This window comes from Lolium perenne, chromosome 2 (genome assembly GCF_019359855.2).
Source record: "Lolium perenne isolate Kyuss_39 chromosome 2, Kyuss_2.0, whole genome shotgun sequence".
NCBI lineage: Eukaryota > Viridiplantae > Streptophyta > Magnoliopsida > Poales > Poaceae > Lolium > Lolium perenne.
The window spans coordinates 62,933,424-63,005,512 of record NC_067245.2 but is presented as its reverse complement, the minus strand read 5'-3'; the positions used below and the strand labels follow the sequence as shown (position 1 = coordinate 63,005,512).

Sequence of the window (72,089 nt, the reverse complement as noted above, 5' to 3'; positions counted from 1 at the left end):
TATGAACTCTATTTGTTTTCATTTTTGTACATATACTCATCCATGTGAGCATGCTTAGTTGGTTCATGTGAGGTATATGTTATTTGAGAAAGTCTAGTAGTTCATGATCTCTCATGTTTAGCTCCAATTTATTAATATGAGTAGCATGTCATGTATGTTTGTTTGCATTGTTTTATTCATAAGTAAGTATGGCATTGTGGTATCCTCCTCTGAATAATTCATTTATATCGACTTGGCACATGCTCACGCATGCATATGACTGAACAAAAGTCAATTAAGCCTCGATGATCTATATTGCTTCGGAGTTCTTGTATCACTTTTATGCCTCCGTTAATTTATTTTGCCGCAAGCATGATTATGACAAGCATTCTTTGCTCTCTTGATTTGTCGCTCCCTAGTCTATTGCTAGCCTTCACTTGTACTGAGCGGGAACGCTGCTCGTGCTTCCAAACACATGAAAACCAAGTTGTTCCAAAAGTGTCCACCATAAATACCTATGCATGGCATTTCAAACCATTCCAAGTAAATTCTCATGCGCTACCTTTAAAACCTTCAAAATGCTTCTCAATTTGTGTTTATGTTTCATAGCTCATGAGGAAGTATGTGGTGTTTAGCTTTCAACCTTGTCATTTACTTTTGACGGACTCTCATATGGACTAGTGGCACATCCGCTTATCCAATAATTTTGCAAAAAGAGCTGGCAATGGGATTCCCAGTCCCGAATTAATTAACTTAAATAGACACTCCTCCATGGTTTGTGATTGTTGGACGGCACCCGAAGGATTCGGTTAGCCATGGCTTGTGTAAGCAAAGGTTGGGGGGAGTGTCATCATCATAATAAAACCAAAATAAAAAGGCACTCCTTCATGGTATGAGATTGTCGGCAGGCACCCGAGGATTCGGTTAGCCATGGTTTGTGAAAGAAAGGTTGGAAGGAGTGCCAAATAAATATGCAATAATTCATGGGAGCCGCTCTTGAAAGTCCGGTTGGCGAGGTAGTTGGTGTACCCATTACCATTCGTTGACAACAACAAACACCTCTCAAAATAATTTTACTCCTGTCTTTATAAAAATGAAAAGCTCTAGCGCATGTTAATCCCTGCTTCCCTCTGCGAAGGGTCAATCTTTTACTTTTATGTTGTGTCTCCATTATTTCTTTGAGCACTATCCTGAGAGCACAACTGTCATTCTTAGTATAATATGCTTGTCTCAAAATATGATTGATTGTGGTATAACTTTGATGCATTTATCTTTGACAATCACTACTTCTAGTCTTTCTATGAACTCCAGAGGTGCCCGGGCATTTATGTTTTGCCAATCAAATACAGGCAAGCGAGATACCACTTTATCATACTCTCTTATGAATATTGCAATCCTGCTTATATACATGATTCATGATGCTTATTATTAATTGTTGGTACCTCTCCATGATTGACATAGCTGTTAGATGATCTTATTTGCATATATCTCATTATGAACTGCTCGAGTATTAGCCATAGCATGAGAATATATACATCATATGAGCAAATGTGTTCGTGAAAGTTCTTTTATCGCTCAGTTGTTAACTGAATTGCTTGAGGACAAGCAATAAGCTAAGCTTGGGGGGAGTTGATACGTCCAAAACGTATCTACTTTCCCGAACACTTTTGCTATTGTTTTGCCTCTAATTTGTGTGTTTTGGATGCAACTAACACGGACTAACGCTGTTTTCAGTAGAACTGCTCTGGTGTCTCGTTTTTGTGCAGAAATCCAACTTTCGGGAAAAACCTCGGAATTTATGCAGAAGGCCCTATTTTCCCAGGAAACTAACGGAGCCAGAAGGGCAATTGAAGTGGAGGCCCGAGGGCCCCACACCATAGGGCGGCGCGGCCCAGGGGGGGCCCGCGCGGCCCTGTGGTGTGGCCCCCTCGGCCGGCCTCCGACGCCCTCCTTCGGACTATTTATCGGCCTCGACCTAAAAACGCCAGAGAAGAAGTCGAAGTCGCAAGAAACCCTCCAGAACGCCGCCACATCGCGAAACTCCGTCGCGGGAGCCGGTCTCCGTTTCCGGCACTCCGCCGGACGGGGAATTGGAGGAGATCATCACCGCCATCACCGCCAACGCCTCTACATCAACCAGCCATGTTTCCCCCATCCATGTGTGAGTAATTCCCCCACTGTAGGCCGAAGGGGATGGTAGGGATTGGATGAGATTGGTCATGTAATAGCATAAGATTGTTAGGGCATAGTGCCTAGTGTCCGTTATTGGTGCTTTGATGATATTGTTGCAACTTGTTATGCTTAATGCTTGTCACTAGGGCCCGAGTGCCATGATCTCAGATCTGAACATGTTATTGCTTCATCAAGATATTCATTGTTTATGGTCTTACCTATAAGTTGTATACACATGTCGCTGTCCGGAACCAATGGCCCCGAAGTGACAAGAATCGGGACAACCGGAGGGGATGGTAGCGATGTGAGGATCACATGTGTTCACGGAGTGTTAATGCTTTGCTCCGGTACTCTATTAAAAGGAGTACCTTAATATCCAGTAGTTTCCCTTGAGGCCCGGCTGCCACCGGCTGGTAGGACAAAAGATGTTGTGCAAGTTTCTCATTGCGAGCACGCACGACTATATATGGAACACATGCCTATTGATTGCTTTGTACTTGGACACCGTTTTATTATTATCTGCAAATGCCCTGCTATGATTGTTACATGAGTTTCTCTCATCCATGCAACGCCCGTCATCCGTCCCCGTGCCTACAGTATTTTAATCCTGCTGTTTACTAATATCACTACTGCTGTCTCTGTTACTCTGCTGCTATTATTTCACTAATCACTCGCTATAAAGCTGTTACATCGATAAACTCTTGCGAGCAAGTCTGTTTCCAGGTGCAGCTGAATTGACAACTCCGCTGTTAAGGCTTCCAAGTGTTCTTTGTCTCCCCTTGTGTCAAATCAATAAATTGGGTTTTACTTTCCTCGAAGACTGTTGCGATCCCCTATACTTGTGGGTCATCAGTCATCAAGCTAAATTTCTGGCGCCGTTGCCGGGGAGATCAAGACACGCTGCAAGGGGAGTCTCCACTTCTCAATCTCTTTACTTTGTTTTTGTCTTGCTTAGTTTTATTTACTACTTTGTTTGCTGCACTAAATCAAAATACAAAAAAATTAGTTGCTAGTTTTACTTTATTTGCTATCTTGTTTGCTATATCAAAAACACAAAAAAAAAATAGTTACTTGCATTTACTTTATCTAGTTTGCTTTATTTACTATTGCTAAAATGGCCAACGCTGAAAATACTAAGTTGTGTGACTTCACAACCACAAATAATAATGATTTCTTATGCACACCTATTGCTCCACCTGCTACTACAGCAGGATTCTTTGAAATTAAACCTGCTTTACTGAATCTTGTTATGCGAGAGCAATTTTCTGGTGTTAGTTCTGATGATGCTGCTGCCCATCTTAATAATTTTGTTGAACTATGTGAAATGCAAAAATATAAAGATGTAGATGGTGATATTATTAAACTAAAATTGTTCCCTTTCTCATTAAGAGGAAGAGCTAAAGATTGGTTGCTATCTTTGCCTAAGAATAGTATTGATTCATGGACTAAATGCAAGGATGCTTTTATTGGTAGATATTATCCCCCTGCTAAAATTATATCTTTGAGGAGTAGCATAATGAATTTTAAACAATTAGATACTGAACATGTTGCTCAAGCTTGGGAAAGAATGAAATCTCTGATTAAAAATTGCCCAACCCATGGACTGACTACTTGGATGATCATCCAAACCTTCTATGCAGGACTAAATTTTTCTTCGCGGAATTTATTGGATTCAGCTGCTGGAGGTACCTTTATGTCCATCACTCTTGGTGAAGCAACAAAGCTTCTTGATAATATGATGATCAATTACTCTGAATGGCACACGGAAAGAGCTCCACAAGGTAAGAAGGTAAATTCTGTCGAAGAAACCTCTTCCTTGAGTGATAAGATTGATGCTATTATGTCTATGCTTGTGAATGATAGGACTAATATTGATCCTAATAATGTTCCGTTAGCTTCATTGGTTGCACAAGAAGAACATGTTGATGTAAACTTCATTAAAAATAATAATTTCAACAACAATGCTTACCGGAACAATTCTAGTAACAACTATAGGCCATATCCTTATAATAGTGGCAACGGCTATGCTAATTCTTATGGGAATTCTTACAACAATAATAGGAGTTCACCCCCTGGACTTGAAGCCATGCTTAAAGAATTTATTAGTACACAAACTGCTTTTAACAAATCTGTTGAAGAAAAGCTTGGGAAAATTGATATACTTGCTTCTAAAGTCGATAGTCTTGCTGCTGATGTTGATCTTTTGAAATCAAAAGTTTTGCCTAATGAGAATCATCATAATAAAATTGTTACTACAGCAAATGCCATTCAAGTTAGAATTAATGAGAATATAAGATTAATGGCCGAACTGCGTGCTAGGTGGGATAGAGAAGAAAATGAAAAACTAGCTAAAGAGAAGAATGTAGCTAAAGTTTGGACTATTACCACCACTAATAATGCTAATGCTACACATGTTGCTGCACCTCCTACCATTAATAATAAAAGAATTGGTGTTAGCAATGTTTCCACTTCTAATGCAAAGCGCGAAAAACTGCCTGAAACTGCTAAAATCATTGAAACCGCTCGTGATAAAGCTGCTGAAATTTTTTCCAACATTGGGGATGATGATCCCATTGCTTTAGATTATAATGGTTTGAATTTTGATGATTGCCACATCTCTGAAGTTATAAAGTTCTTGCAAAAACTTGCTAAAAGTCCTAATGCTAGTGCTATAAATTTGGCTTTTACACATCATATTACAAATGCTCTCATAAAAGCTAGAGAAGAGAAACTAGAGCGTGAAGCCTCTATTCCTAAAAAGCTAGAGGATGGTTGGGAGCCCATCATTAAGATGAAGGTTAAAGATTTTGATTGTAATGCTTTATGTGATCTTGGTGCAAGTATTTCTGTTATGCCTAAGAAAATTTATAATATGCTTGACTTGCCACCGCTGCAAAATTGTTATTTGGATGTTAATCTTGCTGATCATTCTACAAAGAAACCTTTGGGTAAAGTTGATAATGTTCGTATTACCGTTAACAATAACCTTGTCCCCGTTGATTTTGTTGTCTTGGATATTGAATGCAATGCATCTTGTCCCATTATATTGGGAAGACCTTTTCTTCGAACTGTTGGTGCTATCATTGATATGAAGGAAGGGAATATAAAATATCAATTTCCTCTCAAGAAAGGTATGGAACACTTCCCTAGAAAGAGAATGAAGTACCCTTTTGATTCTATTATGAGAACAAATTATGATGTTGACACTTCGTCTCTTGATACACACTTTCTGCGCCTAGCTGAAAGGCGTTAAAGAAAAGCGCTTATGGGAGACAACCCATGTTTTACCTACAGTACTTTGTTTTCATTTTGTGTCTTGGAAGTTGTTTACTACTGTAGCAACCTCTCCTTATCTTAGTTTTGTGTTTTGTTGTGCCAAGTTAAGCCGTTGATAGAAAAGTAAGTACTAGATTTGGATTACTGCACAGTTCCAGATTTCTTTGCTGTCACGAATCTGGGTCCACCTCCCTGTAGCTAGCTCAGAAAATTAAGCCAATTTACGTGCATGATCCTCAGATATGTACGCAACTTTCATTCAATTTGAGCATTTTCATTTGAGCAAGTCTGGTGCCATTTTAAAATTCGTCAATACGAACTGTTCTGTTTTGACAGATTCTGCCTTTTATTTCGCATTGCCTCTTTTGCTATGTTGGATGAATTTAATTGATCCACTAATGTCCAGTAGCATTATGCAATGTCCATAAGTGTTAAGAATGATTGTGTCACCTCTGAATATGTCAATTTATATTGTGCACTAACCCTCTAATGAGTTGTTTCGAGTTTGGTGTGGAGGAAGTTTTCAAGGATCAAGAGAGGAGTATGATGCAACATGATCAAGGAGAGTGAAAGCTCTAAGCTTGGGGATGCCCCGGTGGTTCACCCCTGCATATATTAAGAAGACTCAAGCGTCTAAGCTTGGGGATGCCCAAGGCATCCCCTTCTTCATCGACAACATTATCAGGTTCCTCCCCTGAAACTATATTTTTATTCCATCACATCTTATGTGCTTTTTCTTGGAGCGTCGGTTTGTTTTTGTTTTTGTTTTGTTTGAATAAAATGGATCCTAGCATTCACTTTATGGGAGAGAGACACGCTCCGCTGTAGCATATGGACAAGTATGTCCTTGGTTTCTACTCATAGTATTCATGGCGAAGTTTCTCCTTCGTTAAATTGTTATATGGTTGGAATTGGAAAATGATACATGTAGTAATTGCTATTAATGTCTTGGGTAATGTGATACTTGGCAATTGTTGTGCTCTTGCATCATATGCTTTGCACCCATTAATGAAGAAATACATAGAGCATGCTAAAATTTGGTTTGCATATTTGGTTTCTCTAAGGTCTAGATAATTTCTAGTATTGAGTTTGAACAACAAGGAAGACGGTGTAGAGTCTTATAATGTTTTCAATATGTCTTTTATGTGAGTTTTGCTGCACCGGTTCATCCTTGTGTTTGTTTCAAATAAGCCTTGCTAGCCTAAACCTTGTATCGAGAGGGAATACTTCTCATGCATCCAACATACTTGAGCCAACCACTATGCCATTTGTGTCCACCATACCTACCTACTACATGGTATTTTCCGCCATTCCAAAGTAAATTGCTTGAGTGCTACCTTTAAAATTCCATCATTCACCTTTGCAATATATAGCTCATGGGACAAATAGCTTAAAAACTATTGTGGTATTGAATATGTAATTATGCACTTTATCTCTTATTAAGTTGCTTGTTGTGCGATAACCATGTTTACTGGGGACGCCATCAACTTTTCATTGTTGAATTTCATGTGAGTTGCTATGCATGTTCGTCTTGTCTGAAGTAAGGGCGATCTACACTGAGTTGAATGGTTTGAGCATGCATATTGTTAGAGAAGAACATTGGGCCGCTAACTAAAGCCATGATCCATGGTGGAAGTTTCAGTTTTGGACAAACATCCTCAAATCTCTAATGAGAAAAGAATTAATTGTTGTTGAATGCTTAAAGCATTAAAAGAGGAGTCCATTATCTGTTGTCTATGTTGTCCCGGTATGGATGTCTAAGTTGAGAATAATCAAAAGCGAGAAATCCAAATGCGAGCTTTCTCCTTAGACCTTTGTACAAAGTGACATAGAGGTACCCCTTTGTGAAACTTGGTTAAAGCATATGTATTGCGGTGATAATCCAGGTAGTCCAAGCTAATTAGGACAAGGTGCGGGCACTATTGGTACACTATGCATGAGGCTTGCAACTTATAAGATATAATTTACATGATGCATATGCTTTATTACTACCGTTGACAAAATTGTTTCATGTTTTCAAAATCAAAGCTCTAGCACAAATATAGCAATCGATGCTTTTCCTCTATGGAGGACCATTCTTTTACTTTCAATGTTGAGTCAGTTCACCTATCTCTCTCCACCTCAAGAAGCAAACACTTGTGTGAACTGTGCATTGATTCCTACATACTTGCTTATTGCACTTATTATATTACTCTATGTTGACAATATCCATGAGATATACATGTTACAAGTTGAAAGCAACCGCTGAAACTTAATCTTCTTTTGTGTTGCTTCAATGCTTTTACTTTGAATTATTGCTTTATGAGTTAACTCTTATGCAAGACTTATTGATGCTTGTCTTGAAGTGCTATTCATGAAAGGTCTTTGCTTTATGATTCACTTGTTTACTCATGTCATATACATTGTTTTGATCGCTGCATTCACTACATATGCTTTACAAATAGTATGATCAAGATTATGATGGCATGTCACTCCAGAAATTATCTGTGTTATCGTTTTACCTGCTCGGGATGAGCAGAACTAAGCTTGGGGATGCTGATACGTCTCCGACGTATCGATAAATTCTTATGTTCCATGCCACATTATTGATGTTATCTACATGTTTTATGCACACTTTATGTCATATTCGTGCATTTTCTGGAACTAACCTATTAACAAGATGCCGAAGTGCCGATTCTTTGTTTCTGCTGTTTTTGGTTTCAGAAATCCTAGTAAGGAAATATTCTCGGAATTGGACGAAATCAAAGCCCAGGGGCCTATTTTTCCACGAAGCTTCCAGAAGTCCGAAGACGAAACGAAGTGGGGCCACAGGGTGCCCAAACCCTAGGGCGGCGCGGCCCCACCCTTGGCCGCGCCGGCCTGTGGTGTGGGGCCCCTGTGCCCCCTCCTGACTTGCCCTTCCGCCTACTTAAAGCCTCCGTGACGAAACCCCCAGTACCGAGAGCCACGATACAGAAAACCTTCCAGAGACGCCGCCAACGCCGATCCCATCTCGGGGGATCCAGGAGATCGCCTCCGGCACCCTGCCGGAGAGGGGAATCATCTCCCGGAGGACTCTACGCCGCCATGGTCGCCTCCGGTGTGATGTGTGAGTAGTCTACCCCTGGACTATGGGTCCATAGCAGTAGCTAGATGGTTGTCTTCTCCCCATTGTGCTATCATTGTCGGATCTTGTGAGCTGCCTAACATGATCAAGATCATCTATCTGTAATTCTATATGTTGCGTTTGTTGGGATCCGATGAATAGAGAATACTTGTTATGTTGATTATCAAAGTTATATCTATGTGTTGTTTATGATCTTGCATGCTCTCCGTTATTAGTAGATGCTCTGGCCAAGTTGATGCTAGTAACTCCAAGAGGGAGTATTTATGCTCGATAGTGGGTTCATGTCTCCGTGAATCTGGAGGGGTGACAAGAACCTCTAAGGTTATGGATGTGCTGTTGCCACTAGGGATAAAACATTAGTGCTATATTCAAGGATGTAGTCACTAGTTACATTACGCGCAATACTTAATGCAATTGTCTGTTGTTAGCAACTTAATACTGGAGGGGGTTCGGATGATAACCTGAAGGTGGACTTTTTAGGCATAGATGCAGTTGGATGGCGGTCTATGTACTTTGTCGTAATGCCCAATTAAATCTCACTATACTCATCATGATATGTATGTGCATGGTCATGCTCTCTTTATTTGTCAATTGCCCAACTGTAATTTGTTCACCCAACATGCTGTTTGTCTTATGGGAGAGACACCTCTAGTGAACTGTGGACCCCGGTCCAATTCTCTTTACTGAAATACAATCTACTGCAATACTGTTCTACTATTTTCTGCAAACAATCATCTTCCACACAATACGGTTAATCCTTTGTTACAGCAAGCCGGTGAGATTGACAACCTCACTGTTTCGTTGGGGCAAAGTACTTTGGTTGTGTTGTGCAGGTTCCACGTTGGCGCCGGAATCCCTGGTGTTGCGCCGCACTACATCCCGCCGCCATCAACCTTCAACGTGCTTCTTGACTCCTACTATTTCGATAAACCTTGGTTTCTTACTGAGGGAAACTTGCTGCTGTACGCATCACACCTTCCACTTGGGGTTCCCAACGAGCGTGTGCTTTACGTGTCATCATCCCCCTCTCGGTAAAAGAAAGGCTGGGAGGCCCAAACAGAGCAGATACAAAGCTTGGTTTGAGAAGGGGGTTGTAGCAAGAAGGGGAAAAAGGAAAAAACAGAAAAGCCTAAAAGGGCTCAAAAAGGTAACAAAAACAGGTGCAAGTTGTGTGAGGAACTTGGGCATAGAATTGGTTCCCCAAAATGCCGTTACACTCCTGTACAACCAAAGTATGTTAATGCTAATTCTCCAATTTATGTACCTTGTTTAATCTGCTTTTTTCAGGAGGAAGCGTGGAGAAAAAACCCCACCACTTGTTGTTGAACAGTGTTGGCCAATGAAAAAGCCAAGACTCAATGGCTATAGAAAGAAAAGAAGCAGTTTGGTCGATGCACCAGTGCCAGATGAACCTGTTTCAGAGCAACTTTTGTTGCCTCAACCATATTTGACTATTGAGTTGCCAGATGAACCTGTTCTGGAGGATTCTGAACCTGTTCTAGAGGTTGTGCTGAATTCTGAAGCTCAAGAGGTTATGCCTATGACAGATGTGCCTGTGGCTGATGTGCTTTTGCCTGTGGCTGCTGATGTGCTTGTACCTGTGCCAGATGTGCCTGTGAAAGATGTGCAAAAGGTGAGGGGGCCTAGTGGTTGCGGCAAAAATTTCAGGAGTATGAACAAACTATGCTATGGTACTGCAATGAGAAGTGGTAGGAAGAAGCAGAAGAAATAGTTTGATGTAATGGTTTTAAACTTATGTGCAATGATGCGGAAACATATCATTTGTAATTTGAATAAATTTCAAATTTGAACCAATTTCAAATTTGAACAAAATTTGAAAGATGACATCATTTTTTGATGTTGCAATGTTACTTGAATGTTCTGCACTAGTTTGTTCTAACTTGTTAATCAATTGGAACAATTTTGTGGAGTAAACTCATTTTCATCAGTTTAATGAAAGATGTGTTTAAAAACGGCCTCCAGGTGAGGGTAAACGACCACATTTCTAAGCAAAAAAATTTCAACCTTGTCTAAATCATCTTATGTTACTTGAGTTGTTGCTACATAACATAAGAAGACAATGTGAGCAAGTTTCATATTTTTTTGATTTTTTTTTGAATTTTTTATCCTCATTTCAAATCTGGTCAAAGCTATGGTTTAACTAGCATTTGAATAAGTTCAAACACAAAATTGAGAAATGAAGCCTAGATCCTTCTTACTTACACCATAATGAACCTATTTCCAAGTTTTGGTTCCATTCCATGATTCAAAGTTCAAACCCTTCTCTCAAATCCTCGACTTCGTACGGCAGAGTTCAAGATATCACATTGTACAAATGATTTTTTCGTTACAATGTATCTAGACCTTGTTTATCAACTTGAGTTGTTGCTACATGACATAAGAAGACAATGTGAGCAGGTTTCATATTTTTTTGAATTTTTTTAAATTTTTTATCCTCATTTCAAATCTGGTCAAAGCTATGGTTTGACTAGCATTTGAACAAGTTCAAACACAAAATTGAGAAATGAAGCCTGGATCCTTCTTACTTACACCAAAATGAACCTATTTCCAAGTTTTGGTTCCATTCCATGATTCAAAGTTCAAACCCTTCTCTCAAATCCTCGACTTCGTACGACAGAGTTCAAGATATCACATTGTACACATGATTTTTTCGTTACAATGTATCTCGACCTTGTTTACCAATTTTAGTTGTTGATACATGACATAAGAAGACAATGTGAGCAGGTTTCATATTGTTTTGAATATTTTTGAATTTTTTATCCTCATTTCAAATTTGCTGGCCAGCTAACCCTAACGGCCAATCTGGACCGTCAGCTAACCCTGAGGACCAACCGTGTTCGTCCGATGGATTCGGCGGGCTAGCGAGCGTGATCCGTGGGAGGACTAGTTCTCCAATCTGATTGGCCGCCATCTTTTCTCCCTTTGGGCTGAGCTCACATCCTTTTTTCCGCTAGGCCGAATTTTGTCACCTCCTGGAGAGCCTGCACGTGCAAACGAGCCATCGAGCAGAACGCCCACGTCAGCATGCATGCCCCATGCAGCATCGCAGCAGAGTTATTGTCTTGTAGAGTGCATCATCCTGGTCTCAGCCTTGCCACTCCTTTTAAAGCTACACATAAAATACGAGGCCCTAAAATACGAGGCCGGGCAGTGTTCGTGTGTCATTGGCATCTAGGGGAGCAACGGTAAAACCAACGGTAATAAAACTTACTTTATTTTATTCAACTAATTATCGTGTGTCGTAACAAAACTGATTTTGTTTTATCCAACTCTTTTTCATGTGTCTTTCTGAAATACAAGCATAACATACTTAGTTTATTTTAGTCAACTCGTGCTCGTGTTGCATTGCCAAAGCCAAACATAACAAAACTCATTTTGATTTATTCAACTTATTTTCGTGTGTCTTTGCCAAATACAAGAATAACATACTTAGTTTCTTGAAAATCAAATCATGCTTGTGTGTCATTGCCAAATCCAAACATAACAAAACTCATTTTGATTTATTCAACTCATTTTCGTATGTCTTTGCCAAATACAAGAATAACATACTTAGTTTCTTGAAAATCAAATCATGCTTGGGTGTCATTGCCAAATCCAAACATAACAAAACTCATTTTGATTTATTCAACTCATTTTCGTGTGTCTTTGCCAAGTACAAACATAACATACTTAATTTCTTGAAATCAGATCATGCTTGTGTGTCATTGCCAAATTCAAACATACCAAAACTCATTTTAATTTTTTCAACACATTTTCATGTGTCTTTCTCAAATCCAAGCATAACAAAACTCATTTTCTTTTATTCAACTCATTTTTCGTGTGTGTTTGCCAAATACAAGCATAACATAGTTTCTTTAAATCAACTCATTTTCGTGTCTATTTTACAAACTCATTTTATTTTAGTCGATTCATCTTCTTAATACTCTACTTTAAGTGCAAATGGTCATGTACAAACATACACAACCAAATCATAAGGGCATCTTTTCAGCCCTGCCCGCGTAGTACCGTAGCTATTTATTACGTCTCAGTGTCGCAGTGCGGGGAGCGGCGTGCCCTCTTTTCAGCCCTGGAGCAGCTCACATTGGCAGTGCAGACGTGCCATCGTTTCAGCAAACACGGGCATGCAAACGACCACGGGTCATGCTCATCCATTTAAGGGCCCTCCATTTTAATTTTCTCACACGCCCCCTCCCCTTCTCCTTCTCTTTCACACGATGCCCCCGTCCACTCCCATTCTTCCTCTGGCTATTTAAGGGCACCCATCCCCTGCGACCGTCCGAGAGCGCGAGTTCCTGGCGGGAGTGATTGTGGAGAACCAACTCCGTGTGTGGACCATTTCTAGGTGGAGGACTGGTAGGGAACTTGTGGAGTGCTTCCTCTCGCAAGGCTACCGCCACCTCAACCTCCCTCGTGGCGCGCCGCCCATGTTCCACCTCGAAGGGTACTTCGACGGGGGCAACGGTGAACTCGAGACCAGCCTCACCGTCCGCTTCGTCAACCCCCACGACGCTTTCTACCTTCTTGGGAAGGTGTTTTGGTGTGGATGCGAGTTCATCGCATTCACAACCTACAACATCTTCACCAATTTCCGTGCGATCTTCCCCTCTCACGGGAACATGCACTCTCTCCCCTACAACTTCTACTACCCGCCCACCGTTGAGGAGGAGTGACCACCGGAGGAGCCAAGCCAACTAGCCAAGGAGGAGCCAAGCCAACTAGCCAAGGATGACGGCGTCGCGTCTTTTTTTATTGTTTTCTGGTTTTTATTATCTATTGTCATTGTGTGTGTTTTTTATCGTGTGATTTTGTATCGTGTGCTTGCCTTGGCATATATGCCCCACTTTATGTAGTCTATTTAATTTCCATGTTTTATAAGTATTTTTATTTAATTTCCATGTAGTCAAACATTTATGCATTTGGCAAAACATTTGTGCATCAGATTGCTCAATCCTAACCCTTAAACATCTAAAACTGAGGTCTCAAACAAGATTCGTGCAATAAAGTAGAAAAGAGTGAAATGAAATGAAAAACCCAGGCCGTGCTTTACATTTAGCTTAACAAGCCGGGCTGCAGGATTAGGACTCAATCCTAACCCTTTTTTTCGTTTACAAACGCAGCCCGCTTTACATTTAGCTTAACAGGCCGGGCCAGGCCCAGGCTGCTTCTCTTTTCCTCCACTTTTTTCATCAATTTATTTTTTACTTTTTTCTTTTGCTTCTCATTTTTTGTCCTCAAATTTGAATGTTATCATTTTATTTACAAAACTTTATACTACAATTTGCTCATTGCCTTATATTGAAGGCTACATAACAATGCACTTTGTTCTTCTTTCACATAAACAGTGCACGTTGAACGGTAATTAACATTGCACAAAAACTAAATTGCAATTCATTCTTGACGGTCATCTAGATGGAAATCAAACAAGACCATGTGCCATGTCAATCATATCTAACTGCATCGTCTAACGACTAATGATCAGCACATAAGCAATCCCAAGAGCAATTACACAAAGATAAAAAAAAGGCAGCCATCATATTATCCTGCTTCTTCAGAACCACGAGTTTCTTTATCTTTTTGTGCATCTGCTTCAGCTCATTCAACTCAGCTACCTTGAATTCTTCCCCATTCCCAACAGTTGAAGCAAGCCCGCCGGTGGTGGCAGCTACAGATTTGTCCAAGATCAGCCCTAGGGATGCACCTTGACCTTGAATCCTATCGATGTACTCGTCCAACCACTCAAAATGCTTGCAACTGCGTAGATCCTGAAACCAATTCCCAAATCAGAACGATGAACCCTAATTCCCAAATCAGAAATATGAACCCTAATTCCCAAATCGGCACAAAAAGCAGAAATTGGACACACCAAAATGAAATTGGGAGAGGTATAACCAAAATCTGACATTCCCCAGCTCTGGCTTGCTGTCGCACTTGACATACTCGTGCCCAAGATTGTCGTGCGTGTCGGACATGGTGACACGCCGCTTCAGGGGTGCGGTACGGGGGCAATCCGTGCACCTCGTCATCGGCACTGGACCATATTGCGGACAGCGGGATTGGGAGGATGAAGCGCTCGACATCTTCCGCCGCGATTTGTCGCCGGAGCCCGAGAAGAAGAGGGGAGAGGGGTGGAAGATGCGAGCAACGGTCGGAATGGTGGCGTTGGATGGCTCCGGGGAGTGGCGGCTCTGTTTTCTGTTGTTAGTTGTGGGTCCCACGCCTTAACGTGGACAACTGGTGGGTCCCGCGCTTGAGGCCCCTCGGCTGATGTGTATAAGTTGTGGGATCCGCGAGGATCACATAATACTACCACTAACATGTATCTGGGCCGACTGTCGCACATAGGCTATTTGGGCCATCTTAGCTGTCGCACGAGAGCTATTTCCACCAACAACGTCGCATTCTGGACGCGTTTCTTCAACGACGTTGCATAGGAGCTATTGGCCCGCCCAAAAGTCAACATCCCGGGCACGGTTTCAATTTTGTTTTCATATCAACAATCCAAGGCAACATCCCGAAAAAGAGTGACACCACGAGCGGGTTTGGTTGCTCGGAATGTCGTTTCTCGTTTCGAGAGTAATTTTTGGAGCACCTGCGCAGAGCGCACCCCTATCTATACCGCTCACCATCGCATGAAGCGTGTCGATTAAATTTTGTCTTTTTGCTAGTAAACTTCCGCTGGCAGTCAAAAGCTCTCTTCCTGTACAAACTGCACTATTTTTCTCCTCTTCCTCCGGTCTCTCCTGTGATTATGGTCTGCATGCTCTGTCTCTCTCTCACGTGGTTGCATGCACCTTCTCGGCATAAAAAACTAGAAGAAGAAAACAAAAGGTTGTGGGCATGCATGCTCTCTCTCTCTCATGTGCTCTCTTTTCCACGACAAGAAAATATAATGGAAAGAAGAAGACAAGAAATAGTGGGACACATAAAAGGGAGAGTTCTGACATGCAAGAGAGAAAATGAAATGAACAGTGAGAAGTTTGGATTGACTGTTCAAGGGAGAGAAAGCCTGTGCATGCCTAAGAGAGATGCGTTGGAGAGACAGGGACATGGAGAGCATCGTTGACCTTTGCATGTGAGAAGAAGAGAGAGGCCTGCTAATCTTCTGCACACATAGGATTCACTTCTAGTATCCTTAAAAAATTGGACGGCAACAGTACGCTGCTCTACTGCACTTTTCCCTTCTCGTTTTTACTGGGTCAAAAATCGGATAATTGGTTGCCTAGGTCCCATGAAAATATTGCATCGCACGGAGTTTACGGTCCACAAGTTAGCCCGCGAGAAACGTTCGATTCAGCCGTTTTACTGGGGCATGCGTTGGCTGAGCGCAAATCGGCCGAAATCTTGCGCGCGGGAAACGCGGTGGAAAATGCGGGAGATCGTTATTTAGGCGCGCAAAGTAGCCTCACCGTCCACCATAGTCGGTCACCCCCCGCGAAAACGAGATTCCCTTTAGCGAAGAAGGCGACAGTGGTGGCGGCGGTGATCTAGATTGGGGTGTTGATTTGTTCTTCCCGGGGGAGGGTGATATCCATCCAGATGAAGTCGATGTTGGCCATGGTGTTGGTGCCACTGATGACACAGCCTGGAAGAACAAGAGGCACGAGTGGTCGGACGCTATGTGGACCGATAGAGGCCAGACCAGGATCTGAAGAAGAAGAGAAGCATTCCCTCAACTACCCCTATTGGGATGTGCCATGAACTACCCCCTGATGTGTGCCATGGACTACTTGTGTGCTATGCATTACCATTCATGATTAGCTAGGGCCTAACATGTTATGTTAAACTCCTATTTGGAAGTAGCTAGGATTGAACAACGTTAGTCCACCATGTTAGTTTCATTCGCTGTTATGCTGCCTCTTTGCTCTTTGTTGATGAGGGGTAATGACATCACTTGGGAGAAGTGGTAACTAGAACTAACGTCTCGTAGATAACCAAACAACCAAAATGCGTGCTTGAGACGCAAATTGCAGTTTTCTTGCCAACCAAACAAGGTGCACAAATGAGCTGAAAAAACTTTGTTGGCAACCAAATAAAGTACCATTCAGGTATATGGACTTGGCCCAGTTAAACATGGCTTCGTGGAGAAGATCTCACCCGATGCAGCAAAGGGATGTGGCCAACCAATCACGCCCCCTGCATGTCGCTGGGTTTGAGGGAGGCGACGTTCTAGTTTAGGTGAGTATTTTTTTTAGACTTTAGCACTTTATTGATTAATGATTAGACATAATCAATATATAGATCGCGGAGGAACTCTAGAATAGTATCAGAAAAAAGGCAACTACCAAACTATCATCGCTACGAGCTAGGGTATATGCTGAACTATTACACAAGCAACTAACATGACGAAAAGTCGCAGACGACGGAGAGGTGGGGATGGTCTTGATGCCCTTCCCACAACGCCCACCAAGGATCAATCTTGGACAGGAGAATTGATCCGTTGGATAACTAAGAGACAATTAGAAAGCGGGATGATCCTATCAAGGCCTTCTTCTTGAGCGAGGGAAACTGCACTCCTTATGTCGCATGCTTCAACAATTACATGCACTAACTGGCTGCGAGCATTCAGAAAATCTAATCCCGACGCGGACCCCATCCGATTTGAAGACGAAAACAACACTGCATCGACGTTAATGACCATCGAACCATCCTGCGGGGGAGACCAGCTTGGATGGTGCGATCAAACCCATCCTAGCTGAATCGGAGGCGCTGCGCAGCTGGAACGCCCGCGCCACTGCCTTCCTCGACGGCCTGGTGGAGAAGGGCATGCTCACAAGGGTCACTTCCATGCCTGTGACTCGGTCTCCCACGATGCTGCTTGAGGGTGACGCTGCTGTGACAACAAATAGCCCGGATACCCCAGGTATGATCCTCGCCGATGCGCCCTTCGCTGATACGGTCAACCTGTTCGCCCAGATGGATATCTCCTCAGAGAATGAAGCCTGGAACGCCGACGTCAATTGCTCCCCTCCACCCGGCCCAGACCACCTCCTGCCCGCCTCCCCGGAGCGGCCCTCGACCACGATCAACACCGACAGCGGAAGGGCGGTCTCGCCCTTGATCATGGCAAGCCCAGACTCGCCTCTGGCTGGCCTCGGTGATGTCCAGCTGCCGACGGCCACCACGGTGGTGGCGGACGCCACGGACACGGTCACCACTCTGGCAACAGCTGTGCCGCCCGCAAGCAACATCACCACGCCGACGGCCACCATGGTGGTGGCGGACGCCACGGACATGGTCACCACTCTGGCAACAGCCGCGCCGCCCGCAAGCAACATCACCACGCCGGCGGTTGTTGACGCCTCCACGCGTCTTCTGACCTTCATCGACTCGACTCCATCGCTGCACCGATTCAGCAGCCGCTCATGAGCACTCCATCGCCTAAGAAGAAGAAGAACAACAAAGTCGCCCTCCCGCTTGCCTCTCCGCGTCGCAGCGGACGCATCGCCATCAAGAAAAAGGCGCGATCGCTCGCCGATGGCGCGGAGGCCATCCAGGAGCTCATCGCGCGTGTCTGCGGTCTCCTAGCACCGACGGCCACTTTCGACGACGCGGCGAAAACGGCCTACCAGCAGCTGTTCATCAACGCCCCACTCGCTGCTTCAGCCATCCAAGCCCTGGAAGCTCTTGTGAAACAGGTCAAGAAAATGAAGAAGAAGGACGCCACAAAGCCTGCAGCCGAAAACGTGATCATCCCTGCCAATGTTTAGAGAACATCCAAGCCGCTACCTTCCTGGGCATGAGCCCCGTCGTATTTTAGGCTCTTCTTTTCATCTTCACCTAAGCTGCTGCGTCAGCAAGACTACTCACCATTTGTGCTACTGGGCCTGTAAGCAAAGTTTTAAGTTCCCTAAGGCTGCGATCGAGCTGAAGTCTACTCGTCCGCGCGATACCGACGTCCTCTACTCTTTCTGCAATCTGCTCAGCCTCAACGTGAAAGCCTCGCTACAATAATATTGCAGAAAAATGTTAACATCTTCAACTGGAATCCGCGCGGCCTCAACAATAGAGTACGTCGTGATGCAGTCCGAGACCTCATCCGCGACACGCATGCTTCTATAGTGTGCTTACAAGAAACTAAGCTCGACCACGTCGATGACGCGATAATCTCCGCCACCCTTGGACCGAACTTTACAGCCAACTACGCCTTCATCCCAGCTATCGGCACTTCGGGGGGAATGATCCTGTCGGCGTCAGATGCTTTCTTCACCATCTCGAACGTTCACGCCACAGCTAATACTCTCTCGGCGTCGATCACCATGCTTAGTGAAGGGACCACTTGGTCCATCTCCTGTGTCTACGGGCCTCAGGGCGAGAGCGACAAGTTACTGTTCATTGAGGAACTTAAAGGCCTGAAGGCCATCGTTCAGGATGCCTGGCTTCTTCTTGGCGACTTCAACCTCATCACGAAAGCTTCGGACAAAAACAACCTCAACATAAATCGTAGGCTCATTGGAAAGTTCCGGGCGGCACGGGATTTCCTTGTCCTAAAAGACATGCGTATGGACGGTCGGCGCTTCACTTGGTCCAATGCCCAAGCGGACCCTGTTCTTACCAAGATAGACCATGTTTTCTGCACCGCCGATTGGGATGCCCTTTTTCCGGATGCCCATCTCCAGGCCATTACGTCCGCCTGCTCCGACCACGCGCCTCTCTTTCTTCAAGGGTCGGTCGCCTCGCCCAGAAAGCAGTCTTTCAAGTTTGAAGAATTCTGCCTTCATATGCAGGGATTCAAAGAAACGGTTTCCGAAGCCTGGAACAAGGACATCCTCGCCCACGACCCCATCCGTCGAGTCCATATCAAGCTTGCTCGCACGGCAAAGGCCCTTAAAAGGTGGCAAAGGCAGAGCATCGGTGACCTTCGGATTCAGCTAGCAACTGCGAAAGAGATTATCCTACGTATGGATCAGGCGGAGGAGGCTAGGCCCCTCTCGGACGACGAGCGGGAGTTGCGGCGCCAGCTCAAATGCTCTTACTTGGGCCTTCTCTCCATCCAGAAGATCAAAATGCGACAGCGCTCCCGCCTAACCTGGATTCGTCTTGGCGACGCTAACACGAAGCTGTTTCATGTCAGGGCAAACGGACGTAGAAGTAAAGTCCACATTCAGACTCTTGCCTCTGAGCATGGCACTGCAATCACCGCCAAAGACAAAGAAGAGGTGCTGCTGAACCACTTCAAAGGACATCTTGGGAAGAAGGCCCCCAGACTCCTTCGCCTCGATTGGGACGGTCTGGGCTACACCCCTCACGACCTTTCGGACTTGGATGCCCCCTTCAGCGAGGCGGAGATTTGTTTTCTCCCTCCCCTCTGTTAAGGCGCCCGGCCCCGACGGCTTCATCGGCGCCTTTTTCAAGAATTGCTGGGACATCATCAAGCACGACATCATCGCCGCTATTCTCCATTTGTCGCATCTCCGGGATGGATGTGCTAGCCTGGTCAATTCCGCCAACATCATTCTCATCCCGAAGAAATCTGAAGCGGTGACGGTGGGAGATTACGGACCCATAAGTCTCATTCACAGCCTTACGAAGATTTTCTCCAAGCTTCTGGCTAACCGGCTAGCGCCGATTCTCCCAGACATCGTCTCCAAGTGCCAGAGTGCTTTTGTCAAGAAACGCAGTATCCACGACAACTTTCTCCACGTCCAGAACCTCATCAAGGAGCTTCACTCTTCCAAGACGCCAAGCCTCTTCCTGAAGTTAGATATCTCTAAGGCTTTCGACTCCGTTGGCTGGGCTTACCTTCTGGAGGTCCTTGTGGCTCTGGGGTTTGGCCAAATTTGGAGGAATTGGGTATGCCTGTCTTTATCCTCTGCCACATCCAGGGTGCTTCTTAACGGCGAGCCCGGCACCCCCTTCTGGCACGCCCGGGGTCTTCGTCAGGGGGATCCGCTATCCCCCATGCTCTTCATCCGGGCAATCGACCCTCTTCAGCGCATCCTCTCCCTTGCCACTCAACAGGGCATCCTCACTCCCATTCGCTCCAGGGTCACCAGATGCCGGATTTCCCTGTACGCCGATGATGCTGGGATCTTTGTGAACCCCTGCAAGGAAGACCTCAGTGCCATCTCCTCTATCCTAGACTGCTTCGGAAAAGCTAGTGGGCTTGTCACCAACATGACGAAGACGGAAATCTTCCCGGTGCGCTGTGCGGACATTGACCTGCTGGACATCCTCACTGACTTCCCGGCTAAACCGCCGCTTCCCTGGAAAATACCTTGGCCTACCTCTCCACTTTCGACGCCTCCGAAAGGTCGACCTGCAGCCTCTGATCGACAAGATTGCGGGAAAGTTGCCGGGATGGATGGGCAAGAACTTAGCGCGGCCAGGAAGAGTCATCCTTGCTAAGATGGTCCTCATGGCTACCGGTATATACCACGCTACGGTCATAGCGCTTCCTAAATGGGCTAGAGACAGGATCAACAAGATTGCCAGGACCTTCGTCTGGGCAGGGGACGAGGGAGAACATGCGGCTCAAGGGAAAGCCCTCGTGAATTGGAAAACGGTGTGCAGGCCGAAGACTCTGGGGGCTTGGGAATGCCAGATATTGAAAGATCTGGAAGAGCTTTACGGCTCCGCTGGCCTTGGCTCCAATGGACTGACCCTGAGCGTACGTGGGCGGGATCAAAGCTTCCCTGTGACGAGACTGACATGGCACTTTTCAGGGCCTCCACCAAGATCACTATTGGCAACGGAAAGCTTACCTCCTTCTGGCACGACAACTGGTGTGGACGGGGCCCCCTTTCGACTTGGGCGCCTGACCTTTTCAAGATCGCCTCCAGGAAAAACCGCACGGTTGCCAAAGAGTTGAGCGACAACAACTGAATCCGCTCCGTCAACAGGATAAACACACCCACGCAGCTGACGCAGTATTTGGAGCTTTGGGACATCATCCAAGCCGTCAACCTGGCCCCTGAGCAACCGGACTCCATTATATGGACTCTCACTACCGACTCGACTTACAGTGCTAGCTCTGCTTACAAGGCACAGTTCTTCGGTGGTCAGGCTAGATTTCTCGCAACAAAGATTTGGGCTGCTCACGCCGAACCGAAGTGTAAGCTTTTTGGATGGCTTGCCCTGCACGGAAAGCTGCTAACTGCTGATATGCTCGCCATTAGGGGCTGGACTCATGAACCTCTATGTCCTCTATGTCTACATGCGCCCGAGACGGCCAACCACCTATGCAAAGATTGCCCCTTCATTATAGCCATTTGGAACCGGATGAAGACCTGGGACAATGATGATAGCCCTGATAATCACCACGTCCACCAATCCATCACTGAGTGGTGGGATGACTTGATCTCTGGAAAGGCTACAAAGGAACAAAAACGCATCAGCGGCCGGTTCCTATATGTTCTTTGGAATGCTTGGAAAGAACGAAACAGACGCATTTTCACTGGGCGCCGCCTTACCTATCTGGAGGTCACCGATATCGCAAAGGAAGACGTCCTCCAGAGGGATCGTGCCATCAACAGCTTCGGGCCGGCCATACCGGCCGAACCTGACTGACCTTTTTTCCCCTCTTCTTTTTCTTCTTTTTTCTTTGCGTGGTTTTCTGGGGCATATTCCCACCTTAAGCTAAATATGCCCTCTCCTGTATAGTTTGGTCGGTTTTTCCCCCTTGCTTAATGAAAAGGCAGTGCTCCTGCCGGTTGCTCAAAAAAAAAAATTTCGAGAACATGGGCAGGATGTGTATTACAACATGGCAGCAGCAGTATACATGGGCTCTTCTCATTTTTATTTTAGAGAAAAAGCAGTTGCTGGTTAGAATATCGACAATACTAAGCAATAGGTTGGTTATTGCTTAGCAGTTATTACTATAATTACTAAGTTTTTTTAAAAAAATAACTCTTCAGAAAAATCCCTCATCCATATAAAATTATAACCCAAATTTGCAAGCGCCCGAATTTCTCTGACTTTTCTTGCATATTAGAGGATCCGATTCCCACACATGCATTACATACACAGGCTGAACGCATAGACTGAGAGATATATAATGTGTTTGATTGAATTTGACAGTACCTGTCGCCGTGGTGGTACTTCTGGTAGGAGGAGACGCCATGGCCACATGATCACAATGATCCCAAGTCAGCTCCATCGGTTTTGGCAGCTTGATAGTTGAATCAATCCGTGGACCACCACTTGGATTCGAGTCCATGACGACACGCAGGTATAAAACATCATTGTATATGCACAGCTAACCCAAGATTTCAATATTCCATTGAATCAACCAGCGTCAGAAGCGTGCAGTCATTCAGTATGGAGGAACGGAGCCTCCGTCGTCCAGCTGCTCGTCCCCGTCTGCCGGTGGAGACCGCGGCCGGCCTTAGCGGGATGAGTTTGACTCCGAGATCTTCGATTCACGGTGACACTGGCTGGCTTAACTGTCAAAAAACACAATCATACCTGGAGGCTTTGGAACTTGCCATGGTGCTGCTATTCTGATTGGAGGAGCACTGATTTTGCTGTACACGGAGATCACCGTGGTTAAGAGGAAGACGATGGCACAGTCGTGCTCGAGGCCGGGTGGTCCTCGGGGCGTACTTGCTCTCCGTCCGTCGTCCGCGTTTCCTAACATATGCCGTCGAGTTCCATTTGTTCGCTGAACGAGTGGACGGGCTGCTGGCCGGCTAAGGCGAAGCTACGTCTGGCGGAACACTTGCTACAGAATTGAACTTCATCACTGGCGAGAGTTATCGAATTATTCAGTTATTTATTTATAAGGTTTTGTCCGTAGAATGATGTGGCTAAAAATTGCACGTTCAGAGCTGAATCCAGCTAGGTTCTGTGGTGTGCTGCGTGTGTGCAGAGAAGAGACATAGGGTCTCCGTTGTGTGGCGAGTGCTGTGTGTGTAGAGAAGAGGATATCCTTGCATAGCCTCTTGCGTCAGCACCGGCGTCAGAGGATCGGCCTCCAGGTCGAACGCAGCCCCGGGGACCGGAGCATCGGACTATGCATGTAGAATCGACAGTGATCGTGTGCCTTCTTCCCCAATCCGTGGAGCAGGCTAGCACCAAAACTTTTCAATCCTGCTCTCGATTCCAGATCGAGCAGAGCTTCAGGCTTCGGCAACTTGGCGCACGATCAACACGTCGGCGCCGGATTCAGTGGAGCGAAACACGCGTCGGCCGGTACGGGCAAGGCAGGGCAATCTTGATCGGCCACCGATGGATTTTACACAAGAGAGCGGAGGCAACGTGGCGCATTGGAAAACAAATCGACACTACGGGGCCTGCTAGCAGCGGGAATCAGAGACAACCGGCGGCAGGTGACCGGCGAGGATTGAGTCTCACGGGCTAGAGATCGAATTCGAGGATCGAATTCATCCGGTTGAGCTGCTGCGGCAGAGCCACAACCGATTCTTAAACTCTCGCGAACCGATCTGAAGCTTTGGTAAGATTCGATCGCGATGTTCTTTCCCCACGCATGCGTTGACTCTCGCGACCGGATCTGAGGCTTCGGTAAGATTCAAGGAGATTCAGTTGAGATGTTCTTTCGCCACGGCAGAGTAACACGATGGGGCGGCGGCGTGTTGTAGGAATTACCTTCAGAATGAAACAGATTATATATAGGTGGGTTTTTCTCGGAAGGAGGCAAGAGTTGTCGATTCAATTCCATCGTAAATCGTGTTCATTATGAACTGCTCTAGCTTAGGTGCGGGACGGGAGGAAACACTACGTACAAACACCGACGTTTCCACAATTCCAGGCCCAGTTCAGCCCAGTTCGGGTGGACGAACAAACCGGACGAAACTAAACGAATCGGTATGTGGCGTGGCAGTTGTGTAGTATTATGGAGATTGGTGGGAGGGCAAAACGGTCCAAAAAAAAAAGCGTTGACGAAACTTTTTAGCAGAAACCTTACCTCCTTTATTATTAGGTACTAGTTAAAATGCCCGTGCGTTGCCACGGGAAAACAAAATATAAAGAAGGATGATAAATTTCTAACTTAGTTTTTGGATACCCAATCCTATATATGACATTTTTATCCTTCTTAATCCCTTCAAAGACCAACATGTGTTCTTTCTGTCCGTTTTACCCATTTCAACCCATCATGTGTGATCTTCCACCATGTTGGCCATCTTTGCATAACACAATTAGCAGCAGTTTCATTGTGTAAGTGTGTCTATAACAAGAACAACTTTTCTGATCCCAACAAATGCAAACAGAAGAATAAAGTATAGTGGCTCTGTTTTTTTATACATTGGTAGATATTCTTAATAAGAAAATATTATATGAGTAGCATAGGTATACAAAATTACATTATAAAAATTTCCTCCAATGCAAACAACCATTTGCTCTAAAACCTATCATTATTTCTCGTATCTTTCCTCCCACATGTGGCATTTTATTGCAACTACTCATTTTGTAGGGTAGGCAGAAGCTTCATAAGATAGCTTCGATCAAACAGTTACTTTCTTCCACTATAAAACTGAAAGCACATGCATCAGCAAGTCTGGCACACTTACATACATAAAATTCTTAAAAAATAACACAAAAAGTAACCAAATAAAATGTACCCATAAAGTTATGATCAGCTCTCGCATTTGCGGAGGCAACTGAAATGTATTTTTTTTTGCTAGACAAGTTAGTAGATTTTGAATGTTGTACCTGTGTTACTCTTACCAGTGTTTGTGTCATACAAACATTGAAGTACTTCTGAGCATGACTTAGGTGTGGCAGCCCCGGCGGTGACACCTAGATTCTGCACCTTAAGAAAGGACTTCTGAGCATGACTACATGCATGTGTTGAATACATGTAATCATGAGGTGTGTTGATCGAGTCTGAATTCGGAATTACCTGTACCGTAGTCTTTGTGCGGACATGCTCCTCTATCTTCTTCCAGTTGTGGTCGAACCTGAAATCCACACGAATCAATCATCTTGCTCAGCGACTACGAATTCGGAATTACCTGTACCGTAGTCTTTGTGCGGACATGCTCCTCTATCTTCTTCCAGTTGTGGTCGAACCTGAAATCCACACGAATCAATCATCTTGCTCAGCGACTACAGATTAGCTGGATTTGGAGGCAGAGTAGAACCGGCAAAATAGAACAAAGCACGTACCAGTGGCATGTCCTTCCTGCTGACCGACTGTGGAGGGCATCAAGGAAGCGTCATGCGCCTCCAGGCACCACCTCTCCCTCAGCCTGGGGAGCCTTCCACACTATCCCTCCGCCCGCCCCTCTCTCTACCGGCGTGGATCTGCTGGATGTGGAGTGAATTGGGGAGGCATCCCCTCTCTGTTCTTTCCGCGGTGGCTTCAAGAGTGGCGGCCCTCGTCCCCCTGAGAATTTCATTTTGCCCTATGTTGAAAACCACCTGAGAAGTTGAAAACCATGAGTTATATTTTGCTCTCTATTCGAGAAGGTGATCTACATGTACTGTTCTATTGCAAAAACGTGATAATACTTCCAGGAATAAACAGAAACCATTGAAGCAAAAAAAAAAACCTGCATCCTAGCTTATGCTTCTGTACTGATCTCTTTTGCCTGGACACACGAACAACACTAAGAGATCAAAAAAATCCATCAATAACTTTCAGTTAGCTGCAGTAGATAATACATGTAGATGTTCATATACTTTTGCTGCCCATTGCTATTTACCAAAGTTGCAGGTTTTACCGGCTCTCAAATAACATCCTTAAGTTTTTGTTTCTCTTGGTGTAGAGGTATTGTTTCTACTGCGTGGTATTGATCCTTAAAATGGGAACTAGGGGCACACCAAGAAAAAAAAATATCACCAGCTATAACACAACAGCTATCTTACTCAATTAGTCACCCAATTTTCACTATGCCGCAATTTGTGTCATCTCTCGTAATATTCTCTCCAACTGGAATTCATCATTTCTCCATCAACACTATTGTAATGTAAAGCAGTGACATTGTAAGTTAAAAGGGCATGAGACTCGTCGCAATAACAATGGTAGTAAGTAGTAGAAATGACCTTGTAAACTTAATATGAGAAAAGGTTGCTGCCAATATAAGAAATGAATGACAAGAATGAAAGAAGAAAGAGCACTATCTTGATACTATGCTGTAAATGACTAAGCACCAAATACCAGGACACATATGAAGGCATTAGGTGGGTTTCCAGAAGAACATTAGAGGTTAAGAAGGTACTTTAGAGGTGTTTCCTGAGAACCTGGAAGTGGAAGACCCTATACTATCAACAATGATCACAGAAGCACATCTCTTCATCATTGATGCAAGAAGGAAGCTACAGTACAATACCATCTTCTCAGTTTTATATAAATCAAGTGTGCTTCTTAAAAATGATTTCATCATGTACAGATATAGCCGATGTCATTCCCAATTTCTAGGTAACTATATCTTGAATTAGATTTCGGAATCTGCTATGAGTAAAATATAATAAATGGCTAATTGTTTGGAGAAATGCTGATGAAATGCATGTATAGAACCACCCAGGGCTTGAAGGCTGCTGCTTCTTGAGGCGGGTTGATGTGGTGCACACGTCAGGCATCAGAAAAAATCTAGGAGCGATGGAGATTGAGGTGATTATGGATTTCTGGCAAGCAAGTTGCATAACTGTTCACATCTGTTTTGCAGATATAAACCAGTAACAGAACTAATCAGAGGAATTTTGACATAATTATTACATTACTTCATCTCTATTTAAATAATTTGACTTGTAGACTACTTAAATAGTTAAATTTTCAGCCATGCATTAGTATATACCCTTATTCGATTGATCCAAAAACATTTGGACACCATAAGAGGACTTATACACTAAGAGAATAAAAACTTCCAATGTAAAAGCATATGAGATGGAGGTATATGGGTCTACAAATTCACGGGACTATCGCTCACTATTGAATACAATCGCTTATTCGTCTGGTGTCTTTTTCACCTGCTTGCAAAAATATGGTTTTGAACGATTTGTTCGTAATATCACTAATAAAGCTGGAAAAAAGAATATTTTCCTGCAATTTAAAGTTGACATAGATAACAACTGGGACTTATCTTTGGGCATGTTCAGTAAACAATAGTGCTTAAACCGATACACTTTGAAAATGAACCATACAAAAAATGAAAGAACGAGTTCTTGGATTTATATGGTTGTCATTTTAGCAAGCATGAAAAGACCACAAACCTGAAGCAACATTTTTTCCCTGCGCTGTCGACACGCTCTCCCTACACCCCACCCCAGAGGTCTCAACGACAATATGCGGACGCCGACGCCGTCCTTCGAGGCCTGGCTTAGGTCCTTGCTCTACAGTTCCTTATACATTGGCTCGCTCTTTGCATTCATAATCATTTCCAGAAGTAGAAATGTTGAGTGATTATTCGTTTCCATGTACTGATGAAGTTGTTCAAGAAGATGACTGGTGTATTAATAGGAAACATATACCTTGTCCTTGGAGGCGAGATTGATCCAGACCTGTAGGCTCTTATTCACACCAGCATCTCCAAGTGCCTGATGCCTCGATCCGCCGTCATCCACTGATCAAGAACAGATGGAAATGTTAAGTGGGTTAAGTGCAGAATGATTATCTTGTGATTAGAAGTAGACAATAAACAATACCTGGACATCTATTGTTCTGATGGTGCGTTTGTGTCATGGAGCAATCCTGGTGAGTGAAAGGCCCCATGCTTCAGAGAACAAGAGCTAAAGCATTTCAGGAAACAACAACTGAACATGATGCTAAAATACTCCATTATTTGACAGCAAAACTTAGATATGCAATCCGTTCACAACAGCATCACTTGAAGTATTTAATTTTGACCGCAAGTACATGACAAATTCTGTTATTTGACAACTTTTTAAGCAGGGTATAACAGAATATGAAGAGCTAAAGTATTTTAGCATCAATAAGGATTGTGACCACCACACTAAGATCGAGTACTGCCATGAAGCAATAAAAATGAAGCAATAAAAGGAGTCATACCGTTGAGAACATTTTAGTTCTAAATACATCCATATTAATTGCAAGTAATATGAATCGGAGTAAGTAGCATTAACTCGTTCCAATAATTTGTGCATTCAGTTCAATACTCTAGTACAAAAGAAAGTTAGCAGGCGGATTCTTGAGAGGCGCAACCATGAACCACTGTAATCTGTTCAACTTAATTTTTGTTGCACAGTTTACAATCTCAAGCTGACGGCGCCACCAGGATCCACCTTGTGTGTTCTAGTACCCGACCATCTTCTCCGATGCCAACATTTCGTGAGCTCGTTTTCATAGATGAAGGACGTGCAAAATCATCAGAAAAAATCTATTCTCTGTCAGTATTTGTTTTTTTAATAATAGCACGAGAACTGTTATGTTCATTGATTAGGCGAAAAAGATATAGTACAAAGAAAGGGAGGCCATAAGAAAAAACTCCCTGTAAAAAAAGGTTTATATAACTTGGATTTTTTTTTGCGAATTAACTTGGATTATATTAACAGTAAGATTTCCATTGTTCAATAAATACTGAATACATAAATAAGAGAAAACATTTTATGAATTTATCAAAGAAGAGAACAATCCCTATAGCAGAATTTGGATATAAAGATCTATCCTTCCTAGCGCAAAGAAATCATCTCCCTACACATGCTATGAGCAAATTGGATCAGAGCAATAATTTTATATCGCGCCTCACACATATTTGACTGGAGACATTCGTACCAGTATCGAAGTTTCATGGGATAGGTTTAGTGAAAAAGAGAAAAGATGCCTAAATTGTGATCTCCATCGTTTAAAACGGAAGGCGGAAGAGCTCCACTACATGATAAAATTAAAATCACATATAGATAATTCTATATTTCAAAAGACAGTATAGCACTGTGTAGCTAAAGCTTAACCAACCATCTGGATCCCTCAAGTTGCAAATGAAGTACATACAAAATACTGCGCACACACTGATCAAGGTATAAATTGAAATGATCTGATAATATATATATATATATATATATATATATATATATATATATATATATATATATATATATATATATATAGGTCTGCTATTCTCGAACCGGTTCGAGAATAACTATTCTCGAACCCTTTCTGAACTTCCTGGTACATGGAAGTGAACTTCCTGGCGGAACACCAGAATTTCATGTGTTTGGCGGACAGTATTTTGCGGCCAATTTTCGAACCTCTTATCGGAATGACGCATATGATATAGCATTGGAAAGATATACAAATTTCGCATCTTTTTTGTTTCTATTTGTTTTCGAAATTATGTATGCTTTAAAACTAATTTTAAATATGCCAAACTATGTTTTCACGGATTTCTCGATTTTACTGAACTTGTCTGGCTCTGGTTTTTAAACCGTTTGTCGGATTGATGGAAGTGATATGTCGTTGGAAAGCTATTAACTAGGCGAAACTTTTTCATGTTGAACATTTTCCCAAATTCTTCACAGTTTAAGAGCAGATTTGAAAATGGTTGTTCCCATTTTTCCAAAGTTCACGTTTTTTCAACGGTTTCTTAGGTTGTAATTTTTAACCGATTGTCGGATTATTACAAATGATATGTCGTTGGATAGATATTGATTAAGCGAAACTTTTTCATGCTGAACATTTTCCGAAATTCCAAACTGTTTAAAATTAATTTCAGAAATACCCACAATCGGATGCAACGCCGACTCGGAACATTTTAAAATTGTCTCACTTAGATTGATTAGGTGTGGCATGTCACCACCCTGGAGTATGAATAGAGTCATATCATTGCCAATTGCATGGGGTGGAGGTCGATTTGGGAAACCGGAGGCTGTACACGCGATTTTCATGCATATGATTTCCGCCCAGAAAATGCAGACTAGTTGAACTACCCTGAATATGAGAGTGAACTTCTCAGGACATGCTAGTGAACTTCCTGACGGAGTATGTAAATTGTCGATTTTGCTTTCAGCTTTTGTGATAGTTTTCAAACTTTCGATCAAAATGATACAAATTATACATCGCTGGAAAGTTATAAAAAAGTGCAAATTTTCATATAGAATATTTCCAAAAAAGTTATGTTTTAGGAGCAGTTCAAAATATACTAAAGTATGGAATTTTCGAACTTCTTTGTTTTTGTTCTATTTCTCTTAGTGGACTTCGATGTTTTGTATATCAAACCGCGGAAGCCTAAATAGTGAACTTCATTTGTTTTTAACATTTATAGAAAAAGGATACATGTGCTTTACATTAGATATTTTCAGATGAAGCACATGGTACCAGGATGCGTAGTACAAAGCGTAGACTGACATACGTACATACTGAACTTTCACACATATATAAAGTGAGCTTCCAGAAAGAAATTCGAAAAAATCTTAATAATAAGGGATCTTCACATACATGCAAACCGAAGTTCCTAACAAATAAAGAGGAACTTCACAGAATAATTCGTTGAAACAAATAGCTAGCAGCATCACAAAATACAAAGTATCAATATACAAAACAAACTTCCAACATAAAAATAAGCTAACTTCATATGGGGACGAGGTGAACTTCTTTTTCTATTTGAAGCCAGTGAACCAATCGATGCAAATATAGTGCCCGTGTGCTGCAACACAATTTACAAAAAAAGAATGAACTGCCAAGAGAATAAAAGTGAACTCGAAGTTACAGAGTGAATGTGCTGCATAAATAATCATCCAAGAAAAAGAAAACTTTCAGTAAACACGGTGTACCTTTTGGTACTTAAAAAGTGAACTCGTAAAATTCATACAATGAACCGCATCCATTCGGTCTCAACACTAAACCATTAACAAAGCGAGAGAAACAAAACAATAGAAAGACAAATCTGGTTCACATCACTTATTCAATTTCTCAACCAAAACTATAAATTGAGATCTCTCCGAACTTCAAAGCTATAGCTTTCCCGACTTCACAATTCTGTCTCCCAGGGCTGCACAGCTCCAACGTTGAGGGCAACGCCTCAGTGAACTACTGCATAGCATACGTGAACTGATGCTCTGTAAAATGTGAAATGCTGAGCTCTAAAGAAAGGGCAGAGTACGCTTGGTCGAGCTTGCGGCGGCACCTGGTTGATGCAGCGGCTGAATGCTTGCTGGACAGTGGACACTAGACCCCTTTAATCCCCCCAAGCTAGCACCATCGCACATGAAACTGCAATATAAAAAGAACTACATCAGGCTGATTACTAGTATACAAACATTAATGCTGGTTAACAAATTGTTGCTCACATAAGAGAATTTTGGAACTGCTTTTCATCTATTCCAATTACATAATTATTAAGCTTTTATCATATCACTTAGGCATTATAACAAACACCTATAAGTCGTTGACACAAAGGATAAAGAATGCTTCTGGATAAGTGCACGCTTGTGAAGCTTTCTGAACTACTAGTTGTCTGCCCTGATATATTATTTCTTTCAAGCCTAACAAAATCAAGTGCACACTTGTGAAGCTTTTTAGGTTTCAGCTAATTTTGAGATCAGTAATGCACAATTTGTTGCAGAAAAATGTAAAATTGTTCTACCTTTCATGAACTTCACATTCATGTCTATCTGAGCGCAAATTCATGAACTTCACATTCATGTCTATCTGAGCTTCACATTTATCCATTTGTGAATTTCAAAATTCAGTTAACAAAAAATTTAAAATCGGAAAGACTAATTTAGCTGGCAGGAATATCTAAACTGAAGTAGCAGGGAGATGTGAAATTTACCAATTAGGATATGTGAACTCCACATCTCAGAAGAAGTGAACTTCCCAATAGAGCTCGTTGGAGGGGTCGCAAGAGAGCTTTCTTAAATGTATACATCTCAAATGATCTTGGCCAAATAGGGAGTTCACACTATTATCAGGAAAGTACAAAACGCCATGGTATGAATGGTAGAATGTAACATAAATTAACTAAGAAAGAAACTTCCATGTGTACATGTAGTGAACTTATCTTAATACTTACTTGCTTCCATGGCATGGCACATTACTTCCATGACGTGAGTGAAGTTCACTGGCAGCGATGTGCCATCCTAATAAAATGAATTGCACCGGATGGAAAAAAGTTACAGACCACTAAGCAAAAAACGACAAATCACCATAGAAATGAACTTCTCCGTCCAAATTATTGAAAAGAAATAGTAGATAATGCTTTTATATAGCAAAACAAGATTGCTCTGAGCGCCTCCATTTCAGTAACATGCATTTTTTTCAAATGAAATTCATTTTATTTGGAGAGTGAACTTCCATTTTACACCAAATGAACTCACTATGACCATTTAGTTTGTTTCATAGATGAATGAAATGAACATTCACGATGTACATGAGCTTCCACTTATGTGCAAAGTGAACTGTCCAACAAAAGTGAAATATACATGAAACTAAAAAGTGGAATATACATCAACTGTGTGGCTAATTTGAAAGATCAATGGAGAACTAGAGAAAACAATATATGTTTTTGTGGTATTCCCTTTAGAAGTGGAATATCATTTATTTTTTAAGCGAACCACTCTTATCTTAATAGGTGGACTTCCTTTTTATAAAAGTAAACGGAGTGAATCTCAAGAGAGAAAAGTGAACTCCCTGACAAAAAAAACTTGTATCATAGAAGGGAACATGACAACAATATGTGAAGTGCACTTAGTAGAAAATCAAAGAGTGAAATTATTGCGGGCAAAGTGCAAGTAGCCAGAATATTTTGCCCAAATAAAAATCTAACACACAATCTGCAAACAAAATTTCAAATAGCAAAAACAGTTAAATAGAGTAATTATGGATAAGCATCAGGCAGTTCAGAGTAATTATGATTTTTTTTGGCCTAATCGAACTGCTCACATTTAAGAAGTGAACTGTTTAGCGATGTAAGACACACAAGCATGTACAGCCAAGAATAAATCACATGCAGCAGTAGATTTTTGCATAGCAGCAACCAACATAGCGACAGGAGCAGACAGACCTGTGCATGAAAGACCCTCCAAAGCCGTGGACTCCGAGGAACAGCGCAGGGTGAACTCAAATGTTGGTTACGTCGCGTGCTAGCTAACTACTCCGCATGTTGCGCCACTGTGATGGATAGGTGGCCGTCCGCCATCGAGTCCAGCCTGTGGGACAACAACAAAGTGGAATTATGAATAACTAATTTATGTTCTCATGAGCATAAAATAAACAAGTAAAGGACACCAACTTGCAAGAAGATAGAACAACCTACTAACAAAATAGAGTGGAGCAAGGAAATTCAGAAAATTAGAATCTTACTTGTGGAAGGAAAAAAGAGAACCGAGAGATACTCATTATGCACAAACGAACTGCAGTTGTTACTGAAATGAAATGAACTATTTTTCATGATGCTTTATTAGAATGGACTTGACTGGATAAAAATAGGTGAACTCCCAAAGAGGAAAAAGGTTAACTTTCAAGAGAACTAACAATAACAGAAAAGGTTCCCATCAGCCATACAGCAATAATAGGAGAAAGCATAAAACAAACTCCCCAAGAATAAAAAAGTGAACTTGCCATTTTACATGAAGTGAACTGTAGGCACTGTCGAGACCTCGAGACAGAAGCAGAGCAACAACCTAGAAAATGAGTTCTCTGAACACCATCTCTCTGAACTGCGCACTCTTTCTAAACTGCAGATTGCGCAGTGCTAGCAAGCGACACACGTTGTGGTTAAATTGTATCCATGTAGTAGTTCAGAATTAGCTTTCCATAGCATCAAGCAGTGCAGAGGTTGCTCGACTTCGTACACAAAAGAGGGGGGGCGAGATGAACTTACCCAGACTGAGGTGGTGGGAACAGAAATATATGCAAACTTACTGTGTGAACTAATAAAACTTCTCTGACCAAAATAAATGGATTTCCTTCGTAGGTTGAAGTGAACTCCACAAAAAATAAGATCATACAAATATGTAGAGGGCAAATGCTATAGGTGAGAATTCATTAGCGAGAGAGAACGAACCAGCAAACGACCAGGTGTAGCAAATAACCAGACTTGTCATGTTACGTAGAAGCAGCTCACTTGCTTCACCCAACTTCCATTAAATAGAATCTCAGTACTACTGAACTAGTACTCCAGTGCATTGATTAAAATAAATACAGACTACGACAGTTCAAACATGAAATTACAAATTTGCACTTATGAACTTTTTGCTCTTACTCGATCACACCCTAGTTCTTCTAGAATAGCTATTCAGATAAGTTTACCGTCTAGATAATGATGAACTTTCAGCCACATATGGGGTGAACTTCCTGACAAAACAAAACTTAGCGATAAAAAAGGTGAACTTCTTGAGTTGGACAAGCGAACTTGCATTTTAAATAAAAGTGCACTTGCATCTTAAATAAAATCGAACTTCACAGTTTGGTGCTTATGTGCTTTTGATAGTAATCAGTCTATGAAACGAATTTCCAATAAAAATGAGTAAACTTCATGTGTGAACTAGGTGAAACAGTTTTTTATGTGCTGCAATCATCCAATATTTGCTCAAATACAAAGCTAGCAAACAATCTTTATGAAAAAAAAATCACACACGGAGCAGCAGTTAAGAAATATAGTACAACACTTGCAACAGTTTTTATATCACCGAAGAAGTTCACTGCCCAGGGCAAGGCAAGGCACTTCAGTTTAGAGAAATGGACAGGGTATAGCCAGTGGGCGGCCATGTATCCGGAGCACCTCGGGTGGCCACCAAACCGCACAAGAAACTCCCTAAAATCACACAGCAAACTGCCGAGAGATACATCTCACGAACCTGAAGATGGAGCTGCACATGCTGGCAGCGTAGAGTGATGTGAACTACCCGCGGCGGGGCATGTGAACTCGCGCGATGTGGTTTGTCCGCCCCCCCTGTGCTTGATCTCGCGGCGGAGGAAGGTGGGGGTAGCGGGCTAGCGGCGGACCAGGGAGGCCGGCGCGCCTCAACCTCGTGGCCGAGGAAGGTGAAAACGGCGGCGACCCAGGGAGACTGGCGGCCCACGACCGGCGCCGGAGGAAGGCGGGACTGGGCGCGACCAAGGGAGGGAGGCAGCCCTCGAGCTGGCGCCTGAGGAAGGGCCCGACGGCGCTCGTTGCTTGGGGGGCGGCCGGTGTCGCCCGTGGATCGGGCAGCCGGCGGCGCGCGTGGATTTGGGGCGGCCGGCGGCGCGCGTTGCTTGGGGCGGCCGCGGCGCGCGTGGATTTGGGGCGGCGGCGGCGCGCGTGGCTTGGGGGCGGCCGGTAGCGCGGGTGGATTGGGGTTGGCCGGCGGCGCGCGTGGATTTGGGGCAAAAGTCCGGAGAAACAAGGTGGTGAATAGGTAGGGTTCGTGCGGTGGTGTGTTGGGTCTAATTTTTTCCGGGTGGGTTCGGTTCGGTGCGAGTTGGTTGGTCGGTTTAGGTGGTTTAAGAATAGCTATTCTAGAACCCCTCTTAAGGGGGTTCGAGAATAGTTGGGCTATATATATATATATATATATATATATATATATATATATATATATATATATATATATAGCTATAGAGATAGGTCTGCTATTCTCGAACCGGTTCGGGACTAACTATTCTCGAACCCTTTCTGAACTTCCGCGTGTTTCACAAGTGAACTTCTCGACGGAATACCAGAATTGCATGTTCGTGCGGACAGTATTTTCATGATGATTTTCAAACCGCTTATCGGATTGATGCGTATAATATACCGCTGGATTCGCACGGAAATTTCGCATCTTTTTCTTGTTCATTGTTTTCCCAAATTCTATAGTGATTAAAACTAATTTGAAATATACAAAACAACGTTTTCGCGGATTTCTCTATTGTTGTACAGTTTTGGGGTTCCAGTTTTCAAACTGTTTATCGGAATGATGCGTATGATACGCCGTTGGAAAGGTACTGACTAGGCGCACCTTTTTCATGAAGAACACTTTTCTAAATTCTTTATAGTTTAAGAGCAGATTTGAAAATACGTGATTACGTTCTTCGAACTTCTCGGTTTTTCGAACTGTTTTTGGGGCTTATTTCTGAACCACTCATCGGAATGTTCCAAATGATATTGCGTTGAAAATATATTGATTAGGAGAATCTTTTTCATGTTGAATGTTTTTCCAAATTCTAAATGGTTTTAGTTTAATTTCAGAAATACATAAAAGTGAAGATAACGCCGACACGAAAACATTTCGAAATTGGCTCATCTAGATTGATTAGGTGTGGCATTGCGATCTGTTGGAGTATTAGTAGAGTTATATTAGTGCTAATTGTACGTTGAGTTGGTCGATTTGCGCAATCGGTGGTTGTACGGACGATTTCTATGCGTATGATTTCCGTCCAGAAAAACATAGTGCATGAGGTGCTCGAATATAGAAGTGAACTTCCTTATATCTGTTAGTGAACTTCCGATCGCGGTATAAAAGTTTCAGGCATATAATAAAATTATAGCGAACTTCTGTGGATGTGAACTTCTTCTTCCATGAATCTGAACTTCCCGACGGACTTCAATATTGTACAGGGCGAACTTCCGAAACTTTAGTCCAGTTCGAAGTGAACTCCATTTTTAGAAGATTTATCGACATTCTTAACAATTTGAGAGCAGATTTAAAAATATAAAACTCCATTTTTAGAACTTGTCGTTGTTCTTTCAAACTATTGTTCATAGTGAACTTCAATATTATATGAACTGAACTACTAATATTCACTGAGAGAACTTTTGTGTATATTCTATGCGAGCTTCTAGAAGAATTTTGGTGTAATGTTCATGAAATGAACCATGCAACAACAAAATAATGAACTTCCTAGACCATTTTAAATTTATCATCTAATTTTCTAAAACAATATTGAACTTCACAACCACGTTACACATTTCATATAAAAATGAACTTGGTGGATAGTTCGAAGCGAGCTTGTATAAGAATTTTGGTGAACTTCATGCTATAAAAAATGTGAACTTTCTTGAGAAGAGGATTAATTGAGTCTTTATGCGGACTAAAAAAGTTAATTCCTACGTCAGATAAGCTAAGCTTCTCCAAATAATAAATAGTGAATAGTGAACGGTTGATGTTTAGAGAGTGAACTTTTGGGAAAATACATAGTGACATTGTTGATAAAAAATAAGTAGGAAGTGAACTCCAGGGCAGAAAAAACATCAGCCTGTCATATCAAAGTGAAATTATTACAACAAAAAAATGAAAGAAAACTCCCACAATGACATTGTTTTGATGCATATTTGGAAGTACCATTAGGTTGCCAAGTAACATAATCATTATTTTGTAAATACTTGCATGTCCAAGGCTGTGGCGCATGCCTCCATCAATGTGCCGTGGCTGGAGATCACGCCATAATGTAAAAATAAAAATTAAAGAGAGGTCAAACTAGAACAGGATGCAGAACTCTTGGCGAAGTACTCAGTGAGCCACGCTCAGTCATCCCCTGAAGCTGGTAAGGCGCACATCTTGAAGGTGGTTCAGAGAGGTCAAACGCGATATACCTGCACTTCCAAATTGGCAAGAAATGAACTTCGAACCCAGGAGTGAATTTCATGGAATTACACATCTTAAAATACGGCAACAATAATTCTTTGTTGTCGAAAGGAAGAACAAAAATCCAGTACTAAGCGAACTGCCAGAAGTTCAATGAATTTCTCAGAAAATATACTTAACTGCCAGAAGTGTTTTTTATACTAAGCAACAAGGCACCAAAACGCTATTAATAGTAGAATAACTATGCCACTATGTTTTATCAGTATCACCTAGTATAGGGGAAGAGACTTACATGTTATTACTACGTCTACTGGTTACCATTCACAGCCTGCCACAAATCATACTTTCCTTGAAATTGCACGTCATCCTGCAGGCAACAGTACAACACATAGCTTATGACAAGTGAACTTGACACATTATGATGAACTGAACTTCAGGAAAGGGAAAAACTGAACTGAGAAACAAATAAACTAAACTGCAGAAAAATGGCAGAACTTAACTCCAGAACCTGGTGCATCACCCCTACTTCATCGTGTAAGTGAACTTCTGTCTTTGCCGAATGAGGCATTCCCACGATGAGCAAGTGAACTACTGCATATGTCTAATCCGGAGTTCCAACGAGCCTTGTGCAACACCGGCACAGGACTCTCCTGCTCCACCTCATGCCCTGCAACATCCACACACGGCAGGTCCATGGTGTCCTCACTTGCCTGCAACACAGGAGGAACTTCAGATATAATAACTGAACTTTCATCTACAAGCAACGTGAACTTGCAGCAAAATTGTTTACACTAGTCAATTCACGGAGCAGAACTTCAGAATAGAGCCAACCAAAAATAAAGAAGTGTATCGGTTACATTTTTCTCTGTTTTTTACAGGAACGTGAAGTCCCTCCTTCGGCCTAATTGAACTGCTCAGTTGTCAAAAATTACCGTCTACTAAAACAAAATAAACTTCCTACAATTTTGAGTGCTGGCAGAGAAGGCTTAGTCTATGATACAAAAAAAAGTATGTCAAGAACTGCCATTACCTATTAACCATAATAGTATAATACAACTGCAATGTTTCATTCCTGTGTTTTATCAAAACTCCACTGCTTTTCCACCTCTCTCAGATCTTATAGGCTTACAAATATCAAAAAATGGAGTATCCAAAAGCATTCAGAAAATGTATTTTGTGAAGATACACCTGCACATACGAGATGCAATGAAGTAACTTCTTGAAATCGGAAAGTTAACTTCAGAAACGAATGTTGTGTGTTGCAATTATCCAAACTTTGCCTAAACAGAATGCTACTACTCCCTACATATAATGTAAAAAATCTAACACAATTCATAGACATCATTATTAGCTCTGAGCTCCTCAACAAACGAAATGTATAAATATACTAGTAGACAGTGGTAGATGGTCAAGAGCAAACGAAATACTAGATAATGCTTTATACATCAAAACAAGATTGCTCTGAGCTCCTCAGCAATATGCATTTTTTTTCAAATGAACTTCATTTTATTTGCGGAGTGAACTTCACTTTTACAAAAGTGAACTCACCATTACCATTTAGTTTGTTTCATAATAAAATGAAATGAACTTTCACGGTGTGCAAATTGAGCTTCCCATTATGTCCGAAGTGAACTTCCCAAAAAAAGTGAAGATGGTTTGATTATATTTGAACCCCAATGCGGCAGCCAGGTGCTCGGTCAGCCCCAAGAAGACCTACACTGATCTGCTACGGAATGAAGTGTGAACTTCCAGAAATGAAGATAAATTATCACTAATATTGAACAGAAATATCAAATTTATCCATCTGCACTTCCCGAATGCAAATAATGCACTTGCAAGAAAGAAAATAAAAATATGGAGGCGAGCTATACTTTTTATTTAATTCATGTTTGTGGTTTTAACTAAAAAGGTAGACAAAATAAACTTCCTGATAATAAAGATGAACTTCCCTTTCTGAATAATGTGAACTATACTAGTCCATACTTAGGTTCGACAAGCGAACTTGCATTTTAAATAAAAGCGAACTTCACAGTCTATGAAACAATAAATTTCCAAAAAACAAATGAGTAAACTTCATATGTGAAATAGGTTAAATTGTTTTATGTGCTGCAATCGTCTAACATTTGCTCAAATACAAAGCTAGCAAACAATCTTTATGTGAAAATTCATACAAGGCAGCAGTTAATAAATATAGTGCAACACCAACAGTAGTTCAGAAGCATTACAACCTCACCAACAATTCTAAAATCAACCAGCAGCAAAATCAATCCAAACATGAAGTGAAATTATAGCCCGAACGAGAGTGTTGCCACCATGGAAACAGATTAAGGGAGACGGAAGCCGAACTAGCAGTTGTGGATGCACTAATTAAGAAGAAATAAAAGAGAAACATGGGACAACATAAGCGAACTTCCTCCATGTTGCCCCTGTAGTATCGCTGTTGTCTCCAGGCGAAAATGGACCGGCGACGTACGTTGTATCGGTGTAATTATTATATTTGGACCAGTATGGGAAGGCTATGGTCAGGACTAGAAGAGACATAAAACAAATACAAAGACCACAACACGTTTCTACTTACTCTCACTAGGTATTCACTTCAATTATTTATCCTATAATAATACCATGTGTTGATTCAGTCAAAGAAAATGAAGTTATTGGAGCTGCCTACTGCTCCATGTGTTGTTTTGGCCATCTATCCAGCTATGCATATTAGAGGAGGCAACGTCCCATGTCGCATCAATGTTTTTATGCTAAACTTTTTAATGTGGGCTTTAACAAAAAAAAATTGGACAAAGCGAACTTCCATTAAAAAAACAAGTAAACTTCATGTGTGGACGAGGTAATTAACTTGGAATGAACCCTGCCAACAATAGAGCAGAACTTCTATTAAATATTTAATGTTAAGATGAAAATAAATGACAAGTGCACTGTATAAACCAAACGAATGAACTTCCTAAAACTAACAAGTGACCCGAGAGCATTTTCTGCTATCTTTTTTAACAGGAAAGTGAACTCCCTATTTTGGCCTAATTGAGCTGCTCATAATTAACATGTGAACCGCTCAATGCTGTAAATAAACAAGCAAGTATGACCAAGAATAAAACCACATGCAGCAATAGAATTTCGCATAGCAAGAACCATAGTCGACAATGCGAGGAGCAGGCTGACCTGGGCATGAGAGTCCAGCTATTCTTCACACTTCAAATGGTTAGGACTCCCTGCGGCTGCATGGAAGCCTTCCTAGTCGTGGGCCGCACATCACAGATGGAGGCTTCAAACTACAGAAGTAAAAAAGAAAGACGTCATAGTTATAAGTCTATTTGGTTCAGGTCTTTCTCTGGTAAGAAACTACACAAATCGAGGAATAACACCTGACTAGATAACTTCTTCAATTGGAGGGCTCCATGTGCGTCCTGATAGAACTATTTTTCAATCCAAAGTGAACTTCCTCTATTATTTGGACGGAAGAAGGTAAAGTTACAAAAAGAAGAGCACATCTTTTATTTTACATACAATGAACTACCTATTTTATCCTATGTGCACTTCCAGACATATACTTTGTATTATTACATGGCACTGCATAACAATCATTTTTTAGTGTAATAATCCTTGAGAATAATAGATGCAGATTCATGCTGCTCCTCTTGCTAAAGAGGTTCATTTTAATGTGCGGGATACTTCAGACCCTAGATAGGTTGTTCCAATGTTGTTAAATCAAATTATCGCACATAAATTTTAGAAGAAAATATATGACAGTCACATGGGGGAATTTGCTCGTGCACCTGCCATGTAACCATCTACATATGAATTCAAACAGGGGCACTTTTGAGTGCCTACCGGCAGCATAACATCAAAAAGCTTTTAGCAAGACATCAAAGAGCAGGTAACCAAACTTGGTCAGGAACGTTGTGGTTGCACTTCCCGGCAAAAAGAATTGAACATCACAACCGCACATGCATTTTTCATCTTACAAAAATGAACTTCGTGCAAGTACCAAGTGAGCTTCCGAACGAAGTTTCAGTGAAGTTCAAAAATATTTTCGCGAAATGGGCTTCATATATGTATAAATAGAACTTCCGCGCAATTAAAGTTCAAGTACTCTTAGTGAATTAATATTCAGAATAGTACCTTGATCATATAGTAACCATAAGAACTAGAAAGCTACCTCGAGAATCAGAATAGTACCCACAACCTGCGGGTGCTGCGCTTCAAGTTGGACTCCCGCCATGGTTCCTGGCGAAATCTAGCGATGAGCGCTAGTGAACTCCCCATAGGTGTCATAAGTGCACTGCCTGTAATTAATTTTAGAGATGATTTATTTGTAACATAAAATAAATGGAGATAACTCCTTGCATAACAATTGTTAAACTATCCAAAATAGCAGCAGTTAATTCATATCAGCAGGTCACCAGTTCAGTTCAGCAGCTGGAGCAAGTCAGAAATAGCACCCAACGGTGCAGGCACTCCTAGCGGTGGCTCTCTTGGTGGACCAGATGCAAAAAAATTATGAAATTAGTTTGTGTGATGTAATTATCTAAACTTTGGCGAATATAAATCACGAATACACCATTTGTATAAAAATCTCAGCACACCTGCAGCTGTATTCAGAAGTTTAAGCATCGCCGACAATTCTACATCAACTAGCAGGAAATGGTTTTATCCAAAAAAATGTAACTAAAGCAATCCTACAGAGAGGCGAACTCCCTCACGAAAGAAATGCACACCGTGCAGTGCACCCATGATATACCGGCTAAAAGAAAAGGAACAGAGTCATCCATAACCTGAAGTATTTAAAAGCCAACTACAGGCATTAGGACGAGCTGAACTTCTAGACTTCACGCATTAGTTCAGGGAAAGAAGGAAGTGAAACAGCGTGCCGGGATAGGAGCCGCACCCACGGCCCAAAAGCAGAATAGGGGCAGCCACAAAGGCAGGCGTCGTGCATCCAGCAACAACACAGATGGCCAGGGATGGTCGTTGCTCGCGCAAGTACCACGGGGGTTCAGAAAGGCTCCGGGGCATGTGGACGAGGAGGGAAGGGTGGGCTATGCCGGTGTGCTCCAGATCGGGCCAGGGGAAGGTGAACTCCTAGCAGTGGAGGGGCGCCAGCGGCAGTGGCGTGGAGGTAATCCGGCCAGAGATCCATCGGATCCATCAGGTAAGAAGGGGGGGGGGGGGGGCTACCAGGGAAGGGGAGCGCATGAGGCAGAGTGGAGAACCTATCGGTGCGCGCGGCAGGGCATCGCCGGGCGGGATGCGCGCGATTTGGAGGCGAATTTGGCGGCGCCGGGACGGATGCCCTCATCCTAGAAGGGGAGGGCGGCGCGGGGTGCACGGTGGCCTGCCAACGCAGCGCAGAAGGTGGTTGAGGGAGTGTGGCCCGCCGCGGGGCATGGGAGGTCGGGGAGGTGGCTCGCTGACCCGCCGGCGGCACGCCGGAGCTCGTGGAAGGGGCACAGGCGGGCGACTGGGTCGCGTGGGGGTTGACGAGCGATGGGGGGCGTTTGGGTCAGCCCGAGGTGGTTCCGCGTGGGCGGTGGTACCTGCTTTTCTCGGGCGTTCAGATGGGGCGGTTTTGGGATAAGAAACTAAAGCGGGAATAGGGGGTTTGAGAATAGCTATTCTACAACCCCTCTTAAGGGGGTTCGAGAATAGTCCAGCTCTATATATATATTCTTTTTCCATATGGGAAGAAAATGTCACTCAAAATAATTAGCCATAAACTTACATATTTTTTTCGAAGAGGCCGGCAAAAGAATTCCATTAGTTGCTTTGAACAAGCGATTGAATAAAGATTTAGGCAGCTCTTCTCGAAAGACTTAACAGAAGAAATGGTCGCCTCATCTTGAAAGACTTACATAAGCAACAAGGGATCACGATCTTGACAACAATCTTAATCTTCACAATAAATCTACTTACTTATTTTGATACAACACAAGCCATAACCAAAACAAAATCAACTTTTAGGACCTGACAGCAGGTCGGGGATGGAATAATTTACCTCTGAATCATAGACACATCTTCAAATACCCCGGTATCTAATTTCATGAACTGAAGAAAAGCTTGATGTCATTTCAGGTGTAAAGTTGACCAAGAGCTAACCAGGAAGCAGAACGTGAATGTCATTTCAGGTGCAATCACATATTAGAGCAAGGAAGCAATAGTCTATCAGCAAAAGTGATACTATTAGTAGTCTAATTGTCATTATATAACTTCATAAAGAAACTTTTGGAACTTGAGGAAGATTTTCACGAGAAAACTTTCTATAATAACTTCCAAAGAACTCACATCGCTTCATAAAGCAATGCGCAAAAAGAAAGATAAAATCCCATAAATACGTACCTTGAATAGGCAATCAAATAATCAGAATTTGAGGATCTTTTTCCTGGTGCTTGATTACAGCCTTCTGTTGGAAATCTAAATACGTGGCACGCGTGACAATATGTCAAGCAAATAGTGTAAGATTTTTAAGAATAGTGACCTAAATAGAATTTTACTTCATTCATGGGTTAAACAGAACTCACAATCTCACTTCATGTTTTTCATCAAGTATAGGAACTAAGTAAAAAAGTATAACACATCGATAAATGAATGGATAATAACTTGTATAATATGTGAATCATGAATCTGGAAGGTGCCAATTTAGTTTATCTCGCGGAGATTTATTTATTTGCAATATAGAACAGAAAACTCATATCTTGTTCATAATGGTTACTGCAAAAAGAAATCCTTATGCCCTTTCCTTATTAAAGAGTACAAGAAATTACTGATTACCTATATACACCTTATCGCACAACATTTAGATTATGAGGCAAAGATAAGAACAAATTTTAGAAATTACATATATCCTGCAACGACGATTATCTCTACTACTAACATAGTAACAAGGATCAGAAAATCTTAGTGTGTAAATTACATAAGAATCTTCAGCAGCTAACGGATTCGCCCAATCACTGAACTGAGTTATGTGGAATTCAATTACGACCATAGCATAAGTACCACTCCTTTTCCCCTTTATCATGAAAATAGCACAAATGTAAGTGACGTTGAGTTGTTGACCTCAACACAACCAGACAGAATCAGCTGCCAAAATCCAATGTAAAATTAACATGGGATTTTCTGAAACGAACTAAAAAATAAACTCAATAGCCACACCTGTCATTGTTCATGACCCCTGCTACGCTGCCCCCATATCCTGAAATATCCATGAGAAGTAAAATCAAAATAAAAGGCATGTACTATGAAAGCAAACAAGAGTGTACATAATTGACCCTCTAATTTTTCGAAGCCGAAGGTTAATTCACGACCAACGACCAACCTGTGCTCTCCTCCAGAACTAAACGTGTATTCGGATTCGGCAAACAACTGGCATGAAGATTGGCTCCAACCATATCGGAGGTTGGCTGAGTGCCAAGTAAATTGATAAGTGATCCACGTTATTCCCCTTGGGAAAACTAAGAACACGCCTACATCAAAGCCACCGATGTTACCAGAACAAAACATTCTGAAAGATTTCTGAAGCTACAGCTTATAGTAAGTGAAGAGGACAAGGGGTCACCATTTGTACGCACCAACAACAAATACATCCTAGTAGTGCTTCATCCTGTTGTGCGTGCTGAAATGTATGATTGTCCAAGTGAACCACAAAGTCTGTAGGTCCTTCGGCCGGCTGTCCCTCGTGCTTACTACTTCCGTCTGGGCCACCAATGCTACCAATAGAATTGACGTTAGGAATCAGGCTGAAGCAATATGAACAAGAAACTCTGGGAAAACAGCAGAAACAAATCGGATTGTTTTAACTGAAAAAAAAATCAAATGAACAATCCATATGGGGCCTCTCGGATCCATGCACCTGCAGACCGAGATCGAGGCCTCCCTGCCCAGTTCCGGAGCACGGACGCCGGCCGTCTTCAGCAACGCTAGGTTCGCACGATGTGGGCGCCCTGCCGTTGTCCTCCATGCGAGCTCTTCATCGTCGCGAATAGGGAGGGGAGGACTGGGTCATGGCGGCGCCTCCTCCACTTGGACTTTGGTGGGCAAGTTCCCAACGATACGGAGGGGAGTGAAGGCGGAGGGGAGAGTTGTGAGGGCATCAGCTGAGCAGTGCGAGAGCAGGGAGAGTGAGCACGATGGTCATTGGCGGCGGCCTGGCCAAGGAGAGCGGAATCCTAGAGAGAGTATCTAGTGCTACATAGGCTATGGGTGGTACCGGTTTCCCCATGAATCTGGACCGCACAACATGGATCAAGGGACAGGATCGAACACAACTCTGAGATGGATATCCCACCGTGGCACATATACAAATGAGTCCCTTCTTTTATTCGAATTTGTTCCACCTGGTCCATAATTTCCAATATCTGTACTGCCGCTCGCACAGTCGAATCATCCCCAAAATCGTGACTAGGGTTAGGAGAGTGATGCAGCCGGAGCTCAACCTTCCGCCACCACCGAGCACAGGGCCGGACCGCCCATCCCATCCTCCAGCGCGACCTACGGAGATGTTCCAGATGCATGTGCCCGTCGACCACACGGCCACATCTCTGGTTCTGTACCGCCCGCCGGAACTTGTCGCATCCTCGGTGGCTCCATTCCCGAATGGAGACGGAATATGCAGAAGCGCCGCTCCAATGTGCGATTCATCCGGGAGTGCCACAAATCTTGTTGTAGCTGGGCCTTCTTTGGTGAGTTCTGTGCGATTCATCAGGGAGTTTAGTTTATAGTTTGGAGAGAGTATCTAGTGCTACATAGGCTATGGGTGGTACCGGTTTCCCCATGAATCTGGACCGCACAACATGGATCAAGGGACAGGATCGAACACAACTCTGAGATGGATATCCCACCGTGGCACATATACAAATGAGTCCCTTCTTTTATTCGAATTTGTTCCACCTGGTCCATAATTTCCAATATCTGTACTGCCGCTCGCACAGTCGAATCATCCCCAAAATCGTGACTAGGGTTAGGAGAGTGATGCAGCCGGAGCTCAACCTTCCGCCACCACCGAGCACAGGGCCGGACCGCCCATCCCATCCTCCAGCGCGACCTACGGAGATGTTCCAGATGCATGTGCCCGTCGACCACACGGCCACATCTCTGGTTCTGTACCGCCCGCCGGAACTTGTCGCATCCTCGGTGGCTCCATTCCCGAATGGAGACGGAATATGCAGAAGCGCCGCTCCAATGTGCGATTCATCCGGGAGTGCCACAAATCTTGTTGTAGCTGGGCCTTCTTTGGTGAGTTCTGTGCGATTCATCAGGGAGTTTAGTTTCTAGTTTGACTTGGAATCTCGTTGTGCAAATGGAATTTATAGCTGATTTGTGCTGAGTTGGCAACCATCTTCCTGCAGTGGAATTGTGTTGTTGTGCTGTGTAGTTGAGAAATTACTTATGCATCGGTTAGCTTAATGTGCTCTCTTAATAACTCATTGTTTCATATTTATATTTAAATCCAAACGCATAGTACATACTGAACTGAAGGTGGTTCAGCTAGAACACCATATCCTATTTGAGGTGTTGTATGCCACTTTATTTCTATTACCAGATTTGCTACCCTGCATGATATTGCTGAGAAATTATTTATGCATCAGATGGCTTAATGTGCTCACTTGACAACTCATTTTTTTCATATTTATATCTAAACGCAAGAGCGTCATAGATCATGAACTGTAGGTGGTGCATCTAGAACACCATATCCTATTTGAGGTGTTATGTGCTGCTGTATTTCTATTACCAGATTCGGTATTGTGTTCATAGTGCAAGAAAGAGTTATTGCCCTCTGTTTAATCATTGCATTTTCCTCAAACAAATTGATATAATTTTCTGTCGTGTTTATTTTCTTAAACCAGTCTATCATGGAGCCATTGGAATCCATTGTTCCGAGCTTAGGGTCAACAACGGCAACGGCGCTTGAAGACGACGCCAACAGTTTTTCCACGGTAGCTGCTTAGTTGCATCTGTAATAATTTGACTACCAAGCCATGTCACTTCTGACTTGTACCATTTTCTAGGGTGCAATGTTGTCCAGATCATATGACGGAGATAGCTACAGCACACCCACGAGAGAAAACACCCTCCCATTTTGTGTAAGCTTTTTTTAATGCTCAAGCCTTTTAGCATCAAATGCATAAGTTCGGAATTTGAGAGCTATGTATTTTTGGTCAGGGAACAACGTATGAGCCTGCATGCAATGATGAATTGCAGCCTAAAGTTGGCATGGAATTTGATAGCTGGGAAAACGGAGAGTCGTTCTACACACGGTATGCTCATGAGGTTGGTTTTTCAGTACGCACAGGGACACAACACTTAGGGAAGGGTGGTGTAGCGCTATGGAAGCGGTTTGTCTGTGCAAAGCAAGGATGGAGAAAAACAAAAGAGCTCAACAATGAGGCTGTGAAGAAACGGAAAAGAAATGTGAAGATAAGTAGGTGTGGTTGTGAGGCTATGATAGGTTTGAAGAGAAGAAATGACGGTAAGTATGTGGTCGCCCGTTTGGTCCTACAACACACACATCAGCTCGTGTCGCCAAATAAGCGTCAGTTCCTAAGATCAAATAGAGAAGTAAATAGCGAACTCAGGAGCAAATTATTCACATGCCATAAAGCATTGCTTGGCACTTCTGCAACATACCGGATGCTTACTGTAGAAAGAGGGCCTGGACAGATTGGCTGCTTGAAGCGTGATTTACAGAATTACTACCGTGATTTCAAGGAAATAATTAAAGATTCAGATGCACAAACTATTATTGGTGCTATGAAATCCAAGCAAAGTATCAATCCATCATTCTTCTTTGATTACAAACTGGATGAAGAGAACAAGCTAACACATATTTTCTGGGCTGATGGTACCTCTCGGAAGAATTATGCACTATTTGGGCAGGTTGTCTCCTTTGATTCCACATATCGGACCAACCAATATGACATGGTTTTTGCCCCGTTCACTGGAGTCAATCACCATGATTCTTCGGTTACTTTCGGTGCTGCATTCCTTGCAAATGAAACATTTGAGTCGTATGAATGGTTATTCTCAACTTTTCTAGCGGCCATGGGAGGAGTTGCGCCTAAACTAATCATAACAGATGAGGACGCCAGCATGAAAGAAGCGGTTCCAGCTGTATTTCCAAGCACTAGACACCGATTTTGTATGTGGCACATTCTTAACAAACTGCCCGAAAAAGTTGGGCGTGTTCTAATGCAGGATGAGGATTTTCTAAAGAGGTTTGGAATATGTGTATGGGCTTCGGAGACTCCAAACGAGTTCGAGGAAAAGTGGAATTCAATAATATCGGATTATGGACTTGGAAACAATGGATGGTTGGCTAGCAAGTTTGGCATTCGGCAACGATGGATACCTGCATACTTTCGTGACGTACCACTTGGTGGGATATTGAGGACTACATCGAGATCTGAGAGTGAGAACGCATTCTTTGGCCACTTCCTAAACCGGCGACTCTCTTTACTTGAGTTCTGGATAAGATATGAGACTGCTATGGATGAACAACGACAAAAAGAATTGGAGAATGACAATATCTCCCTTCATACACAACCAGTTTTAAGCACAAACTGGGGCATGGAGAGTCATGGTAGGGATGTTTACACCCATTCCATTTTTAAACTATTCCAAACAGAGGTGCTTGCTGCTAGGGACAAGTGTGATCTACAGAAAATGGAGCAAGTTGGCGAGCTTAAGAAAACATGTTTAAGTGGAAGCGGTAGGCCAAGAGAAGTGATTTACAACACCCGTACCAAGATTGCACAATGCTCTTGCAAGATGTTTGAATCAGTGGGTATTCCTTGTTCTCACATAATTATTGTTCTAAAGTGGGAGAAATGCCTAGAAATTCCTAGTCATTATGTTCTTGATAGATGGACAAAAACCGCTACACAGAAGGTAGTATATGATGGTAATGGCAATGTCTTACAAGGATCATGTACATCCCTTCCGTCATCCATGAAGTTGTTATATTCCGATACATGCTCTAAGTTCAACATGGGCATGATTGCTGCTAAACAATGTGAGGAGAAGATGAAGTATTTCAAGAAGGCTATTTTTGAGGTGGTTGACCACGTCCTAAATATGGGAACAACCAAAGAGCACAATAAAGTTGAAGAGTTCGAGTCATTTGTTGGATCGACATTCCCAACCGACATTAGTATTCATCCACCTGACATAGCACACACAAAAGGGAATGGTCACCGATTTAGGAAGGCTTCAGAGATAGCAGCCACTGGAAAAAATAAAAAGAGGTAGTAATGACATATAATTTTCTATCAATTTTTCCTTCGCTTTAATTAACTGACGTTGTTTATGTTCTAGGGCGCAAAGCAGTAAGAAGGATAAACAGGATTAGATGCTAACAGTTGCATTGCGTTTGTTTTGTGCAACGTGGTATGCAATCTTTGGTCATAGTAAACAGGATTACCAGTAAGTATTTTCCTCAAAATCTTTGAGGAATCATCAGTGCCTTGCAGGCATTCGTTGTTGCGTCAAGCTCTATAGATTGAATATCTATTTCTTCGAACCAAGAATTCGCAACTGCTGCCAAGAACAGGAATTTAATCAGTAACTTGGACCATTGGAATCTCTAAATCAATAAATGGCCATGCACTTAAAAGTAATAAGAAAATAAGAATCACAAAACAATATATCTAGCTGAGCATGCCTTTTTAATTAAGCTCCTTCCACAGATTTTGTTTTTTTAGAATAACAGGAGGTTTACCTTCCTGCTCCATTTAAGAAGCCCACGACACAGGCAGAGGATGAACAAGTTCTTTTTTTTGCGAAAAAGGAAAGCTAAGAGTCTGAACTTCTAAAGGAATTCAAAAGCGATAAAGAGCTAGAGCTAGAACTATGTTTCTACAGCGGGCACACATAGGCTTGTGTTTAGCCAGCAGCGGCTTCTTCCATCTCCAGCTCCGGGACCTGGGGGTAGTGCCAATGTCACAGGAGACACACAAGACGCGGTGTCGAGCGTAGACGTGGGGCTATGATCCAAGAAGACGTTCACTGTCAACATCTGAAGTTTTGCACTAGCAAAGTCGAACCTGCCCCAGTCATTCGTAAGTACGTAGAGAGAGATAGGGTCCTGGGGATACCAGGGGTGATCTGTGACACTCAAGCTGAAGCTTCAGCCATTTGCTATCCTGAGAGGAGCCAGCAAGATTGAATGACGGAAGTGATGGAAAAAATTTCCTGCCAAGTCCATCATCGATGCCTTCAAAAGGCTCTGCCATCTCCCGATAGTTCTTAAGATGCTCCACCAAACATGTTTCAAGCTAATCCATGTTATGCCATTGAAGATCAAATCATTTCTAAGTTTCCAGATTTTACCATAAGGCAGCAGCACAAATGGAATTTAAAACATAAATGCTTATCATTGGCTATCTAAAAATGAGCAATGGAGTCTAAATAAGATCCTCTTTACCAAAAAAAGTACTAACTTCTTGCCATATGTCTAGCCACAATACATTTGAAGAACAAATGGTCTACGGTTTCTTCTTCCTTAGAGAAAACACATTCTGTGGGTTTCTTGATATTCCTTCTATTAAGGTTATCCCTAGTCATGGTTTTATTATTCATAACCAACCATAGAAAGATGTCTATTCTAGGAGGGACAACTAATTTCCAAATAGAAGGAATCTGAATTTGTTTTATGCCTCTGAAGTTGATAATGGCATACAGGGTACTAGTAGAATAATTGCCAGAATTATTGTATGCCCAAATAATAGAATCAGAGGAATTACTAAAGTTAATGTGATGGAACAGGATAAGCTAATCTACCTCCACAGATGTTGTTTTGTACGAGGCTCTTGACACAATAGACAATACCAATTTCCATGCTATTCTGGATTCTGCTGAGCTGTGCACAGATGCTAACTTCCGTAATTAGGAGATAATAGAGATCTACCTAGACAGAAAAATCACAAGAACAAATTACATATATGTGCTTACCGGCTGCAGCCTCCAAAGACCCTCGCAGTTTTCCATGTTGCGCGTTAGCACGACTTCTCGTGAGGCAGCGGCGCCAGAGGTCGGTCCAGCTTCGTACAGCTCCATGGCTGCAGCGGCTGCCACTAGCGACGGAGAGTTGGTCCAGATCCGTACTAGGCGACCGCCAGTTGGTTCAGCTCGGGCGGCGGCACCTTGACAAGCTCCGGCGGCGGCACCTTGACAAGCTCCGGCTGCGTCTCGCCTCCTTTAACCCTAGGACGATTTGGGGGCGATGTGCTCAGTGGGGAGAGACTGGAAATGAGGATCATGTACCACAAATTAGAGTAACAGGAGGGTCCAATATGCATATGTGCCAGGGTGGGATGTTACGTTCAATCCTGTCCCTTGATCCATGTTGTGCGGTCCAGATTCGTGGGGAAACTGGTACCACCCATAGCCCATGTAGCACTAGATACTTTCTCCGGAATCCTAGACTCAGATGCGGAGAGGGACGAAAGAAACGATGGAACGAAGGGTAGCGACAAGAGATTCGGTGGGAGGGACGAAGCCCATGTTGGCGTGGCCCAGATAGGCGCATGCGGAACGGGACTACGACAAGGACGACGAAAAGATTGGTCGTAATACGGCTGGCAGAATAAGGAACCTATTCCTCTTTTTTAAGTAGTGTAGATGTAGATAAGTAGTGTAGATATAGATTTGCTCAGCTAGGCCGTACGTATGCTTCCTTGGTTCGTCGTTACAGACAACATTCAGGGCATCCCAAAGATGCCAAACTGTGAGAGCTAGAGTGACCGCCGCGTGGTCATCCGATCTCGCCAGAAACTCCATTAGCCAATATTTCGTAGTGATGAACTGGCGGTGGCATAGTCGAACAGGAAAAGCCGTCTTGACCTAACACCAAACCTCACGTGTGTAGGGACAAAACAACAGAGTGTGCTCCACCGGTTATTCGCGGTTGCAGAAGAGACACACATCCGATGCTGGTATATGGCGGCAGCGGAGCTGGTGACCACTAGGTAAGCAATGCAAAGCACCACACAGAGATTTTCATCTTCCCTGGAGCCTTTATATTCTAAAGCTTATTTCAAATCTTCGACTCCTCCATTGATTCGATCGCTAGACCTCGTCTTGATAAGCTCCTTTGATCGATGAACAAATTTTCGAGTCCTTGCGAGATTGTATGCTGATCGCAGAGTGTACACGCCGAACTTGGCATGCAGCCATGAGCCGGAATCTGCACATGTCCTAAAACATGAAAATAAACATATGTAGTGTCCAAAAAGAAAAAAAAAGTCATTTAATGGCATGAGTGCACAGGTCGCAAAAATGTCCTTTTCCATTGAACTTTATGTGCACAGCGCACTCAAAGAATGTGTATAGATACGTCTAAATCTTTTTTCAACTTTTTGAATATTTAAAAATGTATTTTTTTTGTAATTGTAGCAACTAGTCTTATGATCCTAAGAGGATTTCCTAAGGAAGGGCATGTTGATTAGGGTTTAATTTCTTAGGATTGTTTTCGGCTGACACTCGCTTATACCGAGTTGGAGTTGCGAAGATTACATCTAACAATAGATTATACTGAACTACTACTTCCTTAGCTCACACTCACACAATCAAATAAGATGGTACAACAAGAATAGCACAAGTTGATCACTGAGCAAACCGAGATATGTCACTTACAAAAAGTTAACGGGCTGGCACGACTTATAACTCAATAATGTAACAAATATTTGAGGTGGCAGCATTCATAATACCTTCATAGTATTTTTAAATCATCTGGATTAGAAAGGCAACATTGAGCAATCATCGACTTTTTTTTGCGAAAGAGCAATTATCGACTTACAAATAAGAAATTCTCAAATATTTATTCAAATATAATTTGTTCTTCATGGTGAGCAATACATGATGAAATGAAGATACAAAAATGCATGGTGAAAAAGAAGATCTATCGCGCCAACTGCAGTTAAATGGAAGGATAATATGTGGCTTCAGAATACTAGCTTTTGAGTTGAAAATACGTGTTTGAGGAGCAAATGGCCTTTTCCAGATCTGCCACGTCGCTTTCCCACTCTAGGCGCCACCTTGAAGGATCATTGATCCTCATCATGATTTTTTTGTAGCTAGACGTGCTCGACATCCCTATTGGCTGTGAAGTTGGAGCTGTTGCGTCCAGCAACGACAATGGCGACGATGACCTGAGAGGGGTACTTCAGTCGCGAAGATCTTCATCAACGAAGGTCCTGCTTGTCTTCTCCTAGGAGCTTCCTATCAAAATCCGAGCTGCCATACTCTGCGTGAAGGGTTATTTGTTTGGCATAGTACGGTGTGGGCATCACGATGCCGCTTTGGCGAGGTCTTCTAGGGTCGCTTTGGTGAAATTTGGATCGTCGATAGGGACGGAGCCAGGAATAAAGTATAAGAGGGGCAGAACTAGCTAAAATCACATAAATAAGAAGCTGCCATGACTTATGTTCAAAGGAAAATCATGAGCATGGGGGGATGCCTCCCCCCTCGTCCCCCTTGTCTCCATCCCTGATCGCCGAAGAGTGATAATGATGAAATCAAAGGACAACCTCTAGGATGACCCTCATTTTTATCGGTTTGTTTGGTGTTTGTGTTTATAGCCAGGGTCGGCGAGGTTTTTATGCATGTTTTAGGCCGGTTTCCCCCTAATCAATGGAATAACTCGTTTTTCTTTAAATTAATGAAAGTGGCAAGTCTTTGACCTTGATTAAAAATTATTTAAAAGCAAATCTTTTTCCTAATTTCAGTGAGTTCCGTGTTTTCTCTTTCAGATGAACAATTTTCTACCTTTTGGTGGTTCGAGCTAGCTATTTGAAGTGAGCTTTGAATTTCAAGTTAAATACATGTTTGAAATTTTGGGTATTTTTTGTCGAGCCAAGAGCATTTTCATTACTATGGAAAATGATGGATAGAAAAATCCACACCGCATCTTTTTTTTTTTTTAATGATGAAACTGGCATGCAACAACTTAGAATCTGATTCTTTGTCAGCTCAAACATCATTTACAGTTTTACGCGCTAAAGTAAATTACCTTTCGGTGTAAGAGCCTATGTAACAGGTCCCGTATTTTTTCGTCCCTTAAAACGCGAGTAGAGGGCCATGTATTCACTTTTCGCCGACCGAAAACTCATCCGAGCTAGCAGACGGGGATACGGGGTCTGCTAGCTCGTACTAGTTTTCGCCTTTCAAAACAGGGTTTTAGACAACAATTTGCACAACAATTTCAGATCAAACATAGCACATCCAAAATATGTGATGCATAATTCATAGTTTTTAACATCGTAACGCGATCATGGCCAATGTTCAAGCCACGGAAGTTCCCAAATGTGATCAACCATCAACGAGTCCATCGCCAGCGTTGCCAATAGCGCTTGGCGTCTTGGTCCACTCCGGTGCACGCATCCATCCCCACCTTGCTCCAAGCACGGACCAACATGGCGTCTTCGATCTCGCTGTAGTTCGCCGTGCGTGGCTTCAGCGTGGACGAAGAACCGACGGCAGCCGGATCAACCTCAACCACCTCCTCCTCGTCATTGATGACCCACAAGTATAGGGGATCGCAACAGTCTTCGAGGGAAGTAAAACCCAATTTATTGATTCGACACAAGGGGAGACAAAGAACACTTGGAAGCCTTAACAATGAGTTGTCAATTCAAATTTGCACCGAAACAGATTTGCTCGCAAGAGTTTATCAAGAGGTAACAGCTTTATAGCAGAGCGATAGTGAAATAACAAAGATGGCAGTAACAAAGACAGCAGTAGTGATTTTAGTAAACAGCAGGATTAAAATACTGTAGGCACGGGGACGGATGACGGGCGTTGCATGGATGAGAGAAACTCATGTAACAATCATAGCAGGGCATTTGCAGATAATAATAAAACGGTGTCCAAGTACAAAGCAATCAATAGGCATGTGTTCCATATATAGTCGTGCGTGCTCGCAATGAGAAACTTGCACAACATCTTTTGTCCTACCAGCCGGTGGCAGCCGGGCCTCAAGGGAAACTACTGGATATTAAGGTACTCCTTTTAATAGAGTACCGGAGCAAAGCATTAACACTCCGTGAACACATGTGATCCTCACATCGCTACCATTCCCTCCGGTTGTCCCGATTGGCCACTTCGGGCCATCGGTTCCGGACAGCGACATGTGTATACAACTTATAGGTAAGACCATAAACAATGAATATCTTGATGAAGCAATAACATGTTCAGATCTGAGATCATGGCACTCGGGCCCTAGTGACAAGCATTAAGCATAACAAGTTGCAACAATATCATCAAAGTACCAACTACGGACACTAGGCACTATGCCCTAACAATCTTATGCTATTACATGACCAATCTCATCCAATCCCTACCATCCCCTTCGGCCTACAGCGGGGGAATTACTCACACATGGATGGGGAAACATGGTCTGGTTGATGTAGAGGCGTTGGCGGTGATGGCGGCGATGATCTCCTCCAATTCCCGTCTCGGCGGAGTGCCGTAACGGAGACTTCTGGCTCCCGCGACGGAGTTTCGCGATGTGGCGGCGTTCTGGAGGGTTTCTGGCGACTTCGACTTCTCTCCGTGCGTTTTTAGGTCGAGGCCGATAAATAGTCCGAAGGAGGGCGTCGGAGGCCGGCCGAGGGGGCCACACCACAGGGCCGCGCGGGCCCCCTGGGCCGCGCCGCCCTATGGTGTGGGGCCCTCGGGCCTCCACTTCAATTGCCCTTCTGGCTCCGTTAGTTTCCTGGAAAAATAGGGCCTTCTGCATAAATTCCGAGGTTTTTCCCGAAAGTTGGATTTCTGCACAAAAACGAGACACCAGAGCAGTTCTGCTGAAAACAGCGTTAGTCCGTGTTAGTTGCATCCAAAACACACAAATTAGAGGCAAAACAATAGCAAAAGTGTTCGGGAAAGTAGATACGTTTTGGACGTATCAACTCCCCCCAAGCTTAGCTTATTGCTTGTCCTCAAGCAATTCAGTTAACAACTGAGCGATAAAAGAACTTTCACGAACACATTTGCTCATATGATGTATATATTCTCATGCTATGGCTAATACTCGAGCAGTTCATAATGAGATACATGCAAATAAGATCATCTAACAGCTATGTCAATCATGGAGAGGTACCAACAATTAATAAGAAGCATCATGGATCATGTATATAAGCAAGATTGCAATGTTCATAAGAGAGTATGATAAAGTGGTATCTCGCTTGCCTGTATTTGGTTGGCAAAACATAAATGCCCGGACACCTTTGGAGTTCATAGAAAGACTAGAAGTAGTGATTGTCAAAAGATAAATGCATCAAAGTTATACCACAATCAATCATATTTTGAGACAAGCATATTATACTAAGAATGACAACTTGTGCTCTCAAGATAGTGCTCAAAGAAATAATGGAGACACAACATAAAAGTAAAAGATTGACCCTTCGCAGAGGGAAGCAGGGGATTAACATGCGCTAGAGCTTTTCATTTTTATAAAGACAGAGTAAAATTATTTTGAGAGGTGTTTGTTGTTGTCAACGAATGGTAATGGGTACACTAACTACCTCGCCAACCGGACTTTCAAGAGCGGCTCCCATGAATTATTGCATATTTATTTGGCACTCCTTCCAACCTTTCTTTCACAAACCATGGCTAACCGAATCCTCGGGTGCCTGCCAACAATCTCATACCATGAAGGAGTGCCTTTTTATTTTGGTTTTATTATGATGATGACACTCCCCCCAACCTTTGCTTACACAAGCCATGGCTAACCGAATCCTTCGGGTGCCGTCCAACAATCACAAACCATGGAGGAGTGTCTATTTAAGTTAATTAATTCGGGACTGGGAATCCCATTGCCAGCTCTTTTTGCAAAATTATTGGATAAGAGGATGTGCCACTAGTCCATATGAGAGTCCGTCAAAAGTAAATGACAAGGTTGAAAGCTAAACACCACATACTTCCTCATGAGCTATGAAACATAAACACAAATTGAGAAGCATTTTGAAGGTTTTAAAGGTAGCGCATGAGAATTTACTTGGAATGGTTTGAAATGCCATGCATAGGTATTTATGGTGGACACTTTTGGAACAACTTGGTTTTCAGGTGTTTGGAAGCACGAGCAGCGTTCCCGCTCAGTACAAGTGAAGGCTAGCAATAGACTAGGGAGCGACAAATCAAGAGAGCAAGAATCGTGTCATAATCATGCTTGCGGCAAAATAAATTAACGGAGGCATAAAAGTGATACAAGAACTCAAGCAATATAGATCATCGAGGCTTAATTGACCTTTTTGTTCAGTCATATGCATGCGTGAGCATGTGCCAAGTCGATATAAATGAATTATTCAGAGGAGGATACCACAATGCCATACTTACTTATGAATAAAACAATGCAAACAAACATACATGACATGCTACTCATATTAATAAATTGGAGCTAAACATGAGAGATCATGAACTACTAGACTTTCTCAAATAACATATACCTCACACGAACCAACTAAGCATGCTCACATGGATGAGTATATGTGCAAAAATGAAAGCAAATAGAGTTCATACCAGCCTCCCACCACAATCAGATTGTCGTAGATCGTCATTATTGCCTTTTCACTTGTGTAGCTTGGATAATATGAAATGAAAACCACGCTCCAGCCACCGAAGACCATTGAATTCATAAAGAACTTTACAAACCAGAGAAGAACAGCAAATATTTTTGGTGTTTTCGAATTGCAAATAAGAACAAGAGGGAACAAACAAACAAACCAAAATCTTTTTGGGTTTTCTTATAACAAACTAGCAATAGCAAATAAAGTGAAACAAATGCAAGAAACCAAAGCAAACAAATGGTGAAGAGAAACAACAGAAATATTTTTGGTCTTTTTGTGTTTTGGGAAGGAAACAAAGCGAAATCAAGAAATAGCAAACTAAAAGAAACACAGAAAAGCGAGATGGCAGAAATCTGCCAAAACCTGACAGCAGTACAGAAATCGATTTTTACAAAAATCTTACGTTGCTCAGATCGAAAAGTGTTCAACTAATGAAAGTTAGATAACAACCTGGGGAACCTGCACAAAAATTTTCAGCTCAAAATGACGTTCTGGCTATTTTTGACAATTTTTACGGTAACGTTCCAGAATCTGTTTTCAGGCAGCACTTCCCCAAATATCATCTTCCTCTCATTAGAAAACCACTCAAACGAACAAAACAAGTATGTGCAAATATCCAGCAACCATAATATGCAAAGAATGAGTGATGCCGGTATACCTCCCCCCAAGCTTAGGCTTTTGGCCTAAGTGGAGTTCAACCCCAACGAGGGTCGTTGTTCCTCGCCGGTGGGTAGTCCATGGAGTAGTCATAGTAGAGCTCCTGTGCAGAAGAAAAGCGTGGAGGCTCCGCATATCCACCATGTTGATGCGAGGAACTTGCTGCATCGGATGATGAGTCGAGGTGCTCCTCGACCTCTGTGTCGTCTCTTGCATGTTGACCTCCTCTCTCTATGTGTGCATCCAGTGCACCTTCTGTGACCGACCAATCTCCCCTGGAATCAAGGTTAGACAGAACGGTAGCAGCAATCTTACTAATTTCTCAGTTTTCTTAGTTATTCTCCAAACTTTCTTATAAAATATCATCTTATAATACAGGTTACCCAAGTTGGAGGAATCTGAAACAAATTCATGTTTAATCATAGAGGCTATGTCAAGTTTTTCTATGGGGAACGGAATATCAAAATGATGAGGTTCTACATTATGAAAAGCTAGTAAACGAGAGGCGATGAGACCTCCACAAATTCCACCTTTCTCACGGTTAGTAGCAAGTCTATAAGCTATTAATGCCCCCAAATTATAAGACCTACTATTTTGCAGCGCTGCAGCTAGAAAAGCCAAATCCGGGATAGAAAGTTTACCACCAATCCTTTTAGCGAGAACGCATTTGGTAATAAAATAGGCAAAGTAGCGGATAGCCGGGAGCTGAATACTAGTGATTTTACCACTTTCACCTGAGAAACTCCTTCCATCGCAAATCATCTTGTAAAGATCCGAGAGTTCTTGCGGCGATCCCCTTATCTTCTCGCACGACCCCCATTGCGGTATTCTAATTGCTGCACAAAAAGCACTAAATGGCAAGTTGACAGTTTTATTGTAAATTTTATACTGGACCGTGGGGTTAGATCGCGACCAATTAAACTTGAAGTCCTGCACAAAAGCCATAGTTAATTTTACATATTGTCTTGGCTCTCCTTCAACAAAGTCACTCAGCCCTGCACGAGAAATTAGAGTTTGAACATCTTCAAATATCCCCGCGCTTCTCATGAAATCCGCGCACGGGTAGTAAGAGGGGTATACTCCCTCTTCACGATTGACTATCATAACTTGTTGGACTTCCAATTCTTGCTGGTTCAAGTGATATCTATTCCACTCCATTTTCTGAAATTTCAACAACCAATATAAAAATTTGATTCGGTGACATATAATTGAGGGAAACTACCATAGGAACTTGCTAGAGTACTAATCATGCATCAAAACTAGTTTCTACCACTTAGAACAAGCATGCAAGCTCACTAAACATGTTACCTACAGCAGCAAAATATTCAAGATATACTCAACCAAACGAAATTTTACTTGGATGGGTGGAGGAGTCACATACCGAAGAGCAAATGTGCCAAATTTCAGACAGAAATCTGGGCTGAGCAAAGAGATCGAAAATTCCTGAGCTCTTGAGCAAAAACGCGAGTGAGATGAACTTGGTGTTGGAGATATGCCCAAGAGGCAATAATAAAATGGTTATTATAATATATCTTTGAGTTTATGATAATGTTTACATACCATGCTATAATTGTATTAACCGAAACATTAGTACATGTGTGATATGTAGACAACAAAGAAGTCCCTAGTATGCCTCTTAAACTAGCTTGTTGATTAATGGATGATTAGTTTCATAATCATGAACATTGGATGTTATTGATAACAAGGTTATATCATTATATGAATGATGTAATGGACACACCCAATTAAGCGTAGCATAAGATCTCGTCATTAAGTTATTTGCTATAAGCTTTCGATACATAGTTACCTAGTCCTTATGACCATGAGATCATGTAAATCACTTATACCGGAAAGGTACTTTGATTACATCAAACGCTACTGCGTAAATGGGTGGTTATAAAGGTGGGATTAAGTATCCGGAAAGTATGAGTTGAGGCATATGGATCAACAGTGGGATTTGTCCATCCCGATGACGGGTAGATATACTCTGGGCCCTCTCGGTGGAATGTCGTCTAATGTCTTGCAAGCATATGAATGAGTTCATAAGAGACCACATACCACGGTACGAGTAAAGAGTACTTGTCAGGAGACGAGGTTGAACAAGGTATAGAGTGATACCGAAGATCAAACCTCGGACAAGTAAAATATCGCGTGACAAAGGGAATTGGTATCGTATGTGAATGGTTCATTCGATCACTAAAGTCATCGTTGAATATGTGGGAGCCATTATGGATCTCCAGATCCCGCTATTGGTTATTGGTCGGAGTGAGTACTCAACCATGTCCACATAGTTCACGAACCGTAGGGTGACACACTTAAAGTTGGATGTTGAAATGGTAGTACTTGAATATGGAATGGAGTTCGAATATTTGTTCGGAGTCCCGGATGAGATCCCGGACATCACGAGGAGTTCCGGAATGGTCCGGAGAATAAGATTCATATATAGGAAGTCATATTCCAAGTTTGGAAATGATCCGGTGCATTTATGGCAGGTTCTAGAAGGTTCTAGAAAAGTCCAGAAGAATGGCACTTTGGAAAGTGGAGTCCCAAAGAGACTCCACTTGCTGGACCAGCAAACCCTAATGGGGATGAGTCCTAGGTGGACTCCCCTTGGTTGGCAGTCCAACCCTCCTCAAGGTATGGTGGGAGTCCCACCTTGGGTTGGTCTCCCTCCTTGAGTAGGTTTCCCACATATGGGAGGTTTTAGTGTTGGGGTCTTATTCGAAGACTTGGACTAGAACTCTTGGGGCTTCCACCTATATAATGAGGGGCATAGAGAGGGGGCTGACCACTTCAAGCCTCAGCCTTGGCCGCACCCCTTAGAGGGCCGGCGCCCAACCCCCCTCTCTCCCCAAACCCTAGCGGCCTCTCTCCTCCACCACATCCCGCACGCTTAAGCGAAGCTCCGCCGGATTTCTCCACCACCACCGACACCACGCCGTCGTGCTGTCGGATTCAAGAGGAGCTACTACTTCCGCTGCCCGCTGGAACGGGGAGGTGGACGTCGTCTTCATCAACAACCGAACGAGTGATCGAGTACGGAGGTGCTGCCCGTTCGTGGCGCCGGAAGCGATCGTGATCAAGATCTTCTACGCGCTTTTGCAAGCGGCAAGTGAACGTCTACCGCAGCAACAAGAGCCTACTCTTGTAGGCTTTGGAATCTCTTCAAGGGTGAGACTCGATAAACCCCTCGTTGCTACCGTCTTCTAGATTGCATCTTGGCTTGGATTGCGTGTTCGCGGTAGGAAAATTTTTGTTTAATATGCAAAGTTATCCTACAAAGTGGTATCGTAGCCGTGTCTATGCATAGATGGTTGCACGAGTAGAACACAATGGTTTGTGGGCGTTGATGCTCTTGTTATCTTTAGTTTGAGTACTTTGCATCTTTGTGGCATAGTGGGATGAAGCGGCTCGGACTAACTTTACATGACCGCGTTCATGAGACTTGTTCCTCGTTCGACATGCAACTTGTATTGCATAAGAGGCTTTGCGGGTGTCTGTCTCTCCTACTATAGTGAAGATTCAATTTACTCTTCTATTGACAACATTAGTATCACCGTTGTGGTTCATGTTCGTAGGTAGATTAGATCTCTCTCGAAAACCCTAAACCACGTAAAATATGCAAACCAAATTAGAGACGTCTAACTTGTTTTTGCAGGGTTTGGTGATGTGATATGGTCATGATGTGATGATGAATATGTATGAGATGATCATTATTGTATTGTGGCAACCGGCAGGAGCCTTATGGTTGTCTTTAAATTTCATGTTGAGTAGTATTTCAAAGTAGTTGTAATAGTTACTACATGAGGTGAACAATCATGAAGACGGCGCCATGAACCTTGACGCTACGCCGACGATGATGGAGATCATGCCCGTTGATGATGGAGATCATGTACGTGCTTTGAAGATGAAGATCGAAGGCACAAAGACTAAAGGGCCATATCATATCACATATGAATTGCATGTGATGTTAATCCTTTATGCATCTTATTTTGCTTAGATCGCGACGGTAGCATTATAAGATGATCCCTCACATTAATATCAAGATAATAAAGTGTTCTCCCCTCGTATGCACCGTTGTACAGTTAAATCGTTTCGAAGCATCTCGTGATGATCGGATGTGATAGACTCAACATTCACATACAACGGGTGTAAGCAACGTTGCACACGCGGAATACTTGGGTTTGCTTGACGAGCCTAGCATGTACAGACATGGCCTCGGGACAACGGAAACCAAAAGGTTGAACACGAGTCATATGGATGATATGATCAACATGTTGATGTTCACCATTTAAGCTACATCATCTCACGTGATGATCGGTTTTGGTGTAGTGGATTTGGATCGTGTACCACTTAATAACTATGAGGGATGTTGTATTAAGTGGGAGTTCATTAGTAATTAGATTAAAACATGAACTAATTATCATAAACATAGTCTGAGTAGTATTTTGTATTAATTTTGTAGTATTGGCATCCGTTTACTACTATGCGCTAGTCTTGTTATTGAGATAGAAATACTGTTAAATCTGATAAGAAACTTTACGGATTAGTACCGTATTGTTAAAGAATCAAGAATTGATTAAGTCCTATTGCAAACTTTTAGTAAACCTCACATTGTTGATTCAAAGAGCTATGGTTTCAATTAGTACCCAAAGTTATCTTGTCTCCGTGAAACTTGAAGTTCAAATCTGTTTGAAAAGTAAGGAGCTGAAAATTTAGTTTTCAGAAATAATCAAGGTATGAGATATATGTGATACCTAAGACCTTATTGCAAGATGATAGAATATAAATTTGGTGAGACTACATAAACTCATAAGTTTTATGGGAATGTATGAAGGTTGAAGACGCTAGGCGTCACAATCCTCCAACTACTGGGGCACTAATAATATTCGCATATCCATGAAGTTATCATCCTTAGTATGCACCGTTGCTAAGACTCGTCGTTTCGAAGCATCACGTGATGATCGGGTGTGATAGATTCTACGTGTGCATACAACGGGTGCAAGCCAGATTTGTACATGCGAATACTAAGGTTAAACTTTATGAGCCTAGCATGTACAGACATGGTCTCAAAAAGCTGTCATGAATTGATGGATAAAATTATGAGTGAAATTGTTCATCATAGTTACTAATAAGTGAAATCTAGAACACTTGTCATATGATGATCAACTTCAAAGTAAGAACCTCAAGGTTATTGGTATTTGACCAACAAACCTAGAAGTTATTTATGTTGAAGTGTTTTTCTGAATAATGAGGAAAGCTAAAAGAAAAACTGCAAAAGATATTTTGACAAAAAGAAAGAAAAGACTAGAAAGTCTAGCTCAGGTGTATATAAATGATATACATGTTATGTTTGTATTCCTAGTTAGGTCACACTATGAAATTCTTGGGTATTAGTACTATATTGGTTGGTATGAAGTGTCATACAAAACAACACAATACAAGAATACAATGGCCTAAGTGACTGACAAGGAATATGATAGGAATACACGTCTGGAACAAAATAAAGTGTTATTATGTTCGTCGTTGGTATTCTATCTAGCCCTTAGAATTTATAATAAAGAACTTAATAATTGTTATTTTGCTCTGGTCAAATGAAAACAATGAGTTGTTCAAATTATGACATTACTCCATGTACGATGGATAAGTTATTATAAATCTTAATGGTGAAACACACATACATAACACTAACGCTAAAAATGCCATAAGGCAAATGATTTGAATTCCACTTATTTGTGGAACCGCCATTTAGGTCATGTTAGAAAGGAACGCATGAAGGAACTCCATGCAAATGGATTTTTGGAGTCATTTGATTTTTGAATCATTTGGCGCTTGCAAATCTTTTCTAAAGAGAATGATTAAAATACCGTTCATAGGCCAAGAGTTGAACGGGCAACTAACTTAGTGAAAAATACATGATGATGTATGTGGTTCACTGGGCATAGTTGTGTGCGGGAGATTCTTCCACTTCATGAAAACTTTCAACAATGAATTGAATATATATATGTGGATATATTCAATAAGGAAGAAGTTTGAAACATTTGAATGGATTCAAATAAATTTCAGCATGAAGTGGAAATCATCGTAATAGAAAAGTCAAATATCTATGATTGGATCATAGGGGAAATATTTGAATTATGAGTTTTAGCGAACATCTAAGAGAGTTATGAAATTGTTCTACAACTCATGTTTCTTGGAGTATCATAATGATGATGGAGTATCCGAGAGATGTATCCAAACCTTGTTGGATCAATGATGAGATAAAATATTGATGCCATTATATTTTTTGTGGATTATGCTTTAGAGACTACCGCTTTTACACTGAATAGAGCATCATCATGATCCGTTGAAATGACACCATACGAGTTATGGCATGGGTATGAACCCTAATAGTCCTTTCTTAAATTTTGGAATGCATAGCATAAAGTAAATAAGTTTACAACCAAAATCGGATGAATGTCTTTGTTGGTTATCCCACAGAATTGATTGGGAATTCTTTCCACTATGGAGACAAAGACAAAAGTGTTTGTCAATGTTTCTTACTTATTTCCAAGAAATTGTTTTTAGCGAAGTATTTGAGTGGGAGGACAATAGAACTTGATAAGGTTTATGAACACGAGGCATAATGATCAGAGTAGCGCAAAGATCGAATTGGTTCCGGAAGCGGCCACGACGATCATGGCTCCCATGTCTAAAAAATATTATAGTCATGGAGATCGAAGTACTTATTGAACCTTGTAGGTATGGTTTACTTTGTGATCAAATAAATGATTTGTGAACAAAGGATTGTTTTTTGAACAATGATAAACCAACTACATACAAAGAAGTTATGATGGGCCCTGACTCCGTTAAAATGGCTATACGCCATGAAATCCAAGATAGATGAATACTTTTTGAAAGTAAACGGATCTATAAAATTGATGGACTTGGATGGAATATCCTTGAATAAGCTCGACTTGTCGAAAAGTTGTTTACGACAAAGTTCAAAGAGTTGACTACGATAAGATTAGATCTTCCGTAGCAATGCTTATAGTCTATGTGGATTATTCTAGTAATCGCTACGTATTTCTTTCATGAGATATGATAGTAGGATGGCAAAATACATTACTTAACAGAAGTGTGTATTAAAGGTGTATACAAGATACAACCAATTGTTTTGCTAGTCCGTGGAATACTAGATAGGTAAACGAACTTCAATTGGATGAAGTGAGTATCACGGAGTTGGAATCTTCACCGGATGAAATAGTCAAAGAGTTTTTTTTTGATTTCATCAGAAACGATGAAGAGGCTTGCATTTGCAAGAAATTAAGTGGGAGCGCTGAGACATATTTATAATACTTTATGTAGATACATATAGTTGGTTATAAATGATGTAATTATATACTTGATTATAAAAGGTTTCATTGAGAATTAACTTCAATGAAAGGATATGGACTGAAACATATTTAGTGTCAAGATCTATGAAGATAGATTGAAACACATAATAAGTTTAAGTCAAAGTACATAGAAAGGATATTGAAGTAGTTCAATATAGAAATATTAAGAAAATGTTCTTATCATGTGAAGTATTAACAATACTTGAGTGTATCTGACACTCAATGAGTAAAAACACATGAGTGATTTAGATCACAATTAATATGTACACAATCAGATGTCCTGTGCTCTAAAATGTTAGGAGCATATACCAGAATGATTCATGTGATGATCATTGGACAAACAGTAAGAATATCCCTGTGTACTTTAGAAGAACCAAGGATATATAAATAGTTTTGTATGGAGAAATGACAAACAAATCGCTGTAAGGTGTTGCACCGATATTGGTTTTGTCACATATAAAAATAAAATTTCAATCTCAAAATTAGGCTAAGTGTTGTTTAAAAGGTAGCACAATGCTAGATTTAGAAGAGTTCTAAATACTGTGACGGATTCTACAAACGAAGGCAGAATATGTCATTGTTTTGACAATGACTGAGGATGTTAAGTCAAGAGGTTCTTTGAGAACTTGGTGTAGTTCCGATAGTGTCAGAACTTTGAAGCTATATTGTGTATGACAATATTAGTGACATATTTCAGACCGTGGAATTAAGGTTCCACCAGAAGACCAAACATATTTAATGCCGACTCATTTGGAAATGAGTGATGCATTGAGACGCAAATGAATTGCAAAATACATACGGTTCTGAGCATGTCAGGTCCGTTGACTAAAACCTCTCTCATGAGCAAAACATGATAAAGCACCGGAAGGCCAAGGTGTTATATCTTTACAAATGTAAACTAGATTATTGACTCTAGTGCAAGTGGGAGACTGTTGGAGATATGCCCAAGAGGCAATAATAAAATGGTTATTATAATATATCTTTGAGTTTATGATAATGTTTACATACCATGCTATAATTGTATTAACCGAAACATTAGTACATGTGTGATATGTAGACAACAAAGAAGTCCCTAGTATGCCTCTTAAACTAGCTTGTTGATTAATGGATGATTAGTTTCATAATCATGAACATTGGATGTTATTGATAACAAGGTTATATCATTATATGAATGATGTAATGGACACACCCAATTAAGCGTAGCATAAGATCTCGTCATTAAGTTATTTGCTATAAGCTTTCGATACATAGTTACCTAGTCCTTATGACCATGAGATCATGTAAATCACTTATACCGGAAAGGTACTTTGATTACATCAAACGCTACTGCGTAAATGGGTGGTTATAAAGGTGGGATTAAGTATCCGGAAAGTATGAGTTGAGGCATATGGATCAACAGTGGGATTTGTCCATCCCGATGACGGGTAGATATACTCTGGGCCCTCTCGGTGGAATGTCGTCTAATGTCTTGCAAGCATATGAATAAGTTCATAAGAGACCACATACCACGGTACGAGTAAAGAGTACTTGTCAGGAGACGAGGTTGAACAAGGTATAGAGTGATACCGAAGATCAAACCTCGGACAAGTAAAATATCGCGTGACAAAGGGAATTGGTATCGTATGTGAATGGTTCATTCGATCACTAAAGTCATCGTTGAATATGTGGGAGCCATTATGGATCTCCAGATCCCGCTATTGGTTATTGGTCGGAGTGAGTACTCAACCATGTCCACATAGTTCACGAACCGTAGGGTGACACACTTAAAGTTGGATGTTGAAATGGTAGTACTTGAATATGGAATGGAGTTCGAATATTTGTTCGGAGTCCCGGATGAGATCCCGGACATCACGAGGAGTTCCGGAATGGTCCGGAGAATAAGATTCATATATAGGAAGTCATATTCCAAGTTTGGAAATGATCCGGTGCATTTATGGCAGGTTCTAGAAGGTTCTAGAAAAGTCCTAAGAATGGCACTTTGGAAAGTGGAGTCCCGAAGAGACTCCACTTGCATGACCAGCCAACCCTAAAGGGGAGGAGTCCAAGGTGGACTCCCCTAGGGTGGCCGGCCAACCCACCTCAAGGAAAGGTGGGAGTCCCACCTTGGGTAGGACTCCCTCCTTGAGTAGGTTTCCCACATATGGGAGGTTTTAGTGTTGGGGTCTTATTCGAAGACTTGGACTAGAACTCTTGGGGCTTCCACCTATATAATGAGGGGCATAGAGAGGGGGCTGACCACTTCAAGCCTCAGCCTTGGCCGCACCCCTTAGAGGGCCGGCGCCCAACCCCCCTCTCTCCCCAAACCCTAGCGGCCTCTCTCCTCCACCACATCCCGCACGCTTAAGCGAAGCTCCGCCGGATTTCTCCACCACCACCGACACCACGCCGTCGTGCTGTCGGATTCAAGAGGAGCTACTACTTCCGCTGCCCGCTGGAACGGGGAGGTGGACGTCGTCTTCATCAACAACCGAACGAGTGACCGAGTACGGAGGTGCTGCCCGTTCGTGGCGCCGGAAGCGATCGTGATCAAGATCTTCTACGCGCTTTTGCAAGCGGCAAGTGAACGTCTACCGCAGCAACAAGAGCCTACTCTTGTAGGCTTTGGAATCTCTTCAAGGGTGAGACTCGATAAACCCCTCGTTGCTACCGTCTTCTAGATTGCATCTTGGCTTGGATTGCGTGTTCGCGGTAGGAAAATTTTTGTTTTCTATGCAACGTTATCCTACACTTGGTACGAGTTTTTTCGGGAGAGAGACTGTTCTGGGCGAAAGAGATGACAAAGTGGGGCAGAGGGGGACCCACACCACATGGTGGCGCGGCCACCTCCTTGGCCGCGCCGGCCTGTGGTTTGGCGCCCTCTGGTGCCCCACAGGTCATCCTCTGGTGCTCCCAGGTGCCTCGTCGAAAAATAGGACCAACGGTATAATTTTTGTGAATTTTTGAAAACTTTGAAAAATGCACATTTCTGGGTATTTAGTTTATTATTACTGGCCAGGAAAAATTTTGAAATCTTCAAATAACTAAAGAACTTTGCAAATTAAAAGTGCTACAGCAACTAGAGCAAGTGGAGGAAGAAAGAGATGTTGTTTACCTCCTCTATGCATATAAAAAGTATTTGTTAACAAGGTTGATCAAGTCTTGCCACCAAATAAATTTTACATAGCATAAAAAGAAATAAACCTCAAATCAATCATGTTACCTTGAATTGTATTGATATGGATCCAATCACGAGAGTTTGATATTCTTCTTTAGGCTCATATATAGGACAATCAATAGTTCCCACTTTGATAGTTCTCACATTAAAAATAGTATTGACTCCACATACTTTATCAATCTTCTTGGGGAAATAAACGGTATGCTCCCTATCATCAACATTGAAAGTAACCTTTCCTTTATTGCAATCAATAACAGCCCCTGCGGTGTTAAGAAAAGGTCTCCCAAGAATAATAGACATATTATCATCTTCCGGCATTTCCAACACAATAAAATCAGTTAATATCAAGCAGTTAGTAGTAACTTGAACAGGAACATTCTCACATATACCAACAGGAATAGCAGTAGATTTATCAGCCATTTGCAAAGATATATCAGTAGGTATCAACTTATCTAAGTAAAGTCTCTTATAAAGAGAAAAAGGCATAACACTAACACCGGCTCCCAAGTCACATAGAGCAGTTTTAACATAATTATTCTTAATAGAACAAGGAATAGTAGGTATACCTGGGTCGCCCAACTTCTTTGGAATTTTGCCATTGAAAGAGTAATTAGCAAGCATAGTGGAAATTTCCTCATTGGGGATTTTCCTTTTGTTAGTAACAATATCTTTCATATACTTTGAATAAGGAGGCAATTTAATAGCATCAGTCAAAGGGATTTGCAAGAATAAAGGTTTCATCCAATCACAGAATTTATTATAGTGTTCTTCTTCCTTTGATTTTAGTTTCTTAGCAGGAAAAGGCATTTGCTTTTGCACCCAAGGTTCTCTTTCATTACCATGTTTCTCAGCAATAAAATCTTCTTTAGTGTACTTTTTATTTTTAGCATGCTTTTCAGGTTCTTCTTCAACCTCTTCTTTATCGGAGTATCATTCTTATCATTATCATTATCATGTTCATTACCACTTTCAGTTTCAGCATCAGAAATAGAAATACTATTAGGATCATTAACAGGTTCAGAGGATTCTACAACATTTTTATGTTTCTTCTTCTTTTTCTTCCTAGAATGAGCACTAGGTTCAATGCGTTGAGAATCTTGTTCAACTCTTTTGGGATGCCCTTCGGGATATAGAGGATCCTGGTAGAGACACCACCTCTAGTTGTTACTTCATAAGCATGTTTCTCTTTAGAATTATTCCCTAACAAGTCATTTTGCACTTTAGTGAGTTGATCAATTTGAGTTTGAATCATTTGAAAATGTTTAACAAGCATCTTAACATCATTGGAGGTTCTCTCCACAATATCATGCAATTCACTAATAGCTTGAGAATTTTCCATTAAATGATTCTCTACTCTCATATTAAAATTTTCTTGCTTAACAATATAATTATCAAACTCATCTAAGCATTGTGCAGGAGGTTTCGAATACGGAATATCTTCCCTAGTAAAGCGTTGAAGGGAGTTTACCTCAATCATGGATGAAGGGGGAATTATCTCACATATATCTTCAATAGGAGGTAGATTCTTCACATCTTCAGATTTAATACCTTTCTCCTTGAGAGACTTCTTGGCTTCCCTCATATCTTCATCATTCAATTTAATTAAACCCCGCTTCTTCAATATTGGAGTTGGAGTCGGTTCAGGCGTAGTCCAATCATCATGATTCCGGCTTATTTTAGCCAATAATTCTTCAGCGTCGTCTGGAGTTCTTTTCCTGAAAACACAACCAGCACAACTATCCAGGTATGCCCTAGACTCAATAGTTAGTCCACTATAAAATATATCAAGTAAATCATGCTTTTCCAAATCATGCTCAGGTCGAGCTCTAATAAGAGAGCAGAATCTCGACCAAGCCTCGTGCAATTTCTCTTCATCTCCCCTGATTAAAATTATAAATTCTCTGCAAAGCAATATGTTGAGCACTAGCAGAAAGTATTTGCGGAAGAAAACATCAAGCAATTCTTTCGGACTTTTAATAGAATTAGGTGGCAAATTATTATACCAAGTTTTAGCGTCATCCTTTAATGAGAATGGAAATATTTTAGCAACAAAGTAAGTACGCATCTTAACATCATCGGAAAACAAGCTACTAAGAGTAGATAGCTCAGTCATGTGTTCAACAAGACTTTCTTTTTCAGTACCACAAAAGGGTGTTTTCTCAACAATAGCTATATGAGATAGATCAAGAGAAAAATCATAATCTTTATCCCTAATGTTTATAGGAGATGTGGCAAACTTAGGATCGGAGACAGTTTATATCTAACAAAGATGTTCTCGCAAGCAACTTTTTAATTTTTCTTGCATCGTAGTAGCATTGCATTTTTCAATAAAATCATCATTAAGCTCCACATAATCTTCCTCAGATCATCACTAAAATAACCAAGTTCGGGTGAACTAACAGTGTAGTAGCATTAGGAGTTTCGGTATTTTCAATTTGTCTAGACCTAGC

At 42.0% G+C, this 72,089-nt stretch overlaps 2 protein-coding genes across 51 annotated transcripts; one reads left to right on the top strand and one right to left on the bottom strand.

Moving 5' to 3' along the window:
* Positions 1-25,749: 25,749 nt before the first annotated feature.
* On the bottom strand, positions 25,750-52,307 carry LOC127332785 (uncharacterized). 50 transcript variants are annotated; one of them, XR_007870663.2, is made up of 13 exons: positions 51,842-52,307; positions 50,313-50,428; positions 45,466-45,603; positions 45,213-45,360; positions 45,050-45,089; positions 42,304-44,977; positions 42,060-42,186; positions 41,266-41,344; positions 41,063-41,172; positions 39,443-39,617; positions 38,925-39,082; positions 38,187-38,604; positions 37,490-37,902 (listed from the first exon to the last, which is right to left on the bottom strand). XR_007870663.2 is itself a non-coding variant. In XM_071826038.1 (10 exons), exons 4-9 carry the CDS (start codon positions 45,283-45,285, stop codon positions 27,785-27,787), a joined length of 375 nt encoding a protein of 124 aa, XP_071682139.1. In that variant the 5' UTR covers positions 45,286-45,360; positions 45,453-45,603; positions 50,313-50,428; positions 51,842-52,307; the 3' UTR covers positions 25,750-25,873; positions 27,665-27,784. The 50 variants fall into 50 exon arrangements, 3 of the variants coding, with proteins under 3 accessions (XP_071682139.1, XP_071682138.1, XP_071682140.1); XR_007870680.2 differs by lacking the exons at positions 38,925-39,082; positions 39,443-39,617 and having other exon boundaries at positions 42,304-43,747; positions 43,896-43,991; positions 44,237-44,977; XR_007870693.2 differs by lacking the exons at positions 38,925-39,082; positions 39,443-39,617 and having other exon boundaries at positions 42,304-42,374; positions 43,896-43,991; positions 44,237-44,977.
* LOC127332784 (protein FAR1-RELATED SEQUENCE 5) lies at positions 46,746-50,298 on the top strand. Its single transcript, XM_051359126.1, has 5 exons — positions 46,746-47,128; positions 47,740-47,829; positions 47,902-47,976; positions 48,056-50,136; positions 50,207-50,298. The coding sequence occupies exons 1-5, from the start codon at positions 46,751-46,753 to the stop codon at positions 50,238-50,240; spliced, it is 2,658 nt and encodes an 885-aa protein (XP_051215086.1). The 5' UTR covers positions 46,746-46,750; the 3' UTR covers positions 50,241-50,298.
* Positions 52,308-72,089: the final 19,782 nt, after the last annotated feature.

What these genes read in the sequence shown, in the direction of transcription:
- LOC127332785 (XM_071826038.1), bottom strand. Translation starts at nt 45,285, where the DNA reads ATGGTTGGAGCCAATCTTCATGCCAGTTGTTTGCCGAATCCGAATACA. An exon ending in TATTTGATTGCCTATTCAAG is followed by an intron (nt 28,165 to 44,236) that starts GTACGTATTTAT and finishes TGTTCTCTGAAG; the next exon opens with CATGGGGCCTTTCACTCACC. An exon ending in TCAGAACAATAGATGTCCAG is followed by an intron (nt 28,015 to 28,096) that starts GTATTGTTTATT and finishes GTTCTTGATCAG; the next exon opens with TGGATGACGGCGGATCGAGG.
- LOC127332784 (XM_051359126.1), top strand. Translation starts at nt 46,751, where the DNA reads ATGAGTCCCTTCTTTTATTCGAATTTGTTCCACCTGGTCCATAATTTC. An exon ending in TTGTAGCTGGGCCTTCTTTG is followed by an intron (nt 47,129 to 47,739) that starts GTGAGTTCTGTG and finishes TTCTTAAACCAG; the next exon opens with TCTATCATGGAGCCATTGGA. An exon ending in ACGCCAACAGTTTTTCCACG is followed by an intron (nt 47,830 to 47,901) that starts GTAGCTGCTTAG and finishes ACCATTTTCTAG; the next exon opens with GGTGCAATGTTGTCCAGATC.